At 53.0% G+C, this 68,174-nt stretch overlaps 2 protein-coding genes across 2 annotated transcripts; both read right to left on the bottom strand.

Moving 5' to 3' along the window:
• Positions 1-27,388: 27,388 nt before the first annotated feature.
• Positions 27,389-42,427, bottom strand: LOC116958318 (dual specificity tyrosine-phosphorylation-regulated kinase 4-like). The gene is made up of 8 exons (XM_076056470.1): positions 42,318-42,427; positions 37,317-37,455; positions 35,084-35,159; positions 33,813-33,985; positions 32,756-32,816; positions 31,754-31,871; positions 30,736-31,369; positions 27,389-27,415 (listed from the first exon to the last, which is right to left on the bottom strand). The coding sequence occupies exons 1-8, from the start codon at positions 42,425-42,427 to the stop codon at positions 27,389-27,391; spliced, it is 1,338 nt and encodes a 445-aa protein (XP_075912585.1).
• Positions 42,428-43,436: 1,009 nt separating this feature from the next.
• Positions 43,437-55,838, bottom strand: LOC142907175 (dual specificity tyrosine-phosphorylation-regulated kinase 2-like). Its single transcript, XM_076056426.1, has 5 exons — positions 55,747-55,838; positions 52,900-52,954; positions 50,728-50,830; positions 49,840-49,997; positions 43,437-43,795 (listed from the first exon to the last, which is right to left on the bottom strand). Exons 2-5 carry the CDS (start codon positions 52,903-52,905, stop codon positions 43,655-43,657), a joined length of 408 nt encoding a protein of 135 aa, XP_075912541.1. The 5' UTR covers positions 52,906-52,954; positions 55,747-55,838; the 3' UTR covers positions 43,437-43,654.
• Between the last annotated feature and the right edge of the window lie 12,336 nt (positions 55,839-68,174).

The raw sequence follows: 68,174 nt of genomic DNA, 5'->3' as shown, positions 1-68,174 counted from the left end.
AGGTGAGTCTTTGTGTTTGTCTGTGTGAGGTGAGTCTGTGGGTCGCTGTGTTTCTGTGTGTGTTGAGTCTGCGCGTCTCTGTGTGTGGTGAGTCTGTGGGTGTCTGTGTGATTTGAGTGTGGGTGTCTGTGTGTGGTGAGTCTGTGGGTCTGTGTTTGTCTGTTAGTTGAGTATGTGGTTCTCTGTGTGATGAGTCTGTGGATGTCTGTGTGAGTTGAGTTTGGGTAAATCTGTGAGGCAAATTTGTGGGTCTCTGTGTGGTAAGTCTGTGGGTCTCTGTGTGAGGTGAGTCTGTGGGTCTCTGTGTGATGAGTATGTGGGTTTCTGTGTGATGAGTGTGTGGGTCTCTGTGTGTGTCTGTGTATGATGAGTCTGTGGATGTCTGTGTGAGGTGAGTCTGCGGTTCTCTGTGTGTTGTGGGTCTGTGGGTCTCTGTGTTTGTCTGTGTGAGGTGAGTCTGTGGGTCTCTGTGTGGTGAGTCTGTGGGTCTCTGTGTGAGGTTAGTCAGTGGGTCTCTGTTTGAGTTGAGTTTGTGGGTCTCTGTGTGTGTCTGTGTGAGGTGAGTTTGTGGGTCTCTTTGTGTGTCTGTGTGAGGTGAGTCTGTGGGTCTCTGTGTGAGGTGAGTCTGTGGGTCTCTGTGTTTGTCTGTGTGTGGTGAGTCTGTGGTTCTCTGTTTGTGGTGAGTCTCTGGGTGTCTGTGTGAGGTAAGTGTGGGTGTCTGTGTGTGGTGAGTCTGTGGGTCTCTGTGTGAGGTGAGTCTGTGGGTCTCTGTGTGGTGAGTTTGTGGGTCTCTGTGTTTGTCTGTGTGAGGTGAGTCTGTGGGTATCTGTGTGTGTCTGTGTGTGGTGAGTCTGTGGGTCTTTGTGTGTGTCTGTGTGTGGTGAGTCTGTGGGTGTCTGTGTGTTGAGTGTTGGTAAATGTGTGAAGTGTGTTTGTGGGTCTCTGTGTGGTGAGTCTGTGGGTCTCTGTGTGAGGTGAGTCTGTGGATCTCTGTGTGTGTCTTTGTGTGGTGATTCTGTGTGTCTCTGTGCGAGGTGAGTCACTGGGTGTCTGTGTCAAGTGAGTGTGGGTGTCTGTGTGTGGTGAGTCTGTGGGTGTCTGTGTGTGATGAGTTTGTGGGTCTCTGTGTGTGGTGAGTCTGTGGGTCTCTGTGTGGTGAGTTTGTGGGTCTCTGTGTGGTGAGTCTGTGTGTGTCTGTGTGTGGTGAGTCTGTGGGTCTCTGTGTGAGGTGAGTCTGTGGGTCTCTGTGTGGTGAGTTTGTGGGTCTCTGTGTTTGTCTGTGTGAGGTGAGTCTGTGGGTATCTGTGTTTGTCTGTGTGTGGTGAGTCTGTGGGTCTTTGTGTGTGTCTGTGTGTGGTGAGTCTGTGGGTGTCTGTGAGTTGAGTGTTCGTAAATGTGTGAAGTGTGTTTGTGGGTCTCTGTGTGGTGAGTCTGTGGGTCTCTGTGTGAGGTGAGTCTGTGGGTCTCAGTGTGATGAGTCTGGGTCTCTGTGTGAGGTGGGTCTCTGTATTTGTCTCTGTGAGGTGGGTCTGTTGGTCTCTGTGTGTGTCTGTGTGTGGTGATTCTGTGCGTCTCTGTGTGAGGTGAGTCTGTGGGTGTCTGTGTGAGTTGAGTTTGGGTAAATGTCTGAGGTGTGTTTGTGGGTCTCAGTGTGATGAGTCTGGGTCTCTGTGTGAGGTGAGTCTTTGTGTGTGTCTGTGTGTGGTGAGTCTGTGGGTCTCTGTGTTTGTCTGTGTGAGGTGAGTCTGTGGGTCGCTGTGTTTCTGTGTGTGTTGAGTCTGCGCGTCTCTGTGTGTGGTGAGTCTGTGGGTGTCTGTGTGATTTGAGTGTGGGTGTCTGTGTGTGGTGAGTCTGTGGGTCTGTGTTTGTCTGTGAGTTGAGTATGTGGTTCTCTGTGTGATGAGTCTGTGGATGTCTGTGTGAGTTGAGTTTGGGTAAATCTGTGAGGCAAATTTGTGGGTCTCTGTGTGGTAAGTCTGTGGGTCTCTGTGTGAGGTGAGTCTGTGGGTCTCTGTGTGATGAGTATGTGGGTTTCTGTGTGATGAGTGTGTGGGTCTCTGTGTGTGTCTGTGTATGATGAGTCTGTGGATGTCTGTGTGAGGTGAGTCTGCGGTTCTCTGTGTGAGGTGGGTCTGTGGGTCTTTGTGTTTGTCTGTGTGAGGTGAGTCTGTGGGTCTCTGTGTGGTGAGTCTGTGGGTCTCTGTGTGAGGTTAGTCAGTGGGTCTCTGTTTGAGTTGAGTTTGTGGGTCTCTGTGTGTGTCTGTGTGAGGTGAGTTTGTGGGTCTCTTTGTGTGTCTGTGTGAGGTGAGTCTGTGGGTCTCTGTGTGAGGTGAGTCTGTGGGTCTCTGTGTTTGTCTGTGTGTGGTGAGTCTGTGGGTCTCTGTTTGTGGTGAGTCTCTGGGTGTCTGTGTGAGGTAAGTGTGGGTGTCTGTGTGTTGTGAGTCTGTGGGTCTCAGTGTGATGAGTCTGGGTCTCTGTGTGAGGTGGCTCTCTGTATTTGTCTCTGTGAGGTAGGTCTGTTGGTCTCTGTGTGTGTCTGTGTGTGGTGAGTCTGTGCGTCTCTGTGTGAGGTGAGTCTGTGGGTGTCTGTGTGAGTTGAGTTTGGGTAAATGTCTGAGGTGTGTTTGTGGGTCTCAGTGTGATGAGTCTGGGTCTCTGTGTGAGGTGAGTCTTTGTGTGTGTCTGTGTGTGGTGAGTCTGTGGGTCTCTGTGTTTGTCTGTGTGAGGTGAGTCTGTGGGTCGCTGTGTTTCTGTGTGTGTTGAGTCTGCGCGTCGCTGTGTGTGGTGAGTCTGTGGGTGTCTGTGTGATTTGAGTGTGGGTGTCTGTGTGGTGAGTCTGTGGGTCTCTGTGTTTGTCTGTGAGTTGAGTATGTGGTTCTCTGTGTGATGAGTCTGTGGATGTCTGTGTGAGTTGAGTTTGGGTGAATCTGTGAGGCAAATTTGTGGGTCTCTGTGTGGTGAGTCTGTGGGTCTCTGTGTGGTGAGTTTGTGGGTCTCTGTGTGGTGAGTCTGTGTGTGTCTGTGTGTGGTGAGTCTGTGGGTCTCTGTGTGGTGAGTCTGTGTGTGTCTGTGTGTGGTGAGTCTGTGGGTCTCTGTGTGAGGTGAGTCTGTGGGTCTCTGTGTGGTGAGTTTGTGGGTCTCTGTGTTTGTCTGTGTGAGGTGAGTCTGTGGGTATCTGTGTTTGTCTGTGTGTGGTGAGTCTGTGGGTCTTTGTGTGTGTCTGTGTGTGGTGAGTCTGTGGGTGTCTGTGAGTTGAGTGTTCGTAAATGTGTGAAGTGTGTTTGTGGGTCTCTGTGTGGTGAGTCTGTGGGTCTCTGTGTGAGGTGAGTCTGTGGGTCTCAGTGTGATGAGTCTGGGTCTCTGTGTGAGGTGGGTCTCTGTATTTGTCTCTGTGAGGTGGGTCTGTTGGTCTCTGTGTGTGTCTGTGTGTGGTGGAGTCTGTGCGTCTCTGTGTGAGGTGAGTCTGTGGGTGTCTGTGTGAGTTGAGTTTGGGTAAATGTCTGAGGTGTGTTTGTGGGTCTCAGTGTGATGAGTCTGGGTCTCTGTGTGAGGTGAGTCTTTGTGTTTGTCTGTGTGAGGTGAGTCTGTGGGTCGCTGTGTTTCTGTGTGTGTTGAGTCTGCGCGTCTCTGTGTGTGGTGAGTCTGTGGGTGTCTGTGTGATTTGAGTGTGGGTGTCTGTGTGTGGTGAGTCTGTGGGTCTGTGTTTGTCTGTTAGTTGAGTATGTGGTTCTCTGTGTGATGAGTCTGTGGATGTCTGTGTGAGTTGAGTTTGGGTAAATCTGTGAGGCAAATTTGTGGGTCTCTGTGTGGTAAGTCTGTGGGTCTCTGTGTGAGGTGAGTCTGTGGGTCTCTGTGTGATGAGTATGTGGGTTTCTGTGTGATGAGTGTGTGGGTCTCTGTGTGTGTCTGTGTATGATGAGTCTGTGGATGTCTGTGTGAGGTGAGTCTGCGGTTCTCTGTGTGTTGTGGGTCTGTGGGTCTCTGTGTTTGTCTGTGTGAGGTGAGTCTGTGGGTCTCTGTGTGGTGAGTCTGTGGGTCTCTGTGTGAGGTTAGTCAGTGGGTCTCTGTTTGAGTTGAGTTTGTGGGTCTCTGTGTGTGTCTGTGTGAGGTGAGTTTGTGGGTCTCTTTGTGTGTCTGTGTGAGGTGAGTCTGTGGGTCTCTGTGTGAGGTGAGTCTGTGGGTCTCTGTGTTTGTCTGTGTGTGGTGAGTCTGTGGTTCTCTGTTTGTGGTGAGTCTCTGGGTGTCTGTGTGAGGTAAGTGTGGGTGTCTGTGTGTGGTGAGTCTGTGGGTCTCTGTGTGAGGTGAGTCTGTGGGTCTCTGTGTGGTGAGTTTGTGGGTCTCTGTGTTTGTCTGTGTGAGGTGAGTCTGTGGGTATCTGTGTGTGTCTGTGTGTGGTGAGTCTGTGGGTCTTTGTGTGTGTCTGTGTGTGGTGAGTCTGTGGGTGTCTGTGTGTTGAGTGTTGGTAAATGTGTGAAGTGTGTTTGTGGGTCTCTGTGTGGTGAGTCTGTGGGTCTCTGTGTGAGGTGAGTCTGTGGATCTCTGTGTGTGTCTTTGTGTGGTGATTCTGTGTGTCTCTGTGCGAGGTGAGTCACTGGGTGTCTGTGTCAAGTGAGTGTGGGTGTCTGTGTGTGGTGAGTCTGTGGGTGTCTGTGTGTGATGAGTTTGTGGGTCTCTGTGTGTGGTGAGTCTGTGGGTCTCTGTGTGGTGAGTTTGTGGGTCTCTGTGTGGTGAGTCTGTGTGTGTCTGTGTGTGGTGAGTCTGTGGGTCTCTGTGTGAGGTGAGTCTGTGGGTCTCTGTGTGGTGAGTTTGTGGGTCTCTGTGTTTGTCTGTGTGAGGTGAGTCTGTGGGTATCTGTGTTTGTCTGTGTGTGGTGAGTCTGTGGGTCTTTGTGTGTGTCTGTGTGTGGTGAGTCTGTGGGTGTCTGTGAGTTGAGTGTTCGTAAATGTGTGAAGTGTGTTTGTGGGTCTCTGTGTGGTGAGTCTGTGGGTCTCTGTGTGAGGTGAGTCTGTGGGTCTCAGTGTGATGAGTCTGGGTCTCTGTGTGAGGTGGGTCTCTGTATTTGTCTCTGTGAGGTGGGTCTGTTGGTCTCTGTGTGTGTCTGTGTGTGGTGATTCTGTGCGTCTCTGTGTGAGGTGAGTCTGTGGGTGTCTGTGTGAGTTGAGTTTGGGTAAATGTCTGAGGTGTGTTTGTGGGTCTCAGTGTGATGAGTCTGGGTCTCTGTGTGAGGTGAGTCTTTGTGTGTGTCTGTGTGTGGTGAGTCTGTGGGTCTCTGTGTTTGTCTGTGTGAGGTGAGTCTGTGGGTCGCTGTGTTTCTGTGTGTGTTGAGTCTGCGCGTCTCTGTGTGTGGTGAGTCTGTGGGTGTCTGTGTGATTTGAGTGTGGGTGTCTGTGTGTGGTGAGTCTGTGGGTCTGTGTTTGTCTGTGAGTTGAGTATGTGGTTCTCTGTGTGATGAGTCTGTGGATGTCTGTGTGAGTTGAGTTTGGGTAAATCTGTGAGGCAAATTTGTGGGTCTCTGTGTGGTAAGTCTGTGGGTCTCTGTGTGAGGTGAGTCTGTGGGTCTCTGTGTGATGAGTATGTGGGTTTCTGTGTGATGAGTGTGTGGGTCTCTGTGTGTGTCTGTGTATGATGAGTCTGTGGATGTCTGTGTGAGGTGAGTCTGCGGTTCTCTGTGTGAGGTGGGTCTGTGGGTCTTTGTGTTTGTCTGTGTGAGGTGAGTCTGTGGGTCTCTGTGTGGTGAGTCTGTGGGTCTCTGTGTGAGGTTAGTCAGTGGGTCTCTGTTTGAGTTGAGTTTGTGGGTCTCTGTGTGTGTCTGTGTGAGGTGAGTTTGTGGGTCTCTTTGTGTGTCTGTGTGAGGTGAGTCTGTGGGTCTCTGTGTGAGGTGAGTCTGTGGGTCTCTGTGTTTGTCTGTGTGTGGTGAGTCTGTGGGTCTCTGTTTGTGGTGAGTCTCTGGGTGTCTGTGTGAGGTAAGTGTGGGTGTCTGTGTGTTGTGAGTCTGTGGGTCTCAGTGTGATGAGTCTGGGTCTCTGTGTGAGGTGGCTCTCTGTATTTGTCTCTGTGAGGTAGGTCTGTTGGTCTCTGTGTGTGTCTGTGTGTGGTGAGTCTGTGCGTCTCTGTGTGAGGTGAGTCTGTGGGTGTCTGTGTGAGTTGAGTTTGGGTAAATGTCTGAGGTGTGTTTGTGGGTCTCAGTGTGATGAGTCTGGGTCTCTGTGTGAGGTGAGTCTTTGTGTGTGTCTGTGTGTGGTGAGTCTGTGGGTCTCTGTGTTTGTCTGTGTGAGGTGAGTCTGTGGGTCGCTGTGTTTCTGTGTGTGTTGAGTCTGCGCGTCGCTGTGTGTGGTGAGTCTGTGGGTGTCTGTGTGATTTGAGTGTGGGTGTCTGTGTGGTGAGTCTGTGGGTCTCTGTGTTTGTCTGTGAGTTGAGTATGTGGTTCTCTGTGTGATGAGTCTGTGGATGTCTGTGTGAGTTGAGTTTGGGTGAATCTGTGAGGCAAATTTGTGGGTCTCTGTGTGGTGAGTCTGTGGGTCTCTGTGTGAGGTGAGTCTGTGGGTCTCTGTGTGATGAGTATGTGGGTCTCTGTGTGATGAGTGTGTGGGTCTCTGTGTGTGTCTGTGTATGATGAGTCTGTGGATGTCTGTGTGAGGTGAGTCTGCGGTTCTCTGTGTGAGGTGGGTCTGTGGGTCTCTGTGTTTGTCTGTGTGAGGTGATTTTGTGGGTCTCTTTGTGTGTCTGTGTGAGGTGAGTCTGTGGGTCTCTGTGTGAGGTGAGTCTGTGGGTCTCTGTGTTTGTCTGTGTGTGGTGAGTCTGTGGGTCTCTGTTTGTGGTGAGTCTCTGGGTGTCTGTGTGAGGTAAGTGTGGGTGTCTGTGTGTGGTGAGTCTGTGGGTCTCTGTGTGAGGTGAGTCTGTGGGTCTCTGTGTGTGTCTGTGTGAGGTGAGTCTGTGGGTCTCTGTGGTTGTCTGCGTGTGGTGAGTCTGGGTATCTTTGTGTGGTGAGTCTGTGGGTGTTTGTGTGTTCTGAGTCTGTGGGTGTCCGTGTGTGGTGAATCTGTGTGTCTCTCTGTGAGGTGAATCTGTGGGTCTCTGTGTGAGGTGAGTCTGTGGATCTCTGTGTGTGTCTTTGTGTGGTGATTCTGTGTGTCTCTGTGCGAGGTGAGTCACTGGGTGTCTGTGTCAAGTGAGTGTGGGTGTCTGTGTGTGGTGAGTCTGTGGGTGTTTGTGTGAGTTGAGTTTGGGTAAATGTGTGAGGTGTGTTTGTGGGTCTCCGTGTGGTGAGTCTGTGAGTCTCTGTCTAAGGTGAGTCTGTGGGTCTCTGTGTGAGGTGAGTCCGTGGGTCTCTGTGTGGTGAGTTTGTGTGTATGTGTGTGGCGAGTGTGTGGGTCTCTGTGTGATGAGTCTGTGGGTGTGTGTGTGAGGTGATTGTGGATCTCTGTGTGAGGTGAGTTTGTGGGTCTCTTTGGCTTCAGCAGAAGTTGTTTGAAAGGCGACGATGATGAAGCTGAAGCAGCTGAAGTTTGAGAAGCTGCCGTCTCCTTCATGTCTCGTACTCTGAGGAAGCACGTGGTGATTGCGACGTCACCGGTGATATCACAGTGCGAGGGACGTGACCACGCCCCCTTCAGCCACGCCCCCTTCAGCCACGCCCCTCCAAGTGACGTGACAGTGCGAGTCCACACCCCCGGAAGCCGCCTCCCGCCCCTCCTTTTTGGGCGTCCCCTCCACCTCCACCCCCAGCTTCGACTTGCGCTTCCGGTCGGGGCGAATGGCGGCGATGGCGGGAAAATTCTGAACCCTGTCTGGGGCTCCTCGAGGTCGACTCAGCCTGAAGATGCCGATACGAGGTTCTGTGTGAGGTGAGTTTGTGTGTGTCTGTGTGAGATGAGTCTGTGTGTGTCTGTGTGAGGTGAGTCTGTGCGTGTCTGTGAGGTGAGTCTGTGGGTTTCTGTGTGAGTTGAGTCTGTGGGTCTCTGTGTGAGGTGAGTCTGTGGGTGTCTGTGTGAGGTGAGTTTGTGGGTGTCTGTGTGAGGGGAGTCTGTGCGTCTCTGTGTGAGGTGAGTGTGGGTGTCTGTGTGAGGTGAGTCTGTGGTTCTCTATGTGGTGAGTCTGTGGGTCTCTGTGTGAGGTGAGTCTGTGGGTTTCTGTGTCGTAAGTCTGTGTGAGGTGAGTCTGTGGGTGTCTGTGTGAGGTGTGTGTTGGTGTCAGTGTAAGGTGAGTTTGTGGGTATCTGTGAGGTGAGTTTGTGGGTCTCTGTGAGGTGAGTCTGTCGGTTTCTGTGTGATGTGAGTTTGTGGGTTTCTGTGTAAGGTGATTCTGTGGGTCTCTGTGTGAGGTGAGTCTGTGGGTGTCTGTGCGAGGTGAGTTTGTGGGTGTCTGTGTGAGGGGAGTCTGTGGGTCTCTGTGTGGTGAGTTTGTGTGTCTGTGTGAGGTGAGTTTGTGGGTTTCTGTGTAAGGTGAATCTGTGTATCTCTGTGTGAGGTGAGTCTGTGTGTGTCTGTGTTAGGTGAGTCTGTGGTTCTCTATGTGGTGAGTCTGTGGGTCTCTGTGTAAGGTGAGTCTGTGGGTCTCTGTGTGGTGAGTCTGTGTGAGGTGAGTCTGTGGGTGTCTGTGTGAGGTGAGTGTGTGTGTCTGTGTGAGGTGAGTGTGTGTGTCTGTGTGAGGTGAATTTGTGGGTCTCTGTGTGTGGTGAGTCTGTTGGTCTCTGTGTGTGTCTGTGTGAGGTGAGTCTGTGGGTGTCTGTGAGGTGAGTCTGTGGGTCTCTGTGAGGTGAGTCTGTGGGTCTCTTTGTGAGGTGAGTTTGTGGGTATCTGTGAGGTGAGTCTGTGCGTCTCTGTGTGAGGTGAGTGTGGGTGTTTTGTGTGAGGTGAGTCTGTGGGTCTCTTTGGCTCCAGCAGAAGTTGTTTGAAAGGCGACAATGATGAAACTGAAGCAGCTGAAGTTTGAGAAGCTGCCGTCTCCTTCACGTCTCGTACTCTGAGGAAGCACGTGGTGATTGCGACGTCACCGGTGATGTCACAGTGCGAGGGACGTGACCACGCCCCCTTCAGCCACGCCCCTCCGAGTGACGTGACAGTGCGAGACCACACCCCCGGAAGCCGCCTCCCGCCCCTCCTTTTTGGGCGTCCCCCCCACCTCCACCCCCAGCTTCGACTTCCGCTTCCGGTCGGGGCGAATGGCGGCGATGGCGGGAAAATTCTGAACCCTGTCTGGGGCTCCTCGAGGTCGACTCAGCCTGAAGATGCCGATACGGGGCTCTGTGTGAGGTGAGTTTGTGGGTGTCTGTGTGAGGTGATTCTGTGGGTCTCTGTTTGTGTCTGTGTGAGATGAGTCTGTGTGTGTCTGTGTGAGGTGAGTCTGTGGGTCTCTGTGTGTGTCTGTGTGAAGTGAGTCTGTGGGTGTCTGTGTGTGGTAAGTCTGGGTCTCTGTGTGTGTCTGTGTGAGGTGAGTTTGTGGGTATCTGTGAGGTGAGTCTGTCGGTTTCTGGGTGAGGTGAGTTTGTGGGTTTCTGTGTAAGGTGAGTCTGTGGGTGTCTGTGTGAGGTGAGTCTGTGGGTTTCTGTGTGGTAAGTCTGTGTGAGGTGAGTCTGTGGGTGTCTGTGTGAGGTGAGTTTGTGGGTGTCTGTGTGAGGGGAGTCTGTGGGTCTCTGTGTGGTGAGTTTGTGTGTCTGTGTGAGGTGAGTTTGTGGGTATCTGTGAGGTGAGTCTGTGCGTCTCTGTGTGAGGTGAGTGTGCGTGTCTGTGTGAGGTGAGTTTGTGGGTTTCTGTGTAAGGTGAATCTGTGTATCTCTGTGTGAGGTGAGTCTGTGTGTGTCTGTGTGAGGTGAGTCTGTGGTTCTCTATGTGGTGAGTCTGTGGGTCTCTGTGTAAGGTGAGTCTGTGGGTCTCTGTGTGGTGAGTCTGTGTGAGGTGAGTCTGTGGGTGTCTGTGTGAGGTGAGTGTGTGTGTCTGTGTGAGGTGAGTGTGTGTGTCTGTGTGAGGTGAATTTGTGGATCTCTGTGTGTGGTGAGTCTGTTGGTCTCTGTGTGTGTCTTGTGTGAGGTGAGTCTGTGGGTGTCTGTGAGGTGAGTCTGTGGGTCTCTGTGAGGTGAGTCTGTGGGTCTCTTTGTGAAGTGAGTTTGTGGGTATCTGTGAGGTGAGTCTGTGCATCTCTGTGTGAGGTGAGTGTGGGTGTTTTGTGTGAGGTGAGTCTGTCGTTCTCTATGTGGTGAGTCTGTGTGTGATGAGTCTGTGCGTCTCTGTGTGTGGTGAGTCTGTGGGTCTCTGTGTGATTTGAGTGTGGGTGTCTGTGTGTGGTGAGTCTGTGGGTCCCTATGTGGTGAGTCTGTGGGTCTGTGTGTGTGTGTGTGAGGTGAGTCTGTTGGTCTCTGTGTGAGGTGAGTGTGGGTGTCTGTGTGAGGTGAGTCTGTGGTTTCGCTATGTGGTGAGTCTGTGGGTCTCTGTGTGGTGAGTTTGTGGGTCTCTGTGTGGTGAGTCTGTGTGTGTCTGTGTGTGGTGAGTCTGTGGGTCTCTGTGTGAGGTGAGTCTGTGGGTCTCTGTGTGGTGAGTTTGTGGGTCTCTGTGTTTGTCTGTGTGAGGTGAGTCTGTGGGTATCTGTGTGTGTCTGTGTGTGGTGAGTCTGTGGGTCTTTGTGTGTGTCTGTGTGTGGTGAGTCTGTGGGTGTCTGTGTGTTGAGTGTTGGTAAATGTGTGAAGTGTGTTTGTGGGTCTCTGTGTGGTGAGTCTGTGGGTCTCTGTGTGAGGTGAGTCTGTGGATCTCTGTGTGTGTCTTTGTGTGGTGATTCTGTGTGTCTCTGTGCGAGGTGAGTCACTGGGTGTCTGTGTCAAGTGAGTGTGGGTGTCTGTGTGTGGTGAGTCTGTGGGTGTCTGTGTGTGATGAGTTTGTGGGTCTCTGTGTGTGGTGAGTCTGTGGGTCTCTGTGTGGTGAGTTTGTGGGTCTCTGTGTGGTGAGTCTGTGTGTGTCTGTGTGTGGTGAGTCTGTGGGTCTCTGTGTGAGGTGAGTCTGTGGGTCTCTGTGTGGTGAGTTTGTGGGTCTCTGTGTTTGTCTGTGTGAGGTGAGTCTGTGGGTATCTGTGTTTGTCTGTGTGTGGTGAGTCTGTGGGTCTTTGTGTGTGTCTGTGTGTGGTGAGTCTGTGGGTGTCTGTGAGTTGAGTGTTCGTAAATGTGTGAAGTGTGTTTGTGGGTCTCTGTGTGGTGAGTCTGTGGGTCTCTGTGTGAGGTGAGTCTGTGGGTCTCAGTGTGATGAGTCTGGGTCTCTGTGTGAGGTGGGTCTCTGTATTTGTCTCTGTGAGGTGGGTCTGTTGGTCTCTGTGTGTGTCTGTGTGTGGTGATTCTGTGCGTCTCTGTGTGAGGTGAGTCTGTGGGTGTCTGTGTGAGTTGAGTTTGGGTAAATGTCTGAGGTGTGTTTGTGGGTCTCAGTGTGATGAGTCTGGGTCTCTGTGTGAGGTGAGTCTTTGTGTGTGTCTGTGTGTGGTGAGTCTGTGGGTCTCTGTGTTTGTCTGTGTGAGGTGAGTCTGTGGGTCGCTGTGTTTCTGTGTGTGTTGAGTGTGCGCGTCTCTGTGTGTGGTGAGTCTGTGGGTGTCTGTGTGATTTGAGTGTGGGTGTCTGTGTGTGGTGAGTCTGTGGGTCTGTGTTTGTCTGTGAGTTGAGTATGTGGTTCTCTGTGTGATGAGTCTGTGGATGTCTGTGTGAGTTGAGTTTGGGTAAATCTGTGAGGCAAATTTGTGGGTCTCTGTGTGGTAAGTCTGTGGGTCTCTGTGTGAGGTGAGTCTGTGGGTCTCTGTGTGATGAGTATGTGGGTTTCTGTGTGATGAGTGTGTGGGTCTCTGTGTGTGTCTGTGTATGATGAGTCTGTGGATGTCTGTGTGAGGTGAGTCTGCGGTTCTCTGTGTGAGGTGGGTCTGTGGGTCTTTGTGTTTGTCTGTGTGAGGTGAGTCTGTGGGTCTCTGTGTGGTGAGTCTGTGGGTCTCTGTGTGAGGTTAGTCAGTGGGTCTCTGTTTGAGTTGAGTTTGTGGGTCTCTGTGTGTGTCTGTGTGAGGTGAGTTTGTGGGTCTCTTTGTGTGTCTGTGTGAGGTGAGTCTGTGGGTCTCTGTGTGAGGTGAGTATGTGGGTCTCTGTGTTTGTCTGTGTGTGGTGAGTCTGTGGGTCTCTGTTTGTGGTGAGTCTCTGGGTGTCTGTGTGAGGTAAGTGTGGGTGTCTGTGTGTTGTGAGTCTGTGGGTCTCAGTGTGATGAGTCTGGGTCTCTGTGTGAGGTGGCTCTCTGTATTTGTCTCTGTGAGGTAGGTCTGTTGGTCTCTGTGTGTGTTTGTGTGTGGTGAGTCTGTGCGTCTCTGTGTGAGGTGAGTCTGTGGGTGTCTGTGTGAGTTGAGTTTGGGTAAATGTCTGAGGTGTGTTTGTGGGTCTCAGTGTGATGAGTCTGGGTCTCTGTGTGAGGTGAGTCTTTGTGTGTGTCTGTGTGTGGTGAGTCTGTGGGTCTCTGTGTTTGTCTGTGTGAGGTGAGTCTGTGGGTCGCTGTGTTTCTGTGTGTGTTGAGTCTGCGCGTCGCTGTGTGTGGTGAGTCTGTGGGTGTCTGTGTGATTTGAGTGTGGGTGTCTGTGTGGTGAGTCTGTGGGTCTCTGTGTTTGTCTGTGAGTTGAGTATGTGGTTCTCTGTGTGATGAGTCTGTGGATGTCTGTGTGAGTTGAGTTTGGGTGAATCTGTGAGGCAAATTTGTGGGTCTCTGTGTGGTGAGTCTGTGGGTCTCTGTGTGAGGTGAGTCTGTGGGTCTCTGTGTGATGAGTATGTGGGTCTCTGTGTGATGAGTGTGTGGGTCTCTGTGTGTGTCTGTGTATGATGAGTCTGTGGATGTCTGTGTGAGGTGAGTCTGCGGTTCTCTGTGTGAGGTGGGTCTGTGGGTCTCTGTGTTTGTCTGTGTGAGGTGATTTTGTGGGTCTCTTTGTGTGTCTGTGTGAGGTGAGTCTGTGGGTCTCTGTGTGAGGTGAGTCTGTGGGTCTCTGTGTTTGTCTGTGTGTGGTGAGTCTGTGGGTCTCTGTTTGTGGTGAGTCTCTGGGTGTCTGTGTGAGGTAAGTGTGGGTGTCTGTGTGTGGTGAGTCTGTGGGTCTCTGTGTGAGGTGAGTCTGTGGGTCTCTGTGTGTGTCTGTGTGAGGTGAGTCTGTGGGTCTCTGTGGTTGTCTGCGTGTGGTGAGTCTGGGTATCTTTGTGTGGTGAGTCTGTGGGTGTTTGTGTGTTCTGAGTCTGTGGGTGTCCGTGTGTGGTGAATCTGTGTGTCTCTCTGTGAGTTGAATCTGTGGGTCTCTGTGTGAGGTGAGTCTGTGGATCTCTGTGTGTGTCTTTGTGTGGTGATTCTGTGTGTCTCTGTGCGAGGTGAGTCACTGGGTGTCTGTGTCAAGTGAGTGTGGGTGTCTGTGTGTGGTGAGTCTGTGGGTGTTTGTGTGAGTTGAGTTTGGGTAAATGTGTGAGGTGTGTTTGTGGGTCTCCGTGTGGTGAGTCTGTGAGTCTCTGTCTAAGGTGAGTCTGTGGGTCTCTGTGTGAGGTGAGTCCGTGGGTCTCTGTGTGAGGTGAGTCTGTGGGTCTCTGTGTGAGGTGTGTATGTGGTTCTCTGTTTGAGGTTGGTCTGTTGGTCTCTGTGTGTGCTGAGTCTGTGGGTCTCTGTGTGATGAGTATGTGGGTCTCTGTGTGATGAGTGTGTGGGTCTCTGTGTGTGTCTGTGTATGATGAGTCTGTGGATGTCTGTGTGAGGTGAGTCTGCGGTTCTCTGTGTGAGGTGGGTCTGTGGGTCTCTGTGTTTGTCTGTGTGCGGTGAGTCTGTGGGTCTCTGTGTGGCGAGTCTGTGGGTCTCTGTGTGATGAGTATGTGGGTCTCTGTGTGATGAGTGTGTGGGTCTCTGTGTGTGTCTGTGTATGATGAGTCTGTGGATGTCTGTGTGAGGTGAGTCTGCGGTTCTCTGTGTGAGGTGGGTCTGTGGGTCTCTGTGTTTGTCTGTGTGAGGTGAGTCTGTGGGTCTCTGTGTGGTGAGTCTGTGGGTCTCTGTGTGAGGTTAATCAGTGGGTCTCTGTTTGAGTTGAGTTTGTGGGTCTCTGTGTGTGTCTGTGTGAGGTGAGTTTGTGGGTCTCTTTGTGTGTCTGTGTGAGGTGAGTCTGTGGGTCTCTGTGTGAGGTGAGTCTGTGGGTCTCTGTGTTTGTCTGTGTGTGGTGAGTCTGTGGGTCTCTGTTTGTGGTGAGTCTCTGGGTGTCTGTGTGAGGTAAGTGTGGGTGTCTGTGTGTGGTGAGTCTGTGGGTCTCTGTGTGAGGTGAGTCTGTGGGTCTCTGTGTGTGTCTGTGTGAGGTGAGTCTGTGGGTCTCTGTGTGTGTCTGCGTGTGGTGAGTCTGGGTATCTTTGTGTGGTGAGTCTGTGGGTGTCTGTGTGTTCTGAGTCTGTGGGTGTTTGTGTGTGGTGAGTCTGTGTGTCTCTCTGTGAGGTGAATCTGTGGGTCTCTGTGTGAGGTGAGTCTGTGGATCTCTGTGTGTGTCTTTGTGTGGTGATTCTGTGTGTCTCTGTGCGAGGTGAGTCACTGGGTGTCTGTGTCAAGTGAGTGTGGGTGTCTGTGTGTGGTGAGTCTGTGGGTGTCTGTGTGAGTTGAGTTTGGGTAAATGTGTGAGGTGTGTTTGTGGGTCTCCGTGTGGTGAGTCTGTGAGTCTCTGTGTAAGGTGAGTCTGTGGGTCTCTGTGTGAGGTGAGTCTGTGGGTCTCTGTGTGAGGTGAGTCTGTGGGTCTCTGTGTGAGGTGTGTATGTGGTTCTCTGTTTGAGGTGGGTCTGTTGGTCTCTGTGTGTGCTGAGTCTGTGGGTCTCTGTGTGATGAGTCTGTGGGTCTCTGTGTGGCGAGTCTGTGGGTCTGTGTGTGTATGTGTGTGGTGATTCTGTGGGTGTCTGTGTGAAGTGAGTGTGTGTGTATGTGTGTGGTGAGTCTGTGGGTGTCTGTTTGAGTTGAGTTTGGATAAATGTGTGAGGTGTGTTTGTGGGTCTCTGTGTGGCGAGTCTGTGAGTCTCTGTGTAAGGTGAGTCTGTGGGTCTCTGTGTGAGGTGAGTCTGTGGGTCTCTGTGTGAGGTGAGTATGTGGCTCTCTGTGTGAGGTGGGTCTGTTGGTCTCTGTTTGTCTGTGTGAGGTGAGTCGGTGGGTCTCTGTGTGGTGAGTCTGTGCGTCTCTGTGTGAGGTGAGTCTGTGGGTGTCTGTGAGTTGAGTTTGGGTAAATGTGTGAGGTGTGTTTGTGGGTCTCTGTGTGGTGAGTCTGTGTGTGTCTGTGTGTGGTGAGTCTGTGGGTTTCTGTGTGATGAGTCTGTGGGTTTCTGTGTGATGAGTCTGTGGGTCTCTGTGTGATGAGTTTGTGGGTCTCTGTGTGTGTCTGTGTATGATGAGTCTGTGGGTGTCTGTTTGAGGTGAGTGTGGGTCTCTGTGTGACGTGAGTCTGTGGGTCTCTGTGTGAGGTGTGTATGTGGTTCTCTGTGTGAGGTGGGTCTGTTGGCCTCTGTGTTTGTTTGTGTGAGGTGAGTCTGTGGGTCTCTGTGTGTGTCTGTGTGTGGTGAGTCTGTGGGTCTCTGTGTGTGTATGTGTGTGGTGAGTCTGTGGGTCTCTGTGTGTGTATGTGTATGGTGAGTCTGTGGGTGTCTGTGTGAGTTGAGTTTGGGTAAATGTGTGATGTCTGTTTGTGGGTCTCTGTGTGGTGAGTCTGTGGGTCTCTGTGTGAGGTGAGTCTGTGGGTCTCTGTGTGTGTCTGTGTATGATGAGTCTGTGGCTGTCTGTGTGAGGTGAGTCTGTGGGTCTCTGTGTGTGTCTGTGTGTGTCTGTGTGTGGTGAGTCTGTGCGTCTCTGTGTTAGGTGAGTCTGTGGGTGTCTGTGTGAGTTCAGTTTGGGTAAATGTCTGAGGTGTGTTTGTGGGTCTCTGTGTGGTGAGTCTGTGGGTCTCTGTGTGAGGTGAGTCTGTGGGTGTCTGTGAGTTGAGTTTGGGTAAATGTGTGCGGTGTGTTTGTGGGTCTCTGTGTGGTTAGTCTGTGTGTGTCTGTGTGTGGTGAGTCTGTGGGTCTCTGTGTGTGTATGTGTGTGGTGAGTCTGTGGGTGTCTGTGTGAGTTGAGTTTGGGTAAATGTGTGAGGTGTGTTTGTGGGTCTCTGTGTGGTGAGTCTGTGGGTCTCTGTGTGTGGTGAGTCTGTGGGTCTCTGTGTGTGTATGTGTGTGGTGAGTCTGTGGGTGTCTGTGTGAGTTGAGTTTGGGTAAATGTGTGAGGTGTGTTTGTGGGTCTCTGTGTGGTGAGTCTGTGCATCTCTGTGTGAGGTGAGTCTGTGGGTGTCTGTGTGAGTTCAGTTTGGGTAAATGTGTCTGAGGTGTGTTTGTGGGTCTCTGTGTGGTGAGTCTGTGGGTCTCTGTGTGTGTATGTGTGTGGTGAGTCTGTGGGTGTCTGTGTGAGTTGAGTTTGGGTAAATGTGTGAGGTGTGTTTGTGGGTCTCTGTGTGGTGAGTCTGTGGGTCTCTGTGTGTGGTGAGTCTGTGGGTCTCTGTGTGTGTATGTGTGTGGTGAGTCTGTGGGTGTCTGTGTGAGTTGAGTTTGGGTAAATGTGTGAGGTGTGTTTGTGGGTCTCTGTGTGGTGAGTCTGTGCATCTCTGTGTGAGGTGAGTCTGTGGGTGTCTGTGTGAGTTCAGTTTGGGTAAATGTGTCTGAGGTGTGTTTGTGGGTCTCTGTGTGGTGAGTCTGTGGGTCTCTGTGTGAGGTGAGTCTGTGGGTGTCTGTGAGTTGAGTTTGGGTAAATGTGTGAGGTGTGTTTGTGGGTCTCTGTGTGGTGAGTCTGTGTGTGTCTGTGTGTGGTGAGTCTGTGGGTTTCTGTGTGATGAGTCTGTGGGTCTCTGTGTGAGGTGTGTATGTGGTTCTCTGTGTGAGGTGGGTCTGTTGGCCTCTGTGTTTGTTTGTGTGAGGTGAGTCTGTGGGTCTCTGTGTGTGTCTGTGTGTGGTGAGTCTGTGGGTCTCTGTGTGTGTATGTGTGTGGTGAGTCTGTGGGTCTCTGTGTGTGTCTGTGTATGATGAGTCTGTGGCTGTCTGTGTGAGGTGAGTCTGTGGGTCTCTGTGTGTGTCTGTGTGTGTCTGTGTGTGGTGAGTCTGTGCGTCTCTGTGTTAGGTGAGTCTGTGGGTGTCTGTGTGAGTTCAGTTTGGGTAAATGTCTGAGGTGTGTTTGTGGGTCTCTGTGTGGTGAGTCTGTGGGTCTCTGTGTGAGGTGAGTCTGTGGGTGTCTGTGAGTTGAGTTTGGGTAAATGTGTGCGGTGTGTTTGTGGGTCTCTGTGTGGTTAGTCTGTGTGTGTCTGTGTGTGGTGAGTCTGTGGGTCACTGTGTGTGTATGTGTGTGGTGAGTCTGTGGGTGTCTGTGTGAGGTGAGTCTGTGGGTGTCTGTGAGTTGAGTTTGGGTAAATGTGTGAGGTGTGTTTGTGGGTCTCTGTGTGGTGAGTCTGTGTGTGTCTGTGTGTGGTGAGTCTGTGGGTTTCTGTGTGATGAGTCTGTGGGTCTCTGTGATGAGTTTGTGGGTCTCTGTGTGTGTCTGTGTATGATGAGTCTGTGGGTGTCTGTTTGAGGTGAGTGTGGGTCTCTGTGTGACGTGGGTCTGTTGGCCTCTGTGTTTGTTTGTGTGAGGTGAGTCTGTGGGTCTCTGTGTGTGTCTGTGTGTGGTGAGTCTGTGGGTCTCTGTGTGTGTATGTGTGCGGTGAGTCTGTGGGTGTCTGTGTGAGTTGAGTTTGGGTAAATGTGTGAGGTGTGTTTGTGGGTCTCTGTGTGGTGAGTCTGTGGGTCTCTGTGTGAGGTGAGTCTGTGGGTCTCTGTGTGTGTCTGTGTATGATGAGTCTGTGGCTGTCTGTGTGAGGTGAGTCTGTGGGTCTCTGTGTGTGTCTGTGTGTGTCTGTGTGTGGTGAGTCTGTGCATCTCTGTGTGAGATGAGTCTTTGGGTGTCTGTGTGAGTTCAGTTTGGGTAAATGTGAGGTGTGTTTGTGGGTCTCTGTGTGGTGAGTCTGTGGGTCTCTGTGTGAGGTGAGTCTGTTGGCCTCTGTGTTTGTTTGGGTGAGGTGAGTCTGTGGGTCTCTGTGTGTGTATGTGTGTGTTGAGTCTGTGGGTGTCTGTGTGAGGTGAGTGTGGGTGTTTGTGTGTGGTGAGTCTATGGGTGTATGTGTGAGTTGAGTTTGGGTAAATGTGTGAGGTCTGTTTGTGGGTCTCTGTGTGAGGTGAGTTTGTGGGTCTCTGTGTGGTGAGTCTGTGTGTCTGTGTGTGATGAGTTTGTGGGTCTCTGTGTGTGGTGAGTCTGTGGGTCTCTGTGTATGTCTCTCTGTGTCTCTGACTCTCTGTGTGTCTCTATGGGTCTCTGTCTATCTATATGGGTCTCTGCGTGTGGGTCTCACGATCATCATCATCCATAATATTCTCTTAGTCTTTCACGAAGCTATGTGTGTCGGTGTTGTTGTGTGTGTCACAGTAGGGGGCACAGGTAGTGCATCGGCCAGTCAGTCGACCCGTGGCACCTGCTGGGTCTGCCCCATGACCTCCTCCTCATGCACCTAGCCTGGCACAGCAGTCAACCCACGGCACCTGCTGGGTCTGCCTCGTGACCTCCAAGTGCACCTAGCCTGGCACAGCAGTGAACCCATGGCATCTGCTGGGTCTGTTCCGTGACCTCCTCCTCCTGCACCTAGCCTGGCACAGCAATCAACCCACGGCACCTGTTGGGTATGTCCCATGGCTATCGCACACGCACACACACACGCATGGATATCACACACACACGCATGGATATCACACACACACGCGCGCCGGTGGTGTTGGCTACGTTGTTTATTGAGTTTCGCTACAGACACGGACAGAGAGACACCAACGCGATCATAGCGACAGACACAGCAGCAGCAGCCTGCAATCATCTCAGGCACCATCATCAGCATTACCGCCACCATCATTACCACCACCATCATTACCGCCACACGGCAGTAGCAGCAGATGGCTCATGCACAGGGGCAGCTGCCACTGGGGGTGCCCCGAGGCTATAGGACCCACACAGCAGCTGACTCACACACAGGGACAGCTGCCTCTGGGGGTGCCCCCTAGGCTACGGCACCACACAGCAGCAGCAGACTCGCACACAGGGACAGCTGTCACTGGGGGTGCCCCCTAGGCTACGGCACCACACAGCAGCAGCACTCCCACACACGGACAGCTGTCACTGGGGGTACCTTTAGGCTATAGGATCCACACAGCAGCCTCGCACACAGGGACAGCTGCTACTTGGAGTGCCCCTAGGCTATAGGCACCACACAGCAGCAGACTCACACACAGGGACAGCTGTCACTGGGGGTGCCCCCTAGGCTACGGCACCACACAGCAGCAGCAGCAGACTCACACACAGGGACAGCTGTCACTGGGGGTGCCCCCTAGGCTACAGCACCCCACAGCAGCAGCAGACTCACACACAGGGACAGCTGCTGCTGGGGGTGCCCCCTAGGCTATAGGACCCACACAGCAGCAGCAGCAGACTCACAGGGACAGCTGCCACTGGGCGTGCCACAAGACCACACAGCAGCAGCTGACTCACAACACAGGGGCAGCTGCCGCTGGGGGTGCCCCCTATGCTACAGGACCACACAGCAGCAGCAGCAGACTCACACACAGGGACAGCTGCCCCCTCCCCGTGTGGCAGAGGAGGGGAACGCTGTAAAATTAAAGTGCAGTCCTCTCTAGTCACGTACACGCGCACGCACACACACACACCTGAGTTAAATTCCCGCTCGCCAGTATGGGTGGGAATCCAACGCGGGTCAGTGCCAGGTTCGTAGTAGTACCGGCACAGCGCAAACCACTACAGCACTCATGGAGACAGACACATACACAGAGATACACAGACACACACAACAACCGCCATTCGCCACTGGAGTGGAAAATATGGCATCTGTGCAGGACCGCCCTTTCCTGAAACCGCATTGGGGCTCCGCAAGCCTCTCCTGAGCGTGCCTGGCAAGGCGATGTTGAATAATCCTTGCCAGGACCTTTCCCGGCACACTGAGGAGTGAGATGCCCCTGTAGTTGTTACAGTCTGTGCGGTCCCCCTTCTTAAAGAGGGGGACCACCAGGGCATCATTCCAATCCTGCGGAACCCGTCCAGTGGTCCAGACTGTTGTTATGATGTCATATAGGGCAGTCTGTGCACAAACGCCACCCTCCCTCAGCATTTTGCTTGGGAGATCATCTCTGCCGGCTGCCTTTCCTGGTCTCAGACTCCGGATCGCCTTCAGTACTTCCTCAACAGATGGCACCTCAGCCAGCCACTCACAGGGGGGGACTTTGAGGCACCGAATATTTGAGGCACCGCAGCCTCAGCAGGGTCATCCCCACTTTGTGCCACGATGTTTTCCTGGCTGAGGGATTTTCCCTCCCCCAGGACCTCACAGAAATGCTCAGCAAATCTGCAAACCTGTTTCTGGGGGTCAGAGATTGGTTCACCGTTTTTTCCCCTAATGATGGTAATAGGTGTGGCGCTGCAGGTTACTTTTTGGATGGAGTTAAATAGAGATTTGTGATCACGGGCCACTGAGGCAGACTCCATCTCCTCAGCAACCCGCGACCACCACCCATCCTTGCAGCGCCTCACGGCTCTCCGAACCTCCGAGCGAAGGCTACGGTAAGCCTCCTCATTCTCTGACTTTGGATACTGTAGACAATTAGAATGGGCCTGTCGCTTTGTCTCAACTATCCTGAACACCTCCTCTGTCAGCCAGGGTCTCTGGGGAGGTCTGGACCGCACTCAAAGCAGCCATTGCAGCTGCATGAGTCACAGTCCTAAACCTCGCCCATTTACCCTCGACATCTGGAGGAGTGGGGGACGATGCCAAGCCCAGCCGCAAGCGATGACGAAATTCTCGATTGCAACTTTCATCAGATAATTGAGACCAGGCCACTTTAGGTTGGAATGGGGTCCTGGGTGTACACCCACCACCGGAGTGGAAGAATGGCAGGAGCATCTTACAGATGACTAGTCGATGGTCAGAGGGCAGATCAGCTCCACGGTAGGTCCTGGTGTCAAGGACATGGGCTCGCATCTGCTGGTCCGTCACTATGTAGTCCAGCAGATGTTCTTGCTTGGACCCGGCATGCATCCATGATGTTGTGTGGATGCGCCGATGCCGAAACAGCGTGTTTGTAATTACAAGCCCATGGGCTGCACAAAAATCTACCAGCCTCCTACCGAGACACACACAGAGATACACAGACTCACTCCCCACAGAGACACACAGACACGCAGAAACACAGACACATAAAACTCGCTCCCCACAGAGACACAGACACATAGACACACACAAAACTCGCTTCCCACAGACACACACAGACTTGCTCCCCACAGAGAGAGACAGACACACACAGAGACACACAAGATTCGCTCCCCATAGAGACACAGAGACTCGCTCCCCACAGACACAGACTCGCTCTCCACAGAGACACACGGAGACTTGCTCTGCACAGAGACACACACACAGAGAGACACACACAGAGACTCGCTCCCCACAGAGACACACACACAGACAGACACAGACACACACACACACAGAGACTCGCTCCCCACAGAGACACACGAAGACTTGCTCCGCACAGATACACAGACTTGCTTCCCACAGAGAGACACACACACAAGACTCGCTCCCCACAGAGACACACAGACACACACACAGAGAGACACAGACACACAGAGACACACAGACTCGCTCCTCACAGAGACACACACACACAGAGACACACACACACAGAGACTCGCTCCCCACAGAGACACACAGACACACACACAGATAGACACAGACACACACACAGACACACACAGAGAGACACAGACACACAGAGACTCGCTCCCCACAGAGACACACACACAGAGAGACACAGGCACTCGCTCCCCACAGAGAGACACAGACACACAGAGACTCGCTCCCCACAGAGAGACACACACAGAGACTCGCTCCCCAGAGAGAGGCACACACACAGACACACACACAGACACGCACAGAGACTCGCTCCCCACAGAGAGAGACACACAGAGACTCGCTCCCCATAGAGACACACACAGACACACACAGAGACACACACAGAGACTCGCTCCCCACAGAGAGACACACATAGACACTTTCTGCTGCTCCCACTTAAGAAGCCATCACAATCAAATAAATAACCCTCCCACCCACCCGCCCGATGCCCCGTCACACTACGTCAAGTATACTACCACTACTCACACCTCCCCCCGAAGCTACGAGACTACATCACGTCACCATCCCTACTCAACTCACCAGCTACCCCGACCCACCGACGCACACCACCACATCAAGTATACACCGGCCACACGCATCTTGTGGGGAGGGGTGGCGACGTGGATAATATTTACAAGTGGCAGGCGGGAATTGAGGAATCTGTGCGGCGTTTGAGAGGCGAGGGAGTTTCCGCCGCTTTGGGGTGATGTTCCAGGACGAGTGGGGGTGGTGGTGATGATGGCGATTGTGGTGATTGATGGTGGTGACGATGATGTTGATGGTGGTGATTGTGGTGACGATGGTGGTGATTATGATGGTGGTGATTGTGATGATGATGATGGTGATGATGATGATGGTGGTGATGATGGTGATGATGGTGGTGATGATGGTGGTGATGGGTTCAAATGGAACAGGCCCTGGCTAGCTCAGCTGATGCTCGTTAACCCCGAAACCCCCATATCGCTCAGGGGGCGGGGCCTAACAGTATAGGGGCGGGGCTAGCAGTTTAAGGGCGGACCTAAAGTTTGTGGGGGCGTGACTAGGATAGTTAGGGGGGTGGGGCTACTGTTTAGGGGAGGGGCTAGGGGAGTTGAGGGTGGGGCTAGTGTTTCAGGGAAGGGCCAGGGGAGTTGAGGGCGGGGTTAGGAGAGGGGCTCTGGGAGTTGAGGGTGGAGTCAGTGTTTGGGGGAGGGGCCGGGGGAGTTGAGGGCGGGGTTAGTGTTTGAGGGAGGGGCCAGGGGAGTCGAGGGCGGGGTTGGTGTTTGGGGGAGGAGCCATCGGGGTTAAGGGCGGGGTTAAGGGCAGGGTTAGTGTTTGGAGGCAGGGCCAGGGGAGTCTAGGGCGGGGTTAGTGTTTGGGGGAGGGGCCATCGGGGTTAAGGGCAGGGTTAGTGTTTGGAGGCAGGGCCAGGGGAGTCTAGGGCGGGGTTAGTGTTTGGGGGAGGGGCCATCGGGGTTAAGGGCGGGGTTAGTGTTTGGAGGCGGGGCCAGGGGAGTCTAGGGCGGGGTTAGTGTTTGGGGGAGTGGCCATCGGGGTTAAGGGCGGGGTTAGTGTTTGGAGGCGGGGCCAGGGGAGTCTAGGGCGGGGTTAGTGTTTGGGGGAGTGGCCATCGGGGTTAAGGGCGGGGTTAGTGTTTGGAGGCGGGGCCAGGGGAGTCTAGGGCGGGGTTAGTGTTTGGGGGCGGGGTTAGGGGGGTTGGGGGAGGGGCCGCCTCAGGTGGAGAAGTCGCTGGAGCGACGGCGGCTGCCCATCTTGGACCTGGGGTGGGTGGGGGGGGGGTCACAGAGAGAGTTCAGAGGGGGCTAGACCACAGCGTGTCTCGTCACTGTTCTGGCGTGAGTCCACCCCCGTGAGTCTCTCACCGTTAGTCTCTCACCGTGAGTCTCTCACCGTGAGTCCACCCCCGTGAGTCTCCCCCCGTGAGTCCACCCCCGTGAGTCCACCCCCGTGAGTCTCTCACCGTGAGCTCTCACCGTGAGTCTCCCCCCGTGAGTCTCTCACCGTGAGTCTCTCCCCTGTGAGTCCACTCCCGTGAGTCTCCCACCGTGAGTCTCTCACCGTGAGTCTCTCACCGTGAGTCTCTCACCGTGAGTCTCTCACCGTGAGTCTCCCCCCGTGAGTCTCTCACCGTGAGTCTCTCACCGTGAGTCTCTCACCGTGAGTCTCTCACCGTGAGTCCACCCCCGTGAGTCCACCCCCGTGAGTCTCTCCCCGTGAGTCTCTCACCGTGAGTCTCCCCCCGTGAGTCTCTCACCGTGAGTCACTCACCGTGAGTCTTTCACCGTGAGTCTCTCACCGTGAGTCTCTCACCGTGAGTCTCCCCCCGTGAGTCTCTCACCGTGAGTCTCTCACCGTGAGACTCTCACTGTGAGTCTCTCACCGTGAGTCTCTCACCGTGAGTCTCTCACCGTGAGTCTCTCACCGTGAGTCTCTCCCCTGTGAGTCCACCCCCGTGAGTCTCTCACCGTGAGTCTCTCACCGTGAGTCTCTCACCGTGAGTCTCTCCCCTGTGAGTCCACCCCCGTGAGTCTCTCACCGTGAGTCTCTCACCGTGAGTCTCTCCCCTGTGAGTCCACCCCCGTGAGTCTCTCACCGTGAGTCTCTCACCGTGAGTCTCTCCCCTGTGAGTCCCTTCCCGTGAGTCTCCCACCGTGAGTCTCTCACCGTGAGTCTCTCACCGTGAGTCTCTCACCGTGAGTCTCTCACCGTGAGTCTCCCCCCGTGAGTCTCTCACCGTGAGTCTCTCACCGTGAGTCTCTCACCGTGAGTCTCTCACCGTGAGTCCACCCCCGTGAGTCCACCCCCGTGAGTCTCTCCCCGTGAGTCTCTCACCGTGAGTCTCCCCCCGTGAGTCTCTCACCGTGAGTCTCTCACCGTGAGTCTCCCCCCGTGAGTCTCTCACCGTGAGTCTCTCACCGTGAGACTCTCACTGTGAGTCTCTCACCGTGAGTCTCTCACCGTGAGTCTCTCACCGTGAGTCTCTCCCCTGTGAGTCCACCCCCGTGAGTCTCTCACCGTGAGTCTCTCACCGTGAGTCTCTCCCCTGTGAGTCCACCCCCGTGAGTCTCTCACCGTGAGTCTCTCACCGTGAGTCTCCCCCCGTGAGTCTCCCCCCGTGAGTCCCTCACCGTGAGTCTCTCACCGTGAGTCTCTCACCGTGAGTCTCCCCCCGTGAGTCTCTCACCGTGAGTCTCTCACCGTGAGTCCACCCCCGTGAGTCTCTCACCGTGAGCCTCTCACCGTGAGTCTCTCACCGTGAGTCCACCCCCGTGAGTCTCCCCCCGTGAGCTCTCACCGTGAGTCTCTCACCGTGAGTCCACCCCCGTGAGTCTCTCACCGTGAGTCCACCCCTGTGAGTCTCTCACCGTGAGTCTCCCCCCGTGAGTCTCTCACCGTGAGTCTCTCACCGTGAGTCCACCCCCGTGAGTCTCTCACCGTGAGTCTCCCCCCGTGAGTCTCTCACCGTGAGTCTCCCCCCGTGAGTCCACCCCCGTGAGTCTCTCACCGTGAGACCCTCACCGTGAGTCTCTCCCCGTGAGTCCACCCCCGTGAGTCTCTCCCCGTGAGTCTCTCACCGTTAGTCCACCCCCCCCGTGAGTCCACCCCCGTGAGTCCACCCCCGTGAGTCCACCTGTAAGTCCCCCCGTGAGTCCACCCCCGTGAGTCCACCCCCGTGAGTCCACCTGTAAGTCCCCCCGTGATTCCACCCCCGTGAGTCCACCTGTAAGTCCCCCCGTGAGTCCACCCCCATGAGTCCACCCCCGTGAGTCCACCCCCCCCGTGAGTCCACCCCCGTGAGTTCACCCCCGTGAGGAGTCCACCTGTAAGTCCCCGCGGCCAGGGGGTTGAATGTGTAGAGCCAATCCTGCAGGTCGCGGGAGCTGGAGGCCTGCAGCAGCAGCAGCCCGCGGTGCTGTGTGCAGAGCGCAAACGTGAACGGGGTCTGGGTGGGGGGGGGTGAGGGGGGTGAGGGGGGGGGGTGAGGGGGGGGTGAGAAAACCATTACACTCCATCTTTCGCCAATCTCCCCTCTCCCTCACCTCTCTCTCCCCCTCCCCTCTCCCCCTCAACTCTCACCCCTCCCCCCCCACTCCACCCCTCCCCTCCCCCCCCTCCCCCCACCGTGCAGCCCGGAGGTCCAGGGCCCCACGCTCACAGCGGTCGCTCTCCGCGTTGGTGAGGAGCTCAAACGGCCGCCGCACGCACAGCCAGCGGCGGGTCCAGACGCCCGCTGGGGACTCGTTCAGGGAGCCGCTCTTGGTCACCACGGTGGGTGGGTGGTGGGCGGGTGGTGGGGAGAGAGAGGTTCAGGTAGCCGCTCTTGGTCACCACGGTGGGTGGGTGGTGGGTGGGTGGTGGGGAGAGAGAGGTTCAGGTAGCCGCTCTTGGTCACCACGGTGGGTGGGTGGTGGGTGGGTGGTGGGGAGAGAGAGGTTCAGGTAGCCGCTCTTGGTCACCGCGGTGGGTGGGTGGTGGGTGGGTGGTGGGGAGAGGTTCAGGTAGCCGCTCTTGGTCACCACGGTGGGTGGGTGGTGGGTGGGTGGTGGGGAGAGAGAGGTTCAGGTAGCCGCTCTTGGTCACCACGGGGGGTGGGTGGTGGGTGGGTGGTGGGGAGAGGTTCAGGTAGCCGCTCTTGGTCACCACGGTGGGTGGGTGGTGGGTGGGTGGTGGGGAGAGAGAGGTTCAGGTAGCCGCTCTTGGTCACCACGGTGGGTGGGTGGTGGGTGGGTGGTGGGGAGAGGTTCAGGTAGCCGCTCTTGGTCACCACGGTGGGTGGGTGGTGGGTGGGTGGTGGGGAGAGAGAGGTTCAGGTAGCCGCTCTTGGTCACCACGGTGGGTGGGTGGTGGGTGGGTGGTGGGGAGAGTTTCAGGTAGCCGCTCTTGGTCACCACGGTGGGTGGGTGGTGGGTGGGTGGTGGGGAGAGAGAGGTTCAGGTAGCCGCTCTTGGTCACCACGGTGGGTGGGTGGTGGGTGGGTGGTGGGGAGAGGTTCAGGTAGCCGCTCTTGGTCACCACGGTGGGTGGTGGGTGGGTAGGCGGGTGGTGGGGAGAGAGAGGTTCAGGTAGCCGCTCTTGGTCACCATGGTGGGTGGGTGGTGGGTGGGTGGTGGGGAGAGAGAGGTTCAGGTAGCCGCTCTTGGTCACCACGGTGGGTGGGTGGTGGGTGGGTGGTGGGGAGAGAGAGGTCCAGGTAGCCGCTCTTGGTCACCACGGGGCTGTGTGGATAAGTAAAGGTGCTTATGTCATGTAGGAAATGTGGCGGAAAGGCTGACGTAAATCCTATAGAAGTCTATGGGAGTAGCCAGTGAATGATTGCAATTTGTAGTGTGGATAGGTTAGGTAAGCCGTCCGTGCAGAACTCATTCAATGCAACTCAGTGACGTGCCCCCCTTGTGACGTCACCACGGCGCTTTGTATTGGCTAGGTGCATGCACTCTGAGGCCACGTGAAGTGTCAAAGGGTCGCTGCTGGCAGGTCACGTGACAGACCCAGCAGGTGCCATGGGTTGACTGCTGTGCCAGGCTAGGTGCAGGAGGAGGTCACGGGACAGACGCAGCGGGTGCCATGGGTTGTACTGCTGTGCCAGGCTAGGTGCATCTGACGACAAACACCTGGGCAGTTCACCACCATTGGTTCAAGCAGAGCCTGTCTCTTGCTTCTGCTGATGAGACACAGAGCTGGGCAGACTTCGAATACAGCAGCAGCAGCAGGCATCGTCAGGGTCGGGATGGAACCCACGACCTCCTCTGTACCAGGCGAGGTAGTTAACATCTCGTCAGGGTCGGGATCGAACCCACGACCTCCTGCGTACCAGGCGAGGTAGTCAACATCTCGTCAGGGTCGGGATCGAACCCACGACCTCCTGCGTACCAGGCGAGGTAGTCAACATCTGAACCCAAGTCACCTTAGACCCAGGCAGCAGCAACTCGCCACAACAAACACAATTGCAACGTTATGTTGAGTCCGCTTATTTATTAACAACAATCGATAATCAAACAAATGTCTAGATATATATGTACACATGATTACATTATAACTTATTTATAATATCTCTATCCTAACTCTTCACACGCGCGCGTGGCTAGGCAAGCTGTAGTCCATTGTGTGGTGAGTGTGGGTGGTGAGTGTGAGTGTTGTGTGGGTGGTGAGTGTGGGTGGTGAGTGTGGGTAGTGAGTGTGGGTGGTGAGTGTGGGTGGTGAGTGTGGTGAGTGTGAGTGTGGTGGGTGGTGAGTGTGGTGAGTGTGAGTGTGGGTGGTGAGTGTGGGTGGTGAGTGTGGGTGGTGAGTGTGGGTGGTGAGTGTGGGTGGTGAGTGTGGTGAGTGTGGGTGGTGAGTGTGGGTGGTGAGTGTGAGTGTTGTGTGGGTGGTGAGTGTGGGTGGTGAGTGTGGGTGGTGAGTGTGGGTGGTGAGTGTGGGTGGTGAGTGTGGTGAGTGTGAGTGTGGTGGGTGTGGTGAGTGTGGGTGGTGAGTGTGGTGAGTGTGGGTGGTGAGTGTGGGTGGTGTGGGTGGTGAGTATGGTGAGTGTGGGTGGTGAGTGTGGTGAGTGTGGGTGGTGCGTGTGGGTGGTGCGTGTGGGTGGTGAGTGTGGTGAGTGTGGGTGGTGAGTGTGGGTGGTGAGTGTGGTGAGTGTGGGTGGTGAGTGTGGGTGGTGAGTGTGGGTGGTGAGTGTGGGTGGTGAGTGTGGTGAGTGTGAGTGTTGTGTGGGTGGTGAGTGTGGGTGGTGAGTGTGGGTGGTGAGTGTAGTGAGTGTGGGTGGTGAGTGTGGGTGGTGTGGGTGGTGAGTGTGGTGAGTCTGGTGAGTGTGGGTGGTAAGTATGGTGAGTGTGGGTGGTGAGTGTGGTAAGTGTGGTGAGTGTGGGTGGTGAGTGTGGTAAGTGTGGTGAGTGTGGGTAGTGAGTGTGGGTGGTGAGTGTGGTAAGTGTGGTGACGGTGGTGAGTGTGGGTGGTGAGTGTGGGTGGTGAGTGTGGTAAGTGTGGTGACGGTGGTGAGTGTGGGTGGTGAGTGTGGTAAGTGTGGTGACGGTGGTGAGTGTGGGTGGTGAGTGTGGTAAGTGTGGTGAGTGTGGGTGGTGAGTGTGGGTGGTGAGTGTGGTAAGTGTGGTGACGGTGGTGAGTGTGGTGTCCAGTCCAATCTCGGTATCAGTTCTGGCGTCCTCTCATCAGGCTTCTGCCACAGCTGGGCCCACGGTGGTGAGCGGTGATGATGACGATGGCGATGATGATGATGGTGATGACGGCGATGATGACGGCGATGGTGATTGGAGCTTCTCCTCCGGCTCCGCTCTGTGGAGAGAAGCAGCAGCACCACAGCAGCGCATCATCATCGTCATCATCGTCATCACCATCATCATCATCATCGTCATCATCGTCGTCATCGTCGTCATCATCGTCATCATCACCGTGATGATATCGAGCCCACGACTTCCTGCGTACCAGGCAAGGGAGTTAACATCTCCTAGCCACCGTGATGATGATGAGAGAAAGAGAGAGACGCAGACTGCAAATATACAGCAGCAGCAGCAGCCAGGCATCGTCAGTCGGGATCGACCCCACGACCTCCTGCGTACCAGGCGAGGTAGTTAACATCTCATCAGGGTCAGGATTGAACCCACGACCTCCTGTGTACCAGGCGAGGTAGTTAACATCTCATCAGGGTCGGGATTGAACCCACAACCTCCTGCGTACCAGGCAAGGTACACAGAGAGAGAGGCTCACTGTGGCTCAGCAGCTGCAGAGCCCTGCACAGGAGTGGTGCCGCCGCTGCTGCTGATGGTGGTGGTGGCCCAGCTGGTGGTGTCGGCCCAGCTGGTGGTGGTGGCCCGGATGGTGGTGGTGGTGGTGGCCCAGCTGCTGGTGGTGGCCCAGTTGATGGTGATGGGCCGGATGTAGATGATGATGGGAGTGGTGGTGGCGGTGGTGGGGGAGGCCCTGCTGGTGGTGGCCTCGCTGGTGGTGGGGGTGGCCTCGCTGGCGGTGGGCGTGGCCTCGCTGGCGGTGGGTGTGGCCTCGCTGGCGGTGGGGGTGGCCTCGGTGTTGGTGGGGGTGGCCTCGCTGGTGGTGGGCGTGGCCTCGCTGGTAGTGGGGGTGGTCTCGATGGTGGTGGGGGTGGCCTCGTTGGTGGTGGGGGTGGACTCGGTGTGGGTGGGGGTGGCCTCGCTGGTGGTGGGGGTGGCCTCGGTGTGGGTGGCCTCGCTTGTGGTGGGGGTGGCCTCGGTGTGGGTGGGGGTGGCCTCGCTGGTGGTGGGGGTGGCCTAGGTGTGGGTGGCCCTACTGGTGGTGTGGGTGGCCCTGCTGGTGGTGAGGGTGGCCCTACTGGTGGTGGGGGGTTGCCCTGCTGGTGGTGGGGGTGGCCCTGCTGGTGGTGTGGGTGGCCCTGCTGGTGGTGGGGGTGGCCCTGCTGGCGGTGGGAGTGGCCCTGCTGGTGGTGGGCGTGGCCTTGCTGGCGGTGGGAGTGGCCTTGCTGGCGGTGGGAGTGGCCCTGCTGGCGGTGGGAGTGGCCCTGCTGGCAGTGGGCGTGGCCCTGCTGGTGGTGGGGGTGGCCTTGCTAGCGGTGGGAGTGGCCTTGCTGGCGGTGGGCGTGGCCTTGCTGGCGGTGGGAGTGGCCCTGCTGGTGGTGGGCGTGGCCTTGCTGGCGGTGGGAGTGGCCTCGGTGTGGGTGGGGGTGGCCTCGGTGTGGGTGGGGGTGGCCTCGGTGGTGGTGGGGGTGGCCCTGCTGGCGGTGGGAGTGGCCTCGGTGTGGGTGGGGGTGGCCTCGGTGTGGGTGGGGGTGGCCTCGGTGTGGGTGGGGGTGGCCTCGGTGTGGGTGGGGGTGGCCTCGGTGGTGGTGGGGGTGGCCTCGCTGGTGGTGGGGGTGGCCTCGCTGGTGGTGGGGGTGGCCTCGCTGGTGGTGGGGGTGGCCTCGCTGGTGGTGGGGGTGGCCTCGGTGTGGGTGGGGGTGGCCTCGGTGTGGGTGGGGGTGGCCTCGGTGTGGGTGGGGGTGGCCTCGGTGTGGGTGGGGGTGGCCCTGCTGGTGGTGGGCGTGGCCCTGCTGGTGGTGGACGTGGCCCTGCTGGTGGTGGGCGTGGCCCTGCTGGTGGTGGGGGTGGCCTTGCTGGCGGTGGGAGTGGCCTTGCTGGCGGTGGGAGTGGCCTTGCTGTCGGTGGGAGTGGCCCTGCTGGTGGTGGGCGTGGCCCTGCTGGTGGTGGGCGTGGCCCTGCTAGCGGTGGGCGTGGCCTTGTTGGCGGTGGGGGTGGCCCTGCTGGCGGTGGGAGTGGCCCTGCTGGTTGTGGGGGTGGCCCTGCTGGCGGTGGGAGTGGCCTGGCTGGCGTTGGGAGTGGCCTTGCTGGCGTTGGGAGTGGCCTTGCTGGCGGTGGGAGTGGCCCTGCTGGCGGTGGGCGTGGCCTTGCTGGCGGTGGGAGTGGCCTTGCTGGCGTTGGGAGTGGCCTTGCTGGCGGTGGGAGTGGCCCTGCTGGCGGTGGGAGTGGCCTTGCTGGCGGTGGGAGTGGCCTTGCTGGTGGTGGGCGTGGCCCTGCTGGTGGTGGGGGTGCTGCTCGTGGTGGTGGTGGTGGTGATGATGGTTTGGAGCCAGCTGTGAGCCAGCGCCTTCTTAGGCGTCATCCGGAGTTTCGGATCCCATCTGTTGGGAGGGACACGGGGAGGGAGGGAGGGAAGGAGGGAGGGAAGGAGGGAGGGGGGAGGCGCACACGTGGTGAGAGGGGCATGGTGAGATGATTTGACAGTGCAACCGTTTCAATTCGGGCAGCAACAACAAAAAAATTCGTGTCCATTTGTGTTTGTGTTTCTCCCTTGCGATGGGACTTTGTAGGATGAACGCTGAGATTTATAAGGGGGCACGGGGGGTGACCGATGAGTTCTGAAATTGGGTCTGCAGCGAGGCAGGGCACCGATAAGCTGTTGACAGGTATGGGGTGGTGAGCGGGGGGGTGAGCGAGAGGGTGAGCGAGAGGGTGAGCGAGAGGGTGAGCGAGAGGGTGAGCGAGAGGGTGAGCGTGCTTCGTACTGCAGACAGCGGCTGACGAAGTCCACCAGCTGAGGGTGACGGCCCCACAGAACGCGGTGCAGGGGGATACTTCCCGGTGGCCTCAGCTTGGACAGGTTGTCGGGGAGTCCCTCAGAGTCTCCAGAGAGACAGAGAGACAGAGAGACGCGCGCAGAGTCACCAACCACCACGTGGCCCACAGACCCCGCTCACCCACTTAACCACCCACCTTCCTATCCACCTACACACCCACTCACCCCACTTACACACCCCACTCATCCACTTAACCACCCACCTTCCTATCCACCTACACACCCACTCACCCACTTACGTACCCACTCACCCACTCACCCACTCACATACCCACTCACCCACTCACCCACAACCACCCACCTTCCTATCCACCTACACACCCACTCACCCACTTACATACCCACTCATCCACTTAACCACCCACCTTCCTATCCACCTACATACCCACTCACCCCACTTACATACCCGCTCATCCACTTAACCACCCACCTTCCTATCCACCTACACACCCACTCACCCCACTTACATACCCACTCACCCACTTAACCACCCACCTTCCTATCCACCTACACACCCACTCACCCACTTACATACCCACTCATCCACTTTATCCACTCACCTTCCTATCCACCTACACACCCACTCACCCCACTTACATACCCACTCACCCACTTAACCACCCACCTTCCTATCCACCTACACACCCACTCACCCCACTTACACACCCCGCTCATCCACTTAACCACCCACCTTCCTATCCACCTACACACCCACTCACCCACTTACATACCCACTCATCCACTTAACCACCCACCTTCCTATCCACCTACACACCCACTCACCCCACCTACATACACACTCACCCACCCTCTCACTCACCCACCCACCCACCCCTATAAGAGCCTCACTGCCACCACCCCCCCCACCCCACCTAACAAAACGGAATGGGTTACATCGCTAGCGTCAGCCTGCCCGAGCCCTTCAACTCACCAAAGTAATTTTTCCTGTAAGGGGCTTCGTCCACCATCTTCTTCGGGGGCATGCCCAGCATCTGCGCACGATTTCCGACGAAGACAAAAAGAGGAGGAGGTAGAGGAGGAGGAGGAGGAGGCGGGGGGGACAGTTACAGCCGGTGTAGCCTCAGCGGGCCCATTGGGGCAAGTGCCGTCAGTCAGCGGTGAGTAGTGGCGGAGGCAGCTCGTGTGGAGGCCAGCACTGTGGCCAAAGAACAGGTCCCTGCAGGGTGGGCTGGTAGGAACATTGGAATTTTGCGCAATTTTATTTTACACCCCAACAGCACGAGATTTCACTTTGTTAAAGTATTGAAAGGGGACGGACGGACGGACACATTAATCTATTGCAGGCTGGTACACTCAGTTTACAACTTCGTTCCTACCAGTATAACAATCCCCTCCCTCCTAGTCTTAGCCTTCTCTGATTGCTTGGGGAAAGTGCTGTTAGCAGCGAGCAGCACCTATGAAGGCCGGCACTGTGTACAAAGAGACATCAATTCCCCCGCTCCACGTATTAGCCTCATCTCATCGCTGGGGCAAGCGCTGCTAGTAGCGAGCGGCACCTATGAAGGCCGGAACGGCACACGAGGGGGTGGGTGCCCAGGGCCACGCCCGGCCACCTTTGTCTCCCCCAGTATAAAATGTTTACTACACACCGCTACGCCAGGTACTCGTTTGAGGCTGACTCAACCTATGATAGGCCCAGGACCAGTTCGGATATTCCTCGCTGGTGTTTGTGGCTATGGGAGGGAATACAACTCTATGAGTCTTTACGGGGTCTCTATGAGTATGGGTCTCTGTGCAGACCCACAGAGACCCATACCCATAGAGACCTGCCCGCCCGCTCACCCACCATACAGACCCACCGTACCCACCGTACCCACCCGCCATACCCACCGTACCCACCCACCCGCCATACCCACCGTACCCACCCACCATACCCACCGTACCCATCCACCATACCCACCGTACCAACCCACCATACCCACCGTACCAACCCACCATACCCACCGTACCCACCCACCCGCCCGTACCTCGATGCAGCGGTGCAGGTGGTCTTTGTAGGTCTGTGAATTGAAGAGCACCTTGCCGGTGGCCAACTCGGCCACAGTGCAGCCCAGGGCCCACATGTCCACGGCGCAGGTGACACGGTAGCCCAGCAGCAGCTCCGGGGCCATGTAGGGCAACGTCCCGCCCACGGTTTGGGCTGAGCAACAACAACAACAACGACAACAACAACAACAACGACGATGACTACAAAGTGGTCCCTCCGTCAACAGCGACGCGGGTGGAACAGTTTTTTCTCTCGGTCGGTTAAACGCGTGGTCGGCTTCTGCGACCGATACGTCACGGCGGATGGCGAGTGTTTTTATTTCGGGTTGGACCGCGTACTCTGGCTGCCCGCCCGATGACGATGATGACGATGATGATGACGACGATGATGATGACGATGATGATGATGACGATGATGATGATGACGATGATGATGACGATGATGATGACGATGATGATGACGATGATGCTCGGCTGCAAGCGCTCGAATTGTAAACGTCGTAGCGGGTTTACAACTCCAGCGCACCGGTTAGCGCTGTGAAAGCGACGAATCGATTGGCCGCGTCCCGCCCGCGTGACGCTGAACCTCACCGGCCGGCTGCACTTTAGGTGTTCTGTCGGCTTAATGGACGCGACCTGGCTTGACTTTCTTAATTCCAATTCAAAACAACGTTTGCATTTCTAGATTTAAAGCTTTCGTGACTTGCAAGGATCCGTACTCTTTGGTTCTGTTCGGTAAAGTCACGTAGTAGGTAAAAAAATAAAACGACGAAAATCACGACGTTTCGGCCACAACACAAGCGGCCTTCATCAGGTGAAGGGATCAGGCTGTCTCGCGCCAACCGGTATGTGCACCCGCACGTACACCACCTCTATGCTAAGTCGGCCAATCAAATGCTAATTTGTTATGCTAATTCCTTTGTCAAGGCACCTTGTTTCCTCGCACACAGCTTAAAGGTCCGCGGCCTGAGCGTGGCTGTGTTCCACTCCAGCGCTGTCCTCCAGACAGCCTGGTCCCTTCACCTGATGAAGGCCGCTTGTGTTGTGGCCGAAACGTCGTGATTTTTGTTGTTTTATTTTTTTTACCTACGTGACTTTACCGAATAGAACCAAAGAGTATGGATCCTTGCAGTCACGAAAGCTTCAAGTCTAGAATTACAAACGCAACGATGACGTTGACGCGAGATAACCCCCGAGCAAAAAATATATATATATATAAAACTCCACGCACGCAAAAGCCCCACTCGCTCACTTTTATACTTCAGGTAGAAGCTGCATCCGAAGTCGTTGACCCTCACTTTGCCGTCCGCGGTGAGCAGAATGTTGTCCTGGAACAAAGAGCAGAGACGGGGGAAGGGATTCCACGCTCGGAGGTTATGGCAGGAGCGTCCAGCCAGCAGTGGGTCGATCACGCGAGGTGACGCATTTACACCCACACGGGCAGCCCTCCCCACCCGCCCCACCCCCCACCCCGACTTGTGACACGGGCCACGTGCCTGAGACCCGTTCGAAGTCAATGAAGAATTAAAGCTTTCGTGACCGTGTAAATCGCTCGTTGTTTGTTTCCGGTAAAGTCACGTGTGTAGGAATACCGTAAAATTATATTGAAATAAATCAATCGCGACGTTTCGACGCGCAGCACAAGCGATCCTCATCAGGTGTAAAGTAAAAAAAACAAATCACGGAGGTAAATACAACAAGAATATGAGAGACGAGAATTCAACAAACCTAGGAAAAAACATTACGTGAAGCACAACCAGTCAGGTCAACAACACAGTTAGACACTTACCTGGTGGACCACGAATTTCAGAAGAGTGTTAAATTTCGTGGTTCGCCAGGTAAGTGTCTAACTGTGTTGTTGGCCTGACTGGTCGTGCTTCTATTTAAAGCTTTCGTGACTGCAAGGATTCATCTTCTTTGGTTCTTTCGGTAAAGTCATGTAGAATGAGACTAAAATAATAAATTGATAAAATAAAATAACACAATAATATTCTCACGACGTTTTGGCCACAACGCAAGCGGCCGTCTTCAGGTGAAAGGTACGGACCCGTCGGGACGACAGAGCTTCAATGAACGATGTTAAGATTCGTAGCGACTTCTCCCAACCAGCTTAAAAGTCGCTACGAATCTTAACATCGTTTATTGAAGCTCTGTCGTCCCGACAGGTCCGTACCTTTCACCTGAAGACGGCCGCTTGCGTTGTGGCCGAAACGTCGTGAGAATTTTATCGTGTTATTTTATTATTTTATTCTCATTCTACCTGGTGACTTTACCGAAAGAACCAAAGAAGATGGTTGTGCTTCGCGTGATTTTTTTCTTAGCTGTGTTGAATTCTCGTCTCTCATCTTCTTGTTGTATTTACCTCCGTGATTTGTTACTTTTTACACCTGATCAAGATCGCTTGTGTTGCCGTTCGAAGTCGTTTTAAGAAACCACAAAACCTATTTTTACTTCACTATCAGGGTGTAAGGGCCCGGCAGAGCTGCTGTGAAGCTCTTTCATCAGACACGACCTGGCCATCACGTAATGAGAGCAGCTCAACCAAGTGGCTGATATCATCATGTGCATCATCAGCAGCAGCATCATCATCGCATGGACATTTATCACAGCAGCCAAACACTCTAAACACGTGTTTCAACAGGCCCATAGAGACCCATACAGACCCACAGAGACACATACTGACCCACAGAGACCCATACTCAGAGATCCATACAGACCCACAGAGACCCATACTCATAGAGACACATACAGACACACAGAGACCCATACAGACCCATACTCATAGAGACCCATACACACCCAGAGACCCATACTCATAGAGACCCATACAGACCTACAGAGACCCATACTCATAGAGACACATACAGACACACAGAGACCCATACTCATAGAGACCCATACACACCCAGAGACCCATACTCATAGAGACACATACAGACCTACAGAGACCCATACTCATAGAGACCCATAGACCCACAGAGACCCATACTCATAGAGACACATACAGACACACAGAGACCCATACTCATAGAGACCCATACACACCCAGAGACCCATACTCATAGAGACCCATACAGACCTACAGAGACCCATACTCATAGAGACCCATAGACCCACAGATACCCATACTCATAGAGACACATACAGAGACCCATACTCATAGAGACCCACAGAGACCCATACTCATAGAGACCCACACAGAGACCCATACTCATAGAGACCCATACTCATAGAGACCCACAGAGACCCATACTCATAGAGACCCATACTCATAGAGACCCACAGAGACCCATACTCATAGAGACTCACACAGAGACCCACAGAGACCCATACTCATCGAGACCCACAGAGACCCACAGACGGACGGGGCCCACGGTTGACCCCCCCGCGGGTCGACCGTGGGCCCCGGGGGTGGCCGCCTCCGCGCCAGCCGAGCGAGCGCCCCAGCGGGAGGTGGCCACCACCGCGGCCCGCCCCCCGCTCACCGGCTTGATGTCCGCGTGGACGACGCCCCGCCCCTTGGCGTACAGCAGGAAGTCGAGGATGGCCCCGGTGTACTCCCTCAGACGCCTCGGGTAGATCCGCCCGGCGCTCCCTTTTCTGACGACGTCTTTGAGGCTCCTCCTGAGGCCACAACGACAACAACGACGACGTTAAATAAAAACCCCTTTGCCGTTCCGATGACGTCCGCAGGGCCCCAAACGGACTGTACCACTTGGTTAGTTTTGCGGGGGGGTTGGGGGGGGGGTGGTGTAAAGCCTCGTCGCTCCGCCGGTGTTCATCCGCGGCCTCGCCACGCCCCACTGCTTGCGCTGACGGAGCCAACGCCCGCAAAACGACGTTGAGTATTTTACGACGGTGATTTCGTTAAATTTCGATTTCAAGCTTTCGTGACTGGCAGTGATTCATATTGTTGGTTCTTTCGGTAAAGTGACGTCGTGAGAGTTTTATTGTTTTACGTGTATATATATTTTTATAGTTTTTATTGTTTCCCTTTCAACGTGGTGACTTTACCGAAAGAACCAAGAATATAATGATTTAATGATTTTATTGTAATTTCAACTATTTTATAAAAATTTTATTTAAAGCTTTCATGACTGCAGTAATTCATATTCTTAGTTCTTTCGGTAAAGTCAAGTTGAAGGGAAACAATAAAATATATATCAAACAATTAAAAAAATGTTTTTAATACAATTATTTTTATACAATATTTTTTATTGTTTTATGTATATTTTATTATTTTATTGTTTCCCTTCAACGTGACTTTACCGAAAGAACTAAGAATAATTTATTATTTTGTCACCATCGTTTTATCGCTACGATTTCATCGCAATTTAATCAACGCATTATTTTCATTATTGCTTTATTATCAGCGTTTCACGATTTTGATTTCTACGAGCGGTATATTTTTATTTCATCACAATATCCTCGTTGCTGTTTTACAATTGTTCCGTCATTTTATTACCATCTTATCAGGCGTTATTTTTTTGTGTTGCATCATTACCCACCTATTAATAATGTATCATTTCATAATTTTCTCACTAACCTTTCAGTGGAAATATTTTATTACTATATTATATATATTTTTTAAAAAAATGTGAACGTGTAATTCGTGGGGAGCGTTTCCGTTGAATCGCGAGGACTTCCTGCGTCCATCTAAACAAACTGTCAAATCGCTCTCCGTGGTGCTAACGTTTAAAAATAAATAAACACAAAGCGCCACTCCTTTAAAATGTTTCTTGCCGTTGGATTTCGCACCTGATGATGACTGCTTGCGTTGCGGTCGAAACGTCGTGGGAATTTTATTGTTTATATATATTTGATTATTTTCATTGTTTCCCTATGTAATTATTATTCTTGGTACTTTCGGTTAAAGTCACCGCCACGTAGATACGTAAATACATGGTGGTGACTTTAACCGAAAGAACCAAGAATAATAATTTTATTGTTTTACAATAATTTTATTGTTTTATATATTTTATATATTTTATTATTCCCCTATCTACGTGGCGGTGACTTTACCGAAAGAACCAAGAATAATAATTTTATTGTTTTACAATAATTTTATTGTTTTATATTTTTATTATTTTATTGTTTCCCTATCTACGTGACGGCGGTGGCTTTACCGAAAGAACCAAGAATAATAATTTTATTGTTTTATGTTTTTATTATTTTTTTGTTTCCCCTATCTACGTGGCGGTGACTTTACCGAAACAACCAATAATATGAATAGCTGCAGTCGCGAAAGCTTTAAATAGAAAAATAAAAATAGTTTATAGTTTAGTGATTTTTCGATTTAAAGCTTTCGTGACTGCAGGGATTCATATTCTTGGTTCTTTTGGTAAAGTCACCACGTAGTAGAAGGGAAACAATAAAATAATAACAATATAAAACGATAAAGTTATTGTAAAACAATAAAATTATTATTCTTGGTTCTTTTGGTATAGTCACCACCACGTAGATAGGGGAAACAATAAAATAATAAAAATATAAAACAATAACATTATTGTAAAACAATAAAATTATTATTCTTGGTTCTTTCGGTAAAGTCACCGCCACGTAGATAGGGAAACAATAAAAATAATAAAATATAAAACAATAAAATTATTGTAAAACAATAAAATTATTATTCTTGGTTCTTTCGGTAAAGTCACCGCCACGTAGATAGGGAAACAATAAAATAATAAAAATATAAAACAATAAAATTATTATTCTTGGTTCTTTCGGTAAAGTCACCGCCACGTAGATAGGGAAACAATAAAATAATAAAAATATAAAAAATAAAATTAATGTAAAACAATAAAATTATTATTCTTGGTTCTTTCGGTAAAGTCACCGCCACGTAGATAGGGAAACAATAAAATAAGAAAAATATAAAACAATACACTTATTGTAAAACAATAAAATTATTATTCTGGGTTCTTTCGGTAAAGTCACCGCCACCACGTAGATAGGGAAACAATAAAATAATAAAAATATAAAAAATAAAATTATTGTAAAACAATAAAATTATTATTCTTGGTTCTTTCGGTAAAGTCACCGCCACGTAGAAGGGAAACAATAAAATAATAAAAATATAATACAATAAAATTATTGTAAAACAATAAAATTATTATTCTTGGTTCTTTCGGTAAAGTCACCACCACGTAGATAGGGAAACAATAAAATAATAAAAATATAAAACAATTAAATTATTGTAAAACAATAAAATTATTATTCTTGGTTCTTTCGGTAAAGTCACCCCCGCGTAGTAGAAGGAAAACAATAAAATAATAAAAATATAAAACAAAAAAATAATAAACAAAAACATGTAACGTACACTACACTATACACTACACTACTACACACTACACTTTACACTACACACTACTATACACTACACTATACACTACACTATACACTACACTATACACTACACTATACACTACACTCTACACTACTATACACTACACTATACACTACACTATACACTACACTACTATACACTACACTACTACACACTACACTTTACACTACACTACACACTACTATACACTACACTGTACACTACACTATACACTACTACACTACTACACACTACACTACACACTACTATACACTACACTGTACACTACACTATACACTACACTATACACTACACTATACACTACACACTACACTATACACTACACACTACTATACACTACACTATACACTACACACTACACTACACTTTACACTACACTATACACTACACTATACACTACACTTTACACTACACACTAGTTTCAGTTTCATTTATTTTGGTATAGCCCCGTGAGCCATCCGGTTCTTGAATCGGGTGCAACCGCAACAAACAAAAACCAAAAACACGACCAAGAAAAACATCTTAAGGTGACTTTGTGTGTGTTGACTGTGCAAAACAGAAAATCCATGGGGAAAAAACAGCAAAAATATTCCAGAAAAAGCACCGTGCACACCACCAACGCTGCGTGCAAAAATCCCAGTGTGGGATGCAAAGTCAAACAACAACCACAAGACAACTTTAGATTAAGGCCGTCAGTCTAACGCCGTACTACAACAAAACAAACATGTCCAAACCAAAAAAAACGTTTTCAAAATCACCAAAATAAAGTCATAAAAGCAATGTAACAGTGATCATAGAAACTGTGACCGAATTTTTTTACAATAAACTACATAAACAACATGTACCACCAAACCCTAGAGCCATAGCTGGCTGCATGAGTCACTCCACAATAGCAGGAGCATCGGTCGGAGTATCACATTTTAAAATGCACCTTTAAGATCAGCGCGCTAAATCAAAATACAGATAATACTTTGCAGCGGTCATCCGGAGCGAAACATTTTATTTTATTTTAGGCCACTGAATAGCAGTGGCAGCTAGGGGTGTACAACTCCTCTAGAGCAGTTTTGAGTGAAGATCTCATAAGCAGTGATTCAAGTTGCAGTTTATTGGCAGGGCCTTTGCATCGATAGCAAAGGCCCTTCCTCCAGTATTTGCACGGCAATAGGGAATGTGAAAGCTGGTAAATGAGCGAAGACCTTAGGTCAAATTTGTTCTTTGAAGCAGAGAGGAGATCCAGCAGGTAGTCTGCGGATTTTTTCGTAAGTACATCGTGAATGAATAATATCTGGTGCACAATCCGTCGAACATTAAGAGATGTTCAGTTTTACCCAATGTAGAGATCACAGCGGTGAGTCCTATACGGGCAGTTCAATGTCAATCTTAAGGCCGAGTGATAGATGGAATCAAGCTTCTTCAGTACAGTACTTGGGGCTGATTTATACACGATGTCACAGTAGTCAAGTAGAGGCGGTATGGTAGCTTTCATCAATTCCAAACGGAACATTGGCGGGTAAGCAGTGCCTGTGTCGATACAGAAAACCAATCTTTTATTTTTGTCTTTTTACCAATATAATCAATGTGCCCTTCAAAATTCAGTCTTGAATCCAGGATGACCCCAACGAATTGCCACGTTCTGTCTGCGTGACAACAAGCTGTAAACGTTGTGGGTTCACTCTTCAACACACCGGTGGGCTAAAGCAGTGAACGAATTTTGCCTTTTGTCAACGTGACACTTTATTTTTGCCGATTGGCCGTGTCGGGTGGTGGAGGGTTAACGACACGTTTATAAATAACGGCGATCTAATCCACAAAAAAACCTTCATCACTGAACCCTTACTAGTCGGCCGTGTCGGGTGGTGGCGGATTTCACGACACGACATTGATGCATTTACGCGATCCAACCCCCCCCAAAAAACAAACCAAACCTATTAAGGATGACATTGGTCGCGACAGCCCTGCGAGTGAAACTCATTCAAAGTGATAAATCGACGAATTGAGTTGCTTGATTAACCGTTAAATCAATATTAATTCCGAAATAAAGAAACCATCGAGCGGAGCAATGGACACGCACGTGGGTGGGCGGGGTGGGTGGGTGGGTGGGGTGGGTGGGGTGGGTGGGGGTAAGCGGAGGTTCGCGTACTTCAAGAGCTCGACGACGAGGCAATTGTGCCCGCGGAATTGGAACGTGTCGAGGACCCGGATGACTCCGTAGCGCTCATCGCTGGCCCTGCCCTGCAGCTCCTTGGCCATCTTCAGCTCCCTTCTCTGGCAGGCCGCTATCGAGGGGCTGTGGAGCGGGAGGTGGAAGGTCGCGAAATCGATGACGGTGACTCTGTGTGGGTGACTCTGTGTGGGTGACTCTGTGTGGGTGACTCTGTGTGGGTGACTCTGCGTGGGTGACTCTCTGTGTGGGTGTCTCTGTGTGGGTGTCTCTGCGTGGGTGACTCTGTGTGGGTGTCTCTGTGGGTGTCTCTGTGTGGGTCCGGGTGTCTCTGTGGGTCCGGGTGTCTCTGTGGGTCTGGGTGTCTCTGTAGCTCTCTGTGGGTCTCTGTGTGGGTATCTTTGTGTGGGTATCTCTGTGTGGGTCTGGGTGTCTCTGTGGGTGTCTCTGTGTGGGTGTCTCTGTGGGTATCTCTGTGTGGGTGTCTCTGTGGGTCTCCATAGGTCTGTTGGTTACACTTCACGTAGCCTCAAGGTGCACATGGCCTGGCAGAAGCAACGTGGTGACGTCACCGCCACCTAGTGGCCAATGGCGATTGTTGTTGTTAGTTTGTAGTTAGCAATAGTGGTACGGCAGTTATTATTCTGTTGGTTAACTTTGATTCACAGCAGTAGTCTTACGGCAGGTTATTATTTAGTGAGTTAGTTGATATTTAGCAGTAAGTTTTACGGCGGTAAAATTTTGTTTGTGAGTTTTATAGTTAGCAGCAGTTTTATGCCAGTTAGTATTTTGTTAGTTTATAGTTAGCAGCAGTTTTATGGCAGTAAGATTTTGTTAGTTTATAGTTAGCAGCAGTTTATGGCAGTTAGTATTTTGTTAGTTCATAGCAGCAGTTTTACAGCAGTTAGTATTTTGATAGTTCATAGTTAGCAGCAGGTTTACGGCAGTTAGTATTTTATTAGTTTATAGTTAGCAGCAGTTTTACGGCAGTTAGTATTTTGTTAGTTTATAGTTAGCAGCAGTTTTACTGCAGTTTGCATTTTGTTAGTTTATAGTTAGCAGAAGTTTTATGTCAGTTAGTATTTTGTTAGTTTATAGTTAGCAGAAGTTTTTCGGCAGTTAGTATTTTGTTCGTTTATAGTTAGCGGCAGTTTTACGTCAGTTAGTATTTTGTTAGTTTATAGTTAGCAGAAGTTTTACGGCAGTTAGTATTTTGTCGGCGAGTCCACAGTTGGTGGCAGTTTCACGGCGGTGCCTCCGATCATTTGATGATTATTTCCCGAGAATCGCGGGCCACCGCGGAAGGCCCTCCCGGCTCACCGCGAGGCCATCGACAGCATCTTGACGGCCACGAGCGTTTTGGTTTTGTGGTCGAGGCACTGCAGCACCAGGCCCTGGCCTCCCTTGCCGATCTTCTTCTGCACCTCGTAGCGGTACTGGAGCTGTTCCTTGCGGACCTAGGGAGGCGGAGGAGGAGGAGGCGGAGGCCGGTGGTCAGAGCCGTCGCGAACGGAGCGCCTGACGCTCGGTGGTGGCGGCGACGGCGGCAGTCGGGGATTCCACGACCGCCATTCTCCACCACGAAGGTTTGTTTTTGCTCGGGTATCGGATCGCGGAAACGTTTAAATGTTGCGTTAAACTTGCCGAACGCTGCTTGACTTGAAGCTTTCGTGACTGCAGGAATTCACATTCTTGGGTCCGTCAGTAAAGCCACCACGTGGATAGGCTCAAAGGAAATAATCAAAGATAACGGAAAACTCCGACGTTTCCATCGCAACGCAAGCGGTCGTCTTCCCGTTACTTTTATTATTGTCTTTGAACCTATCTACGCGACTTTACCGACGGACCCAAGAAGGCCGAATGATGTTAAAACTTGGGGGGGGTTGTTCGCCTTTTTGCGTTTATCCATCTAACACTGGGTAGTGAGACGCTGGTAGTGAGACACTGGTAGTGAGACACTGGTAGTGAGACACTGGTAGTGAGACACTGGTGGTGAGATACTGGTAGTGAGACACTGGTGGTGAGACACTGCGTAGTGAGACACTGTGTAATGAGACACTATGTAATGAGACACTGGTGGTGAGACACTGGGTAGTGAGACACTGTGTAATGAGACACTGGTGGTGAGACACTGGGTAGTGAGACACTGGTGGTGAGACACTGGGTAGTGAGACACTGGGTAGTGAGACACTGGAAGTGAGACACTGGTGGTGAGACACTGGTAGTGAGACGCTGCTAGTGAGACACTGGTGGTGAGACACTGGGTAGTGAGACACTGTGTAATGAGACACTGGTGGTGAGACACTGGGTAGTGAGACACTGGTGGTGAGACACTGGGTAGTGAGACACTGGGCAGTGAGACACAGGTGGTGAGACACAGGTGGTGAGACACTGGATAGTGAGACACTGGGTAGTGAGACACTGGTGGTGAGACACTGGGTAGTGAGACACTGGGTAGTGAGACACTGGTAGTGAGACACTGGTAGTGAGACACAGGTAGTGAGACACTGGGTAGTGAGACACAGGGTAGCGAGACACAGGGTAGTGAGACACTGGGTAGTGAGACACTGGTGGTGAGACACTGGTGGTGAGACACTGGTAATGAGACACTGGGTAGTGAGACACTGGGTAGTGAGACACTGTGTGGTGAGACACTGGGTAGTGAGACACTGGTGGTGAGACACTGCTGGCGAGACAGGTAGTGAGACACTGGGTAGTGAGACACTGGGTAGTGAGACACTGTGTAATGAGACACTGGTGGTGAGACACTGGGTAGTGAGACACTGGGTAGTGAGACACAGGTGGTGAGACACAGGTGGTGAGACACTGGGTAGTGAGACACTGGGTAGTGAGACACTGGTGGTGAGACACTGGGTAGTGAGACACCGCCAGTGAGACACAGGTAGTGAGACACTGGGTAGTGAGACACTGGGTAGTGAGACACTGGTAGTGAGACACAGGTAGTGAGACACTGGGTAGTGAGACAGAGGGTAGTGAGACACTGGTAGTGAGACACTGGTGGTGAGACACTGGTGGTGAGACACTGGTAATGAGACACTGGGTAGTGAGACACTGGCTAGTGAGACACTGTGTGGTGAGACACTGGGTAGTGAGACACTGGTGGTGAGACACTGCTGGCGAGACACAGGTAGTGAGACACTGGTAGTGAGACACTGGGTAGTGAGACACTGAGTAGTGAGACACTGGGTAGTGAGACTGGTGGTGAGACATTGGTAGTGAGACACTGGGTGGTGTGATACTGGTAGTGAGACACTGGGTAGTGAGACACTGGGTAGTGAGACACTAGTAGTGAGACACTGGGTAGTGAGACACTGGGTGGTGAGACACAGGTAGTGTGACACTTGTAGTGAGACACTGCTAGTGAGACACTGGTAGTGAGACACTGGGTAGTGAGACACTGGTAGTGAGACACTGGTAGTGAGACAATGGGTAGTGAGACACTGGTAGTGAGACACTGGTAGTGAGACATTGCTAGTGAGACACTGGTACTGAGACACTGGTGGTGATACACTGCTAGTGAGACACTGGGTAGTGAGACACTGGTAGTGAGACATTGCTAGTGAGACACTGGGTAGTGAGACACTGGTAGTGAGACACTGGGTAGTGAGATACTGGTAGTGAGACACTGGGTAGTGAGACACTGGTAGTGAGACAATGGGTAGTGAGACACTGGGTAGTGAGACACTGCTAGTGAGACACTGGGTAGTGAGACACTGGTAGTGAGACATTGCTAGTGAGACACTGGGTAGTGAGACACTGGTAGTGAGACATTGCTAGTGAGACACTGGGTAGTGAGACACTGGTAGTGAGACACTGGGTAGTGAGATACTGGTAGTGAGACACTGGGTAGTGAGACACTGGTAGTGAGACAATGGGTAGTGAGACACTGGGTAGTGAGACACTGCTAGTGAGACACGGGTGGTGAGACACTGGTAGTGGGACAGGTTGTGAGACACTGGTAGTGAGACACTGGTGGTGAGACACTGCTAGTGAGACACTGGGTAGTGAGACACTGGTAGTGAGACATTGCTAGTGAGACACTGGGTAGTGAGACACTGGTAGTGAGACACTGGGTAGTGAGATACTGGTAGTGAGACACTGGGTAGTGAGACACTGGTAGTGAGACAATGGGTGGTGAGACACTGGTAGTGGGACAGGTTGTGAGACACTGGTAGTGAGACACTGGTGGTGAGACACTGGTGGTGAGACACTGGGTAGTGAGACACTGGTGGTGAGACACTCGGTAGTGAGACACTGTTAGTGAGACACTGGTAGTGAGACACTGGTAGTGAGACACTGGTGGTAAGACACTGCTAGTGAGACACTGGGTAGTGAGACACTGGTAGTGAGACACTGGTGGTGAGACACTGCTAGTGAGACACTGGGTAGTGAGACACTGGGTAGTCAGACACTGCTAGTGAGACACTAGGTAGTGAGACACTGGGTAGTGAGACACTGCTAGTGAGACACAGGTAGTGAGACACTGGGTAGTGAGACACTGGGTAGTGAGACACTGGGTAGTGAGACACAGGTAGTGAGACACTGCTAGTGAGACACTGGGTAGTGAGACACTGGGTAGTGAGACACTGGGTAGTGAGACACTGGGTAGTGAGACACAGGTTGTGAGACTAGGGCCTAAAGAAGGACGCTCTCTCTGGTGCAGACCAATTAGTGTCAAAGGCAATGCCACTTATTACCAGAGCCTGTTTTTGTTTGCATGTTCACCACAAGGTTGTGTTTTTATTTACAGAAATGGTACAGCCTATTGTTACGCTGTTAAAGACCCCACCACTTGAACTGCCTATGTAGCTCTTCTATCTCAAAAGCGACCTGGCCATCGCAAACCGTAGCTCAACGAAGTGGCCTCATCATTACCACCGTGTGGCAATGATGAGGCCCGTGGGTTCTAAATGTGCGGTGACGTCGTCTCTAAATGTCTCTAAGGAAAAACGACGGAGGGAGGACCCCGGCGGAAAGAAATCCACGCCACCCACGAGGAGAGAGATCGAGACGTAAACTCCGCATACGCAACAGCTAACAACAGCGGCATCAGCGGGTGTCAGGGCCGGTATCGAACCCACGACCTCCTGCACACCGGGCGAGGGAGCTAACATCTTCTGGCCACCGCGGCCGACGTCCTCGTCGTCGTGAGTGGATTGGCCAAAGTTCGCGACAAAACGGTGCGAAATAACTTTAACGCGATGTGTGGCGGCGCCATAGATGGAGCAAGGGGCATCAAAGGGGACCTCCCCAGGTCGATCTGGACCAGTTGAAGACCGAAAGCCTAAGACCAGCAGCTAGACAGGAAGGCCCAAGCCCAGCTAGATAGGAGACCCCCCTAGCCCCCGCTGCCCTTAGCAGGGCCGGGGGACTTTGTGCGGCTCGGCCGTGAGACTCTGGGAACCCCTGGTCCCCTGACGTCCTCGTGAGGGCCGCGTCCAGTGGGTCAGTGGTCGGAACTCGGAACCGTGGCTAGGGCCGAGTTAGAACGGCCTCCCCCCTAGGCACCCATAGCCGGAGGACCCTGAGTGTAGCCCTGTGTTACAGGGCACGTTAGCCCGGAGGCAGTACCCTCACTAGACAGTGGTGTAGGAGGACCCTGAGTGTAGCCCTGTGTTACAGGGCACGTTAGCCCAGAGGCAGTACCCTCCCTAGACAGTGGTGTAGGAGGACCCTGAGTGTAGTTCTGTGTTATAGGGCACGTTAGCCCGGAGGCAGTACCTCCCTAGAGAGTGGTGTAGGAGGACCCTGAGTGTATCCCTGTGTTATAGGGCACGTTAGCCTGGAGGCAGTACCCTCCCTAGACAGTGGTGTAGGAGGACCCTGAGTGTAGTTCTGTGTTATAGGGCACGTTAGCCCGGAGGCAGTACCCTCCCTAGACAGTGGTGTAGGAGGACCCTGAGTGTAGCCCTGTGTTATACGGCACGTTAGCCCAGAGGCAGTACCCTCCCTAGACAGTGGTGTAGGAGTACCCTGAGTGTAGTTCTGTGTTACAGGGCACGTTAGCCCGGAGGCAGTACCCTCCCTAGACAGTGGTGTAGGAGGACCCTGAGTGTAGCCCTGTGTTATAGGGCACGTTAGCCCGGAGGCAGTACCCTCCCTAGACAGTGGTGTAGGAGGACCCTGAGTGTAGTTCTGTGTTATAGGGCACGTTAGCCCAGAGGCAGTACCCTCCCTAGACAGTGGTGTAGGAGGACCCTGAGTGTAGCCCTGTGTTAGGGCACGTTAACCCTAGGTGTAGAGGACAGTAACCCTGAGTGTACTGGGACTGTACTGCCGAGCGAGGTGGTTTAATGAACAGTGTTGCCTCCAAGAACCGACTCCGACGTCTCCTGAATCCACAACACTACACGTGCACAGAGACCCAGATCCCGAGAGACCCACAGAGACCCACAGACACCCAGACCAATCAAGGCTCACACAGATCATTAGAGACCCACAGAGACCCCCAGAAACCCGTAACACAAAACCTTAACCGACTGTCTGTGTCTGGTGGTGGTGGCAGGTTTAACCATTGCACATTTATACTCGTGCCTTCTAACCCAACAAAAAGCTCTGTGGGTGTCTAATGGTGTCTCTTTGGGTGCCTGAGTGGGTCTCAATGGGAGTGGGTCTCTGTGGGTGTCTCTGTGGGTGTCTCTTTGGGTCTCTGTGGATCTCTGTGGGTGTCTCTGTGGGTGTCTCTGTGGCTGTCTCTTTGGGTCTCTGTGGGTCTCTATGGGTTTCTCTGTGGGTGTCTCTTTGGGTCTCTGTGGGTGTCTCTATGGGTGTCTATGGGTGTCTCTGTGGGTGTCTCTGTGGGTTTCTCTTTGGGTTTCTGTGGGTCTCTATCGATGTCTCTGTGGGTGTCTCTTTGGGTCTCTGTGGGTCTTTGTGGGTCTCTATGGGTGTCTCAATGGGAGTGGGTCTCTGTGGGTGTCTCTGTGGGTGTCTATGGGTGTCTCTGTGGGTCTCTGTGGGTGTCTCTGGGTGTCTCTGTGGGTGTCTCTGGGTGTCTCTGTGGGTCTCTGTGGGTGTCTCTGTGGGTGTCTCTGTGGGTCTCTGGGTATCTCAATGGGAGTGGCTCTCTGTGGGTGTCTCTGTGGGTGTCTCTGTGGGTGTCTCTTTGGGTCTCTGTGGGTTTCTATGGGTCTCTATTGGTGTCTCTGTGGGTGTCTCTGTGGGTCTCTATGGGTGTCTCTGTGGGTGTCTCTGTGGGTGTCTCTGTGGGTGTCTCTTTGGGTGTCTCTTTGGGTCTCTGTGGGTCTCTGTGGGTCTCTGTGGGTCTCTGTGGGTGTCTCTTTGGGTCTCTGTGGGTCTCTGTGGGTGTCTCAATGAGAGTGGGTCGCTGTGGGTGTCTCTGTGGGTGTCTCTGTCGGTCTCTATGGGTGTCTCTGTGGGTCTCTATGGGTGTCTCAATGGGAGTGGGTCTCTGTGGGTGTCTCTGTGGGTGTCTCTGTGGGTATCTCTGTGGGTGTCTCTGTGTCTCTGTGAGCCTCACAGGGATGTAGTTGTTGTTATCGTCGTCGTAGCCGTCGTTGTTGTTGCCGCCCCGGGGTTTGCCGACCTTGTCCAAAGTGAAGAACCAAATTTGTTTCATGGCCGCCAGCTCCAGCTTTTGGCGATGACTCAGCTGAGGTCCAAAGAGTTCCAGGATCGCTAAACACGTGACAACAACAACAGCTTAAACTTTGAACTATCTCTGTTTTGTTTACATGCCAGGTAAGGCCCCCATGAAACATGACCATCATGACATCCCTCATGCAACATGGCCACAATGAAGTCCCCCTTGCAAAATGGTCACAATGAAGTCCCCCATGCAACATGGCCACCATGACAACCCCCATGCAACATGGCCATCATGACATCCCTCATGCAACATGGCCGCAATGAAGTCCCCCTTGCAAAATGGCCACAATGAAGTCCCCCATGTAACATGGCCACCATGACGACCCCCATGTAACATGGCCGCTGTGATATCCCCCATGCAACATGGTCATCATGACATCCCTTATGCAACATTACTGCAATGATGTCCCCCTTGCAAAATGGCCACAATGAAGTCCCCCATGCAACATGGCCATCATGACATCCCTCATGCAACATGGCCGCAATGAAGTCCCCCTTGCAAAATGGCCGCAATGAAGTCCACCATGCAACATGGCCACTCTAACGACCCCCATGCATCATGGCCACCGTGAAATCCCCCACGTAACATGGCCATAGTGATGTCCCCCATGCAAAATGGCTGCCGTGACATCCCCCATGCAACGTGGCCATCGTGAAGACCCCTATGCAACATGGCCACCGTGAAGTCCCCCATGCAAAATGGCGGTAGTGACTTCCCCCCCATTCACCGTGGCCACGTTCCGCTCACTGCTGTTCTCACCTCGAGGCGATTTACAGCGGATAGGTCCGGTGCCGGCTGCGGACAGCGCGCTCCACGTGTTGCCACAGACTCCCTCCCTCCTTCTCGCTGCAGCTTGGCTCGTCTACACGCACACACACACACAAAAACAATATTGCAGTAGGCTCCTCTACACACACAGACTTCACGTGAACAGTAGGCGTTAGTGCCGGGGTCGAACCCACGACCTCCTGTATACAAAGTGAGGTTGTTAACATCTCCTAGCCACCGTGGTGCCACAGAGTAGTGTACGGGCATCACAAACACACTCACTACATCTGGCGGAGGATCGTTCCCAGGTTCGGATCGCGAGTGCGAGTTGCAAGTCGATGTCAAACAAATACATATTTCATGGAAGCTCGTTCGTAAGTGTGGGTGGTGTTCGTAAGTGAGGGTGGTGTTGGTAAGTGATGGTGGTGTTGGTAAGTGAGGGTGGTGTTGGTAAGTGATGGTGGTGTTGGTAAGTGAGGGTGGTGTTGGTAAGTGTGGGTGGTGTTGGTAAGTGTGGGTGGTGTTGGTAAGTGAGGGTGGTGTTGGTAAGTGTGGGTGGTGTTGGTAAGTGCTGGTGATGTTGGTAAGTGAGGGTGGTGTTGGTAAGTGTGGGTGGTGTTGGTAAGTGAGGGTGGTGTTGGTAAGTGTGGGTGGTGTTGGTAAGTACTGGTGGTGTTGGTAAGTGAGGGTGGTGTTGGTAAGTGTGGGTGGTGTTGGTAAGTATTGGCGGTGTTGGTAAGTGTGTGTGGTGTTGGTAAGTGCGGGTGGTGTTGATAAGTGTGGGTGGTGTTGGTAAGTGTGGGTGGTGTTGGTAAGTGTGTGTGGTGTTGGTAAGTGAGGGTGGTGTTGGTAAGTGTGGGTGTTGTTGGTAAGTGAGGGTGGTGTTGGTAAGTGAGGGTGGTGTTGGTAAGTGTGGGTGGTGTTGGTAAGTGAGGGTGGTGTTGGTAAGTGAGGGTGGTGTTGGTAAGTGAGGGTGGTGTTGGTAAGTGAGGGTGGTGTTGGTAAGTGTGGGTGGTGTTGGTAAGTGTGGGTGGTGTTGGTAAGTGTGGGTGGTGTTGGTAAGTGTGGGTGGTGATCGTAAGTGAGGGTGGTGTTGGTAAGTGTGGGTGGTGTTGGTAAGTGAGGGTGGTGTTGGTAAGTGTGGGTGGTGGTCGTAAGTGAGGGTGGTGTTGGTAAGTGTGGGTGGTGTTGGTAAGTGAGGGTGGTGTTGGTAAGTGAGGGTGGTGTTGGTAAGTGTGGGTGGTGTTGGTGAGGGTGGTGTTGGTAAGTGCGGGTGGTGTCGGTATGTGAGGGTGGTGTTGGTAAGTGTGGGTGGTGTTGGTAAGTGCTGGTGATGTTGGTAAGTAAGGGTGGTGTTGGTAAGTGTGGGTGGTGTTGGTAAGTGAGGGTGGTGTTGGTAAGTGTGGGTGGTGTTGGTAAGTACTGGTGGTGTTGGTAAGTGAGGGTGGTGTTGGTAAGTGTGGGTGGTGTTGGTAAGTATTGGCGGTGTTGGTAAGTGTGTGTGGTGTTGGTAAGTGCGGGTGGTGTTGGTAAGTGTGGGTGGTGTTGGTAAGTGTGGGTGGTGTTGGTAAGTGTGTGTGGTGTTGGTAAGTGAGGGTGGTGTTGGTAAGTGTGGGTGTTGTTGGTAAGTGAGGGTGGTGTTGGTAAGTGAGGGTGGTGTTGGTAAGTGTGGGTGGTGTTGGTAAGTGTGGGTGGTGTTGGTAAGTGTGGGTGGTGTTGGTAAGTGTGGGTGGTGATCGTAAGTGAGGGTGGTGTTGGTAAGTGTGAGTGGTGTTGGTAAGTGAGGGTGGTGTTGGTGAGTGTGGGTGGTGGTCGTAAGTGAGGGTGGTGTTGGTAAGTGTGGGTGGTGTTGGTAAGTGTGAGTGCTGTTGGTAAGTGTGAGTGCTGTTGGTAAGTGTGGGTGGTGTTGGTAAGTGAGGGTGGTGATCGTAAGTGTGGGTGGTGTTGGTAAGTGAGGGTGGTGTTGGTAAGTGAGGGTGGTGTTGGTAAGTGTGGGTGGTGTTGGTAAGTGTGGGTGGTGTTGGTAAGTCAGGGTGGTGTTGGTAAGTGAGGGTGGTGTTGGTAAGTGTGGGTGGTGTTGGTGAGGGTGGTGTTGGTAAGTGCGGGTGGTGTCGGTATGTGAGGGTGGTGTTGGTAAGTCGAGTGTAGGGGCCCATGCGTTACCTGCATGGTGTTGATGCTCAGAGTGGCTTCGCTCACGCAGCAGTCCCCAAGGTCTCTGTGTGGGTGGGGGGGTGGAGATGATGTAGAGAGTCACAACACGAACTCACATCCTCACCACTGTCCCACATTCCCCCCACCAGGAACCCACCATTCTCACAACGAACCCCCATCCTCACCAGGAACTCCCAATACAGACTCACATCCTCACCACGAACTCACATGGACTCACATCCTCACCACGGAACCAACCTCACCACGAACCCACAACACGAACCCACACACCACGAACCAACAACACTCACCACGAACCCACAACACTCACCACGAACCCACAACACGGACCCACACACTCACCACGATCCCACAACACTCACCACGAACCCACAACACGGATCCACACACTCACCACGAACCCACAACACGGACCCACACACTCACCACGATCCCACAACACTCACCACGAACCCACAACACGGACCCACAACACTCACCACGAACCCACAACACTCACCACGAACCCACAACACGGACCCACACACTCACCACGAACCCACAACACGGACCCACAACACTCACTACGAACCCACAACACGGACCCACACACTCACCACGAACCCAAAACACTCACCACGAACCCACAACACGGACCCACAACACTCACCACGAACCCACAACACACACCACGAACCCACAACACGGACCCACACACACACCACGAACCCACAACACGGACCCACACACTCACCACGAACCCACAACACTCACCACGAACCCACAACACGGACCCACAACACTCACCACGAACCCACACACTCAGCACGAACCCACAACACTCACCACGAACCCACAACACGGACCCACACACTCACCACGAACCCACAACACTCACCACGAACCCACAACACGGACCCACACACTCACCACGAACCCAAAACACTCACCACGAACCCACAACAGGGACCCACACTCTCACCACGAACCCACAACACTCACCACGAACCCACAACACGGACCCACACACTCACCACAGACCCACAACACTCACCACGGACCCACAACACTCACACGAACGAACAACACGGACCCACAACACTCACCACGAACCCACAACACGGACCTACACACTCACCAAGAACCCACAACACGGACCCACAACACTCACCACGAACCCACAACACGGACCCACACACTCACCACGGACCCACAACACTCACCACGGACCCACAACACTCACCACGAACCCACAACACGGACCCACAACACTCACCACGAACCCACATCACGGACCCACACACTCACCACGGACCCAGAACACTCACCACGAACCCACAACACTCACCACGAACCCACAACACGAACCCACGACACTCACCACGGACCCACAACACTCACCACGAACCAACAACACTCACCACGCACCCACAACACTCACCACGAACCCACAACACGGACCCACAACACTCACCACGAACCCACAACACGGACCCACACACTCACCACGGACCCACAACACTCACCACGGACCCACAACACTCACCACGAACCCACAACACGGACCCACAACACTCACCACGAACCCACAACACGGACCCACACACTCACCACGGACCCACAACACTCACCACGAACCCACAACACTCACCACGAACCCACAACACGAACCCACAACACTCACCACGGACCCACAACACGGACCCACAACACTCACCACGAACCAACAACACTCACCACGCACCCACAACACTCACCACGAACCCACAACACGGACCCACAACACTCACCACGAACCCACAACACTCACCACGAACCCACAACACGGACCCACACACACACCACGAACCCACAACACGGACCCACAACACTCACCACGAACCCACAACACGGACCCACAACACTCACCACGAACCCACACACTCAGCACGAACCCACAACACTCACCACGAACCCACAACACGGACCCACACACTCACCACGAACCCACAACACTCACCACGCACCCACAACACTCACCACGAACCCACAACACGGACCCACACACTCACCACGAACCCACAACACTCACCACGAACCCACAACAGGGACCCACACACTCACCACGAACCCACAACACTCACCACGAACCCACAACACGGACCCACACACTCACCACGGACCCACAACACTCACCACCAACCCACAACACTCACCACGAACCCACAACACGAACCCACAACACTCACCACGGACCCACAACACGGACCCACAACACTCACCACGAACCAACAACACTCACCACGCACCCACAACACTCACCACGAACCCACAACACTCACCACGAACCCACAACACGAACCCACAACACTCACCACGGACCCACAACACGGACCCACACACTCACCACGAACCCACAACACTCACCACGCACCCACAACACTCACCACGAACCCACAACACGGACCCACACGCTCACCACGAACCCACAACACTCACCACGAACCCACAACAGGGACCCACACACTAACCACGAACCTACAACACTCACCACGAACCCACAGCACGGACCCAGACACTCACCACGAACCCACAACACTCACCACGAACCCACAACACTCACCACGAACCCACAACACGGACCTACACACTCACCAAGAACCCACAACACGGACCCACACACTCACCACGAACCCACAACACTCACCACGAACCCACAACACGGACCTACACACTCACCAAGAACCCACAACACGGATCCACACACTCACCACGAACCCACAACACTCACTACGAACCCACAACACGGACCCACAACACTCACCACGAACCCACAACACGGACCCACACGCTCACCACTAAACCCACAAAACTCACCTCGTCAAAAGTTTCTCTAGGATGGCTTCAACAGAAGTTGTTTGAAAAACGACGATGATGAAGCTGAGTCAGCTGACGTTTAAGAACCTGCCGACTCCTTCACGCCAGTCTCGTACCGAGGGAGCTCGTGATGATTGCAGCGTCACCGGTGATGTCAGAGTCCGAGTGACGTGACCACGCCCCCTTCAGCCACACCCCTCCGAGTGACGTGGCAATGCGAGACCACGCCCCCGGAAGCCGCCTTCCGCCCCGAGTCTAAGGGCGCCCCCCCCCCACCTCCACCCCCAACTTCTACTTCCGCTTCCGGTCGTGGCGAATTGCGGCGATGGCGGGAAAAATCTGAACCCTGACTGGGCCTCCTCGTGGTCGACTCAGCCTGAAGATGCCGACACGGGGCTCTGTGTGAGGTGAGTCTGTGGGTCTCTGTGTGTGTCTGTGTGTGGTGAGTTTGTGTGGTGAGTTTGTGTGGTGAGTCTGTGGGTCTCTGTGTGGTGAGTCTGTGGGTCTCTGTGTGGTGAGTCTGTGGGTCTCTGTGTGAGGTGAGTCTGTGGATGTCTGTGTGAGGTGAGTCTGTGGGTCTCTGTGTGGTGAGTCTGTGGGTCTCTGTGTGGTGAGTCTGTGGGTCTCTGTGTGGTGAGTCTGTGGGTCTCTGTGTAAGGTGAGTCTGTGGGTCTCTGTGTGAAGTGAGTCTGTGGGTGTCTGTGTGAGGTGAGTTTGTGGGTGTCTGTGTGGTGAGTTTGTATTTATCTGTGAGGTGAGTCTGTGCGTCTTTGTGTGAGGTGAGTGTAGGTGTCTGTGTGTGGTGAGTCTGTGGGTCTCTGTGTGTGTCTGTGTGAGGTGAGTGTGTGTGTCTGTGTGAGGTGAGGGTGTGTGTCTGTGTGAGGTGAGTCTGTGGGTCTCTGTGTCGTTAGTCTGTGTGAGGTGAGTCTGGGTCTCTGTGTGAGGTGAGTTTGTGGGTCTCTCTGTGTGGTGAGTTTGTGGGTCTCTCTGTGTGGTGAGTCTGTGGGTCTCTGTGTGAGGTGAGTCTGTGGGTGTCTGTGTGAGCTGAGTCTGTTGGTGTCTGTGTGAGGTGAGTTTGTGGGTCTCTGTGTGTGGTGAGTCTGTGGGTCTCTGTGTGTGTCTGGGTGAGGTGAGTCTGTGGGTGTCTGTGAGGTCAGTCTGTGGGTGTCTGTGTGAGGTGAGTTTGTGGGTCTCTGTGTCGTGAGTCTGTGTGAGGTGAGTCTGTGGGTCTCTGTGTGAGGTGAGTCTGTGGGTGTCTGTGTGAGGTGAGTCTGTGGGTGTCTGTGTGAGGTGAGTTTGTGGGTCTCTGTGTGTAATGAGTCTGTGGGTCTCTGTGTGTGTCTGTGTGAGGTGAGTTTGTGGGTGTCTGTGAGGTGAGTCTGTGGGTTTCTGTGTGAGGTGAGTTTGTGGGTTTCTGTGTAAGGTGAGTCTGTGGGTCTCTGTGTGAGGTGAGTCTGTTCGTGTCTGTGTGAGGTGAGTTTGTGGGTCTCTGTGTGGTGAGTCTGTGTGAGGTGAGTCTGTGGGTGTCTGTGTGAGGGGAGTCTGTGCGTCTCTGTGTGAGGTGAGTCTGTGGGTCTCTGTGTGGTGAGTCTGTGTGAGGTGAGTCTGTGGGTGTCTGTGTGAGGTGAGTGTGTGTGTCTGTGTAAGGTGAGTTTGTGGGTATCTGTGAGGTGAGTTTGTGGGTCTCTGTGTGTGTCTGTGTGAGGTGAGTCTGTTGTTCTCTATGTGGTAAGTCTGTGGGTCTGTGTGCGTGTGAGGTGAGTTTGTGGGTATCTGTGAGGTGAGTCTGTCGGTTTCTGTGTGAGGTGAGTTTGTCGGTTTCTGTGTAAGGTAAGTCTGTGGGTCTCTGTGTGAGGTGAGTCTGTGGGTGTCTGTGTGAGGTGAGTTTGTGGGTGTCTGTGTGGTGAGTTTGTGGGTATCTGTGAGGTGAGTCTGTGCGTCTTTGTGTGAGGTGAGTGTAGGTGTCTGTGTGGTGAGTCTGGGTCTCTGTGTGTGTCTGTGTGAGGTGAGTGTGTGTGTCTGTGTGAGGTGAGGGTGTGTGTCTGTGAGGTGAGTCTGTGGGTCTCTGTGTCGTTAGTCTGTGTGAGGTGAGTCTGTGGGTGTCTGTGTGAGGTGAGGGTGTGTGTCTGTGTGAGGTGAGTCTGGGTCTCTGTGTGAGGTGAGTTTGAGGGCCTCTCTGTGTGGTGAGTTTGTGGGTCTCTGTGTGTGGTGAGTCTGTGGGTCTCTGTGTGTGTCTGGGTGAGGTGAGTCTGTGGGTGTCTGTGAGGTGAGTCTGTGGGTGTCTGTGTGAGGTGAGTTTGTGGGTCTCTGTGTCGTGAGTCTGTGTGAGGTGAGTCTGTGGGTCTCTGTGTGAGGTGAGTCTGTGGGTGTCTGTGTGAGGTGAGTCTGTGGGTGTCTGTGTGAGGTGAGTTTGTGGGTCTCTGTGTGTGGTGAGTCTGTGGGTCTCTGTGTGTGTCTGTGTGAGGTGAGTTTGTGGGTGTCTGTGAGGTGAGTCTGTGGGTTTCTGTGTGAGGTGAGTCTGTGGGTCTCTGTGTGAGGTGAGTCTGTGGGTGTCTGTGTGAGGTGAGTTTGTGGGTCTCTGTGTGGTGAGTCTGTGTGAGGTGAGTCTGTGGGTGTCTGTGTGAGGGGAGTCTGTGCGTCTCTGTGTGAGGTGAGTCTGTGGGTCTCTGTGTGGTGAGTCTGTGTGAGGTGAGTCTGTGGGTGTCTGTGTGAGGTGAGTGTGTGTGTATGTGTAAGGTGAGTTTGTGGGTATTTGTGAGGTGAGTTTGTTGGTCTCTGTGTGTGTCTGTGTGAGGTGAGTCTGTTGTTCTCTATGTGGTAAGTCTGTGGGTCTGTGTGCATGTGAGGTGAGTTTGTGGGTATCTGTGAGGTGAGTCTGTCGGTTTCTGTGTGAGGTGAGTTTGTCGGTTTCTGTGTAAGGTGAGTCTGTGAGCCTCTGTGTGAGGTGAGTCTGTGGGTGTCTGTGTGAGGTGAGTTTGTGGGTGTCTGTGTGGTGAGTTTGTGGGTATCTGTGAGGTGAGTCTGTGCATCTTTGTGTGAGGTGAGTGTAGGTGTCTGTGTGTGGTGAGTCTGGGTCTCTGTGTGTGTCTGTGTGAGGTGAGTGTGTGTGTCTGTGTGAGGTGAGGGTGTGTGTCTGTGTGAGGTGAGTCTGGGTCTCTGTGTGAGGTGAGTTTGTGGGTCTCTCTGTGTGGTGAGTCTGTGGGTTTCTGTGTGTGTCTGTGTGAGGTGAGTGTGTGTGTCTGTGTGAGGTGAGTCTGGGTCTCTGTGTGACTGAGTTTGTGGGTTTCTGTGTAAGGTGAGTCTGTGGGTCTCTGTGTGAGGTGAGTGTGGGTGTCTGTGTGAGGTGAGTTTGTGGGTCTCTGTGTCGTGAGTCTGTGTGAGGTGAGTCTGTGGGTCTCTGTGTGAGGTGAGTCTGTGGGTGTCTGTGTGAGGTGAGTTTGTGGGTCTCTGTGTGGTGAGTCTGTGTGAGGTGAGTCTGTGGGTGTCTGCGTGACGTGAGTTTGTGAGTCTCTGTGTGTGTCTGTGTGAGGTAAGTCTGTGGGTCTCTGTGTGGTGAGTCTGTGTGAGGTGAGTCTGTGGGTGTCTGTGTGAGTTGAGTGTGGGTGTATGTGTAAGGTGAGTTTGTGGGTATCTGTGAGGTGAGTTTGTGGGTCTCTGTGTGTGTCTGTGTGAGGTGAGTCTGTTGTTCTCTATGTGGTAAGTATGTGGGTCTGTGTGCATGTGAGGTGAGTTTGTGGGTCTCTGTGTGTGTCTGTGTGAGGTGAGTCTGTTGTTCTCTATGTGGTAAGTATGTGGGTCTGTGTGCATGTGAGGTGAGTTTGTGGGTATCTGTGAGGTGAGTCTGTCGGTTTCTGTGTGAGGTGAGTTTGTGGGTTTCTGTGTAAGGTGAGTCTGTGGGTCTCTGTGTGAGGTGAGTCTGTGGGTGTCTGTGTGAGGTGAGTTTGTGGGTGTCTGTGTGAAGGGAGTCTGTGTCTCTCTGTGTGAGGTGAGTGTGGGTGTCTGTGTGAGGTGAGTTTGTGGGTTTCTGTGTAAGGTGAGTCTGTGGGTCTCTGTGTGAGGTGAATCTGTGGGTCTCTGTGTGGTGAGTCTGTGTGAGGGTGAGTCTGTGGGTGTCTGTGTGAGGTGAGTGTGGGTGTCTGTGTAAGGTGAGTTTGTGGGTATCTGTGAGGTGAGTTTTTGGGTCTCTGTGTGTGTCTGTGTGAGGTAAGTCTGTTGTTCTCTATGTGGTAAGTCTGTGGGTCTGTGTGCGTGTGACGTGAGTTTGTCGGTTTCTGTGTGAGGTGAGTTTGTGGGTGTCTGTGTGAGGGGAGTCTTTGGGTCTCTGTGTGGTGAGTTTGTGGGTCTCTGTGTGAGGCGAGTCTGTGGATCTCTGTGTGTGTCTGTGTGAGGTGAGTCTGTGGGTCTCTGTGTGTGTCTGTGTGTGGTGAGTCTGTGGGTGTCTGTGTGAGGTGAGTCTGTGGGTCTCTGTGTGAGGTGAGTATGTGGTTCTCTGTGTGAGGTGGGTCTGTGGGTCTCTGTGTTTGTGTGTGTGAGGTGAGTCTGTGGGTCTCTGTGTGTGTCTGTGTGTGGTGAGTCTGTGGGTCTCTGTTTGTGGTGAGTCTGTGGGTCTCTGTGTGGTGAGTTTGTGTGTATGTGTGTGGCGAGTGTGTGGGTCTCTGTGTGATGAGTCTGTGGGTGTGTGTGTGAGGTGATTGTGGATCTCTGTGTGAGGTGAGTTTGTGGGTCTCTTTGTCTTCAGCAGAAGTTGTTTGAAAGGCGACGATGATGAAGCTGAAGCAGCTGAAGTTTGAGAAGCTGCCGTCTCCTTCATGTCTCGTACTCTGAGGAAGCACGTGGTGATTGCGACGTCACCGGTGATATCACAGTGCGAGGGACGTGACCACGCCCCCTTCAGCCACGCCCCTCCAAGTGACGTGACAGTGCGAGTCCACACCCCCGGAAGCCGCCTCCCGCCCCTCCTTTTTGGGCGTCCCCTCCACCTCCACCCCCAGCTTCGACTTGCGCTTCCGGTCGGGGCGAATGGCGGCGATGGCGGGAAAATTCTGAACCCTGTCTGGGGCTCCTCGAGGTCGACTCAGCCTGAAGATGCCGATACGAGGTTCTGTGTGAGGTGAGTTTGTGGGTGTCTGTGTGAGGTGATTCTGTGGGTCTCTGTGTGTGTCTGTGTGAGATGAGTCTGTGTGTGTCTGTGTGAGGTGAGTCTGTGCGTGTCTGTGAGGTGATTCTGTGGGTTTCTGTGTGAGTTGAGTCTGTGGGTCTCTGTGTGAGGTGAGTCTGTGGGTCTCTTTGTGAGGTGAGTTTGTGGGTGTCTGTGTGAGGGGAGTCTGTGCGTCTCTGTGTGAGGTGAGTGTGGGTGTCTGTGTGAGGTGAGTCTGTGGTTCTCTATGTGGTGAGTCTGTGGGTCTCTGTGTGAGGTGAGTCTGTGGGTTTCTGTGTCGTAAGTCTGTGTGAGGTGAGTCTGTGGGTGTCTGTGTGAGGTGTGTGTTGGTGTCAGTGTAAGGTGAGTTTGTGGGTATCTGTGAGGTGAGTTTGTGGGTCTCTGTGAGGTGAGTCTGTCGGTTTCTGTGTGAGGTGAGTTTGTGGATTTCTGTGTAAGGTGATTCTGTGGGTCTCTGTGTGAGGTGAGTCTGTGGGTGTCTGTGCGAGGTGAGTTTGTGGGTGTCTGTGTGAGGGGAGTCTGTGGGTCTCTGTGTGGTGAGTTTGTGTGTCTGTGTGAGGTGAGTTTGTGGGTTTCTGTGTAAGGTGAATCTGTGTATCTCTGTGTGAGGTGAGTCTGTGTGTGTCTGTGTTAGGTGAGTCTGTGGTTCTCTATGTGGTGAGTCTGTGGGTCTCTGTGTAAGGTGAGTCTGTGGGTCTCTGTGTGGTGAGTCTGTGTGAGGTGAGTCTGTGGGTGTCTGTGTGAGGTGAGTGTGTGTGTCTGTGTGAGGTGAGTGTGTGTGTCTGTGTGAGGTGAATTTGTGGGTCTCTGTGTGTGGTGAGTCTGTTGGTCTCTGTGTGTGTCTGTGTGAGGTGAGTCTGTGGGTGTCTGTGAGGTGAGTCTGTGGGTCTCTGTGAGGTGAGTCTGTGGGTCTCTTTGTGAGGTGAGTTTGTGGGTATCTGTGAGGTGAGTCTGTGCGTCTCTGTGTGAGGTGAGTGTGGGTGTTTTGTGTGAGGTGAGTCTGTGGGTCTCTTTGGCTCCAGCAGAAGTTGTTTGAAAGGCGACGATGATGAAACTGAAGCAGCTGAAGTTGCCGTCTCCTTCACGTCTCGTACTCTGAGGAAGCACGTGGTGATTGCGACGTCACCGGTGATGTCACAGTGCGAGGGACGTGACCACGCCCCCTTCAGCCACGCCCCTCCGAGTGACGTGACAGTGCGAGACCACACCCCCGGAAGCCGCCTCCCGCCCCTCCTTTTTGGGCGTCCCCCCCACCTCCACCCCCAGCTTCGACTTCCGCTTCCGGTCGGGGCGAATGGCGGCGATGGCGGGAAAATTCTGAACCCTGTCTGGGGCTCCTCGAGGTCGACTCAGCCTGAAGATGCCGATACGGGGCTCTGTGTGAGGTGAGTTTGTGGGTGTCTGTGTGAGGTGATTCTGTGAGTCTCTGTTTGTGTCCGTGTGAGATGAGTCTGTGTGTGTCTGTGTGAGGTGAGTCTGTGGGTCTCTGTGTGTGTCTGTGTGAAGTGAGTCTGTGGGTGTCTGTGTGTGGTAAGTCTGGGTCTCTGTGTGTGTCTGTGTGAGGTGAGTTTGTGGGTATCTGTGAGGTGAGTCTGTCGGTTTCTGGGTGAGGTGAGTTTGTGGGTTTCTGTGTAAGGTGAGTCTGTGGGTGTCTGTGTGAGGTGAGTCTGTGGGTTTCTGTGTGGTAAGTCTGTGTGAGGTGAGTCTGTGGGTGTCTGTGTGAGGTGAGTTTGTGGGTGTCTGTGTGAGGGGAGTCTGTGGGTCTCTGTGTGGTGAGTTTGTGTGTCTGTGTGAGGTGAGTTTGTGGGTATCTGTGAGGTGAGTCTGTGCGTCTCTGTGTGAGGTGAGTGTGGGTGTCTGTGTGAGGTGAGTATGTGGGTTTCTGTGTAAGGTGAATCTGTGTATCTCTGTGTGAGGTGAGTCTGTGTGTGTCTGTGTGAGGTGAGTCTGTGGTTCTCTATGTGGTGAGTCTGTGGGTCTCTGTGTAAGGTGAGTCTGTGGGTCTCTGTGTGGTGAGTCTGTGTGAGGTGAGTCTGTGGGTGTCTGTGTGAGGTGAGTGTGTGTGTCTGTGTGAGGTGAGTGTGTGTGTCTGTGTGAGGTGAATTTGTGGATCTCTGTGTGTGGTGAGTCTGTTGGTCTCTGTGTGTGTCTTGTGTGAGGTGAGTCTGTGGGTGTCTGTGAGGTGAGTCTGTGGGTCTCTGTGAGGTGAGTCTGTGGGTCTCTTTGTGAAGTGAGTTTGTGGGTATCTGTGAGGTGAGTCTGTGCATCTCTGTGTGAGGTGAGTGTGGGTGTTTTGTGTGAGGTGAGTCTGTCGTTCTCTATGTGGTGAGTCTGTGTGTGATGAGTCTGTGCGTCTCTGTGTGTGGTGAGTCTGTGGGTCTCTGTGTGATTTGAGTGTGGGTGTCTGTGTGTGGTGAGTCTGTGGGTCTCTGTGTGAGGTGAGTCTGTGGGTCTCTGTGTGAGGTGAGTCTGTGGGTCTCTGTGTGGTGAGTCTGTGGGTCCCTATGTGGTGAGTCTGTGGGTCTGTGTGTGTGTGTGTGAGGTGAGTCTGTTGGTCTCTGTGTGAGGTGAGTGTGGGTGTCTGTGTGAGGTGAGTCTGTGGTTTCGCTATGTGGTGAGTCTGTGGGTCTCTGTGTGGTGAGTTTGTGGGTCTCTGTGTGGTGAGTCTGTGTGTGTCTGTGTGTGGTGAGTCTGTGGGTCTCTGTGTGAGGTGAGTCTGTGGGTCTCTGTGTGGTGAGTTTGTGGGTCTCTGTGTTTGTCTGTGTGAGGTGAGTCTGTGGGTATCTGTGTGTGTCTGTGTGTGGTGAGTCTGTGGGTCTTTGTGTGTGTCTGTGTGTGGTGAGTCTGTGGGTGTCTGTGTGTTGAGTGTTGGTAAATGTGTGAAGTGTGTTTGTGGGTCTCTGTGTGGTGAGTCTGTGGGTCTCTGTGTGAGGTGAGTCTGTGGATCTCTGTGTGTGTCTTTGTGTGGTGATTCTGTGTGTCTCTGTGCGAGGTGAGTCACTGGGTGTCTGTGTCAAGTGAGTGTGGGTCTCTGTGTGTGGTGAGTCTGTGGGTCTCTGTGTGGTGAGTTTGTGGGTCTCTGTGTGGTGAGTCTGTGTGTGTCTGTGTGTGGTGAGTCTGTGGGTCTCTGTGTGAGGTGAGTCTGTGGGTCTCTGTGTGGTGAGTTTGTGGGTCTCTGTGTTTGTCTGTGTGAGGTGAGTCTGTGGGTATCTGTGTTTGTCTGTGTGTGGTGAGTCTGTGGGTCTTTGTGTGTGTCTGTGTGTGGTGAGTCTGTGGGTGTCTGTGAGTTGAGTGTTCGTAAATGTGTGAAGTGTGTTTGTGGGTCTCTGTGTGGTGAGTCTGTGGGTCTCTGTGTGAGGTGAGTCTGTGGGTCTCAGTGTGATGAGTCTGGGTCTCTGTGTGAGGTGGGTCTCTGTATTTGTCTCTGTGAGGTGGGTCTGTTGGTCTCTGTGTGTGTCTGTGTGTGGTGGAGTCTGTGCGTCTCTGTGTGAGGTGAGTCTGTGGGTGTCTGTGTGAGTTGAGTTTGGGTAAATGTCTGAGGTGTGTTTGTGGGTCTCAGTGTGATGAGTCTGGGTCTCTGTGTGAGGTGAGTCTTTGTGTTTGTCTGTGTGAGGTGAGTCTGTGGGTCGCTGTGTTTCTGTGTGTGTTGAGTCTGCGCGTCTCTGTGTGTGGTGAGTCTGTGGGTGTCTGTGTGATTTGAGTGTGGGTGTCTGTGTGTGGTGAGTCTGTGGGTCTGTGTTTGTCTGTGAGTTGAGTATGTGGTTCTCTGTGTGATGAGTCTGTGGATGTCTGTGTGAGTTGAGTTTGGGTAAATCTGTGAGGCAAATTTGTGGGTCTCTGTGTGGTAAGTCTGTGGGTCTCTGTGTGAGGTGAGTCTGTGGGTCTCTGTGTGATGAGTATGTGGGTTTCTGTGTGATGAGTGTGTGGGTCTCTGTGTGTGTCTGTGTATGATGAGTCTGTGGATGTCTGTGTGAGGTGAGTCTGCGGTTCTCTGTGTGTTGTGGGTCTGTGGGTCTCTGTGTTTGTCTGTGTGAGGTGAGTCTGTGGGTCTCTGTGTGGTGAGTCTGTGGGTCTCTGTGTGAGGTTAGTCAGTGGGTCTCTGTTTGAGTTGAGTTTGTGGGTCTCTGTGTGTGTCTGTGTGAGGTGAGTTTGTGGGTCTCTTTGTGTGTCTGTGTGAGGTGAGTCCGTGGGTCTCTGTGTGAGGTGAGTTTGTGGGTCTCTGTGTGTGTCTGTGTGAGGTGAGTTTGTGGGTCTCTTTGTGTGTCTGTGTGAGGTGAGTCTGTGGGTCTCTGTGTGAGGTGAGTCTGTGGGTCTCTGTGTTTGTCTGTGTGTGGTGAGTCTGTGGGTCTCTGTTTGTGGTGAGTCTCTGGGTGTCTGTGTGAGGTAAGTGTGTGTGTCTGTGTGTGGTGAGTCTGTGGGTCTCTGTGTGAGGTGAGTCTGTGGGTCTCTGTGTGGTGAGTTTGTGGGTCTCTGTGTTTGTCTGTGTGAGGTGAGTCTGTGGGTATCTGTGTGTGTCTGTGTGTGGTGAGTCTGTGGGTCTTTGTGTGTGTCTGTGTGTGGTGAGTCTGTGGGTGTCTGTGTGTTGAGTGTTGGTAAATGTGTGAAGTGTGTTTGTGGGTCTCTGTGTGGTGAGTCTGTGGGTCTCTGTGTGAGGTGAGTCTGTGGATCTCTGTGTGTGTCTTTGTGTGGTGATTCTGTGTGTCTCTGTGCGAGGTGAGTCACTGGGTGTCTGTGTCAAGTGAGTGTGGGTGTCTGTGTGTGGTGAGTCTGTGGGTGTCTGTGTGTGATGAGTTTGTGGGTCTCTGTGTGTGGTGAGTCTGTGGGTCTCTGTGTGGTGAGTTTGTGGGTCTCTGTGTGGTGAGTCTGTGTGTGTCTGTGTGTGGTGAGTCTGTGGGTCTCTGTGTGAGGTGAGTCTGTGGGTCTCTGTGTGGTGAGTTTGTGGGTCTCTGTGTTTGTCTGTGTGAGGTGAGTCTGTGGGTATCTGTGTTTGTCTGTGTGTGGTGAGTCTGTGGGTCTTTGTGTGTGTCTGTGTGTGGTGAGTCTGTGGGTGTCTGTGAGTTGAGTGTTCGTAAATGTGTGAAGTGTGTTTGTGGGTCTCTGTGTGGTGAGTCTGTGGGTCTCTGTGTGAGGTGAGTCTGTGGGTCTCAGTGTGATGAGTCTGGGTCTCTGTGTGAGGTGGGTCTCTGTATTTGTCTCTGTACGGTGGGTCTGTTGGTCTCTGTGTGTGTCTGTGTGTGGTGAGTCTGTGCGTCTCTGTGTGAGGTGAGTCTGTGGGTGTCTGTGTGAGTTGAGTTTGGGTAAATGTCTGAGGTGTGTTTGTGGGTCTCAGTGTGATGAGTCTGGGTCTCTGTGTGAGGTGAGTCTTTGTGTGTGTCTGTGTGTGGTGAGTCTGTGGGTCTCTGTGTTTGTCTGTGTGAGGTGAGTCTGTGGGTCGCTGTGTTTCTGTGTGTGTTGAGTCTGCGCGTCTCTGTGTGTGGTGAGTCTGTGGGTGTCTGTGTGATTTGAGTGTGGGTGTCTGTGTGTGGTGAGTCTGTGGGTCTGTGTTTGTCTGTGAGTTGAGTATGTGGTTCTCTGTGTGATGAGTCTGTGGATGTCTGTGTGAGTTGAGTTTGGGTAAATCTGTGAGGCAAATTTGTGGGTCTCTGTGTGGTAAGTCTGTGGGTCTCTGTGTGAGGTGAGTCTGTGGGTCTCTGTGTGATGAGTATGTGGGTTTCTGTGTGATGAGTGTGTGGGTCTCTGTGTGTGTCTGTGTATGATGAGTCTGTGGATGTCTGTGTGAGGTGAGTCTGCGGTTCTCTGTGTGAGGTGGGTCTGTGGGTCTCTGTGTTTGTCTGTGTGAGGTGAGTCTGTGGGTCTCTGTGTGGTGAGTCTGTGGGTCTCTGTGTGAGGTTAGTCAGTGGGTCTCTGTTTGAGTTGAGTTTGTGGGTCTCTGTGTGTGTCTGTGTGAGGTGAGTTTGTGGGTCTCTTTGTGTGTCTGTGTGAGGTGAGTCTGTGGGTCTCTGTGTGAGGTGAGTCTGTGGGTCTCTGTGTTTGTCTGTGTGTGGTGAGTCTGTGGGTCTCTGTTTGTGGTGAGTCTCTGGGTGTCTGTGTGAGGTAAGTGTGGGTGTCTGTGTGTTGTGAGTCTGTGGGTCTCAGTGTGATGAGTCTGGGTCTCTGTGTGAGGTGGCTCTCTGTATTTGTCTCTGTGAGGTAGGTCTGTTGGTCTCTGTGTGTGTCTGTGTGTGGTGAGTCTGTGCGTCTCTGTGTGAGGTGAGTCTGTGGGTGTCTGTGTGAGTTGAGTTTGGGTAAATGTCTGAGGTGTGTTTGTGGGTCTCAGTGTGATGAGTCTGGGTCTCTGTGTGAGGTGAGTCTTTGTGTGTGTCTGTGTGTGGTGAGTCTGTGGGTCTCTGTGTTTGTCTGTGTGAGGTGAGTCTGTGGGTCGCTGTGTTTCTGTGTGTGTTGAGTCTGCGCGTCGCTGTGTGTGGTGAGTCTGTGGGTGTCTGTGTGATTTGAGTGTGGGTGTCTGTGTGGTGAGTCTGTGGGTCTCTGTGTTTGTCTGTGAGTTGAGTATGTGGTTCTCTGTGTGATGAGTCTGTGGATGTCTGTGTGAGTTGAGTTTGGGTGAATCTGTGAGGCAAATTTGTGGGTCTCTGTGTGGTGAGTCTGTGGGTCTCTGTGTGTGTCTGTGTATGATGAGTCTGTGGATGTCTGTGTGAGGTGAGTCTGCGGTTCTCTGTGTGAGGTGGGTCTGTGGGTCTCTGTGTTTGTCTGTGTGAGGTGATTTTGTGGGTCTCTTTGTGTGTCTGTGTGAGGTGAGTCTGTGGGTCTCTGTGTGAGGTGAGTCTGTGGGTCTCTGTGTTTGTCTGTGTGTGGTGAGTCTGTGGGTCTCTGTTTGTGGTGAGTCTCTGGGTGTCTGTGTGAGGTAAGTGTGGGTCTCTGTGTGTGGTGAGTCTGTGGGTCTCTGTGTGAGGTGAGTCTGTGGGTCTCTGTGTGTGTCTGTGTGAGGTGAGTCTGTGGGTCTCTGCGTGTGGTGAGTCTGGGTATCTTTGTGTGGTGAGTCTGTGGGTGTTTGTGTGTTCTGAGTCTGTGGGTGTCCGTGTGTGGTGAATCTGTGTGTCTCTCTGTGAGGTGAATCTGTGGGTCTCTGTGTGAGGTGAGTCTGTGGATCTCTGTGTGTGTCTTTGTGTGGTGATTCTGTGTGTCTCTGTGCGAGGTGAGTCACTGGGTGTCTGTGTCAAGTGAGTGTGGGTGTCTGTGTGTGGTGAGTCTGTGGGTGTCTGTGTGAGTTGAG

The sequence above is a fragment of the Petromyzon marinus genome, chromosome 75, assembly GCF_048934315.1.
Source record: "Petromyzon marinus isolate PM22_M1 ecotype Great Lakes invasive population chromosome 75, UKy_Petmar_22M1.pri1.0, whole genome shotgun sequence".
NCBI lineage: Eukaryota > Metazoa > Chordata > Hyperoartia > Petromyzontiformes > Petromyzontidae > Petromyzon > Petromyzon marinus.
This window is presented reverse-complemented; position numbering and strand designations above follow the sequence as displayed.

Excerpts from the sequence above, each read along its gene's own strand:
- LOC116958318 (XM_076056470.1), bottom strand. The coding sequence starts at position 42,427 with ATGGCCAAGGAGCTGCAGGGCAGGGCCAGCGATGAGCGCTACGGAGTC. Across the intron at positions 32,817-33,812 it reads ACCTGCACCGCTGCATCGAG|ATGCTGGGCATGCCCCCGAA; the intron begins GTACGGGCGGGT and ends AATCGTGCGCAG. Across the intron at positions 31,370-31,753 it reads TTCGTCAGCCGCTGTCTGCA|ATGGGATCCGAAACTCCGGA; the intron begins GTACGAAGCACG and ends CCCTCCCAACAG.
- LOC142907175 (XM_076056426.1), bottom strand. Across the intron at positions 49,998-50,727 it reads CCGCTGTAAATCGCCTCGAG|CGATCCTGGAACTCTTTGGA; the intron begins GTGAGAACAGCA and ends TCACGTGTTTAG. Across the intron at positions 43,796-49,839 it reads ATAACAACAACTACATCCCT|GTCCGCAAGGAACAGCTCCA; the intron begins GTGAGGCTCACA and ends CCGCCTCCCTAG.